This window comes from Nuphar pumila, chromosome 12 (genome assembly GCF_984573655.1).
Source record: "Nuphar pumila chromosome 12, dmNupPumi1.hap1.1, whole genome shotgun sequence".
In the NCBI taxonomy this organism is placed as follows: domain Eukaryota; kingdom Viridiplantae; phylum Streptophyta; class Magnoliopsida; order Nymphaeales; family Nymphaeaceae; genus Nuphar; species Nuphar pumila.
This window is the reverse complement of record NC_143260.1, coordinates 57,656,258-57,728,346: the sequence shown is the minus strand read 5'-3', so window position 1 is coordinate 57,728,346 and position 72,089 is coordinate 57,656,258. Positions and strand designations below refer to the sequence as shown.

Here is a 72,089-nt window from a genome sequence, read left to right as displayed (position 1 = left end):
TTCAGTTTATATATCATGTTTCTATTTCAGTTTTGAAACTCAGAAACGGGAATCATAAAGCGGTTTTCGGTTCTGACTTAAAACATAAAAGTTATATGCTCGTGTCTCAACTTTTCAACAACAATAAAAACACAAGTTTTTGACATCGAATTGGCAACATACAGATATAGAACAAACACTGTTATGTAAAAAATATTTAAATTTTCTCCTAAATATGTGATTTTCTTCCTAAATATGTGATTTTTTTACTAAATATGTGATTTTCTCTCATAAATATGTGATTTTTTCTTAAATATGCAATTTCTTACTAATATATGCCAAAATATTGCATCTAAGATCCGTGACAAACTTTTTTATTAATTTTTTACTCATAAAATTAAGGATTATGAAAAAACAAAGAAACTAGCACTACAAGAAAATAGGTCATTACCAACCATAAATATCGTGATGATAAATTATTGTTGTCAATAACAAATTAATTTCGACGACATACAATGTCATAGTAAAAATATCTATAGCCGAAAATATTTATCGTCACTCTTATTCTGTCAGTAATATGAATAGGAAGACACAAAAGATGGTCAAGACTAGATATTGTCGACAATATTATCGTCAACTTTACTATATAACGATAATTAATTATCGTCAATTATCTTTTATACTTTTTATAGTATAGACGATGATGATTATCATTGTATAGATTATTATTTTTAACATAAATATACGACAATAATATCATCAAATTTAAATATAGATGCAATGATATTTATCATCGTTTATAGTTTAATTATTGACAATATTATGTCAGCAGTTCTAGCCAACTATCGATGATAATTATCGTCAATTTTTTGTATTATTTTTTATGAATAAGAAGGACGATAATATCATCAACCTTAGATATATCTTCGACGATATTTATCGTCATCAATATGTTGATTATAAATGATATTATGTCATCAGTTATAACTAGAAGGATTCTTAATATTTCAAATTTAAATATATATGTGATGATATTTATCGTCGGTTATAGGTTAATTAATGACAATATTATGGCATCGGTTATAAGCAACGGTCGACGATAATTGTCATCAGTTTTTATATTATTTTTGATGAATAATAATGACGATAATATCGTTGACCTAAAATATATCTTTGATGATATTTATCAACGTTAATATGCTAATTATCAATGATATTATGTCATCAGTTATAATTAGAAGGTTAAAAACAAAGGGTGAATTGGCCTAAGGTTTTTTTCCATTTTTTGTTTTTGTAAAAACCTCATAAAAATGGGGAGAATTCGCCTCAATTTTTCATTTTTTTATTTCCCTAAGCCCCTAACTTTTTCCTTCACCATTTCTCTATTCAGAATCTCAGCCAGGATTTCGACTAATGACATCAAGGATTTTGGGGTTTCGACGACCAACATGAAGGATTCCGACCATTGCGGCCAATCCAATGGTGAGTGGTGCCACTACCTCTCTCTCTCTCGCTCGCCATGAATCCAGGATAGTGAGTGTCTGATTCTCATTTTTGTGCTTGCATTCTCATAGGGTTGCAATTTCTTTTTTGTTTTTTCTTGTCCCAAATGTAAGAAAATTTTGAATGGATAGAGTTAGGGCTTTGAATTGTTGGTTGCCATTTTTTGTCCCATTTTTTTGAGGTTTTTATGGTTGAGATATGTTAAGACTTTTATATTGTGCATCTAGCAGATCAACATCGATCTTGTGATTTTGTTGAGACGTAATCGTGTTTTTTTGTTGTTGAAGGGAAATTGAGTTGTTTTATGTGAACCTTCAGATGGTGTTCTTGTGGACGTCATGCTCTTGTGGCCGCGTGATGCAAAATTTTTTATTTCTGCAAGGATATGATCCCTAGGACCCTGGGGATTTTTTTTTCATTTGGTAATTAGGTGTTCTTTGATCATGTGTGAAAATGACTCTTCTCCTTCTTCTCAAGCTTGTTCATGATTTTTGTGGGTCTATGTTTGGTAGATTAGATGATGGTTGTGATTTCTTCGGGATGATAGTAATTTAGTGGTGCAACAACCAGTGATAACAAAGAAATTGTTTAACAAATTATGTGAATTGTCTTGGTGTGAACTTTATCCAGTAAGAAGTTCTCAAAATAATCTTTCATCATTAGGCTACTTCATTTAAAGACATTTAACAATTGGAGTAGTAAGTCATTTAATATGTTGATTGACTTGTTAAGGGATACATTCCCTGAGTGGGTTAGTTTGCCAAACTCGTTTTATGAAGCAAATAGGTACAAAAAAGACCTGGATTTTAGCTATGAGAAAATGCATGCCTTCAAGAATAATTGTGTGTTGTTTTGTAAGAAAAATGCTAATGTCAATGAATGCTCGAAGTGCAGAACTACAAGATGGTACTATAAAGAACGTTGCAATGGTAAACATAAGAGGTTACCTCAAAAGGTTTTGTGATACTTTTCAATTAAGCTCAAGTTGAGACGGTTGTTTATATCAAAAGATACTGCAAAGGCAATGAGGTGGCACAAGGAAGGACATGTAGATGATGGGATTCACCTAAGGCATCCAACTGATTCTATAATATATCAAGAGTTTAACAAAGAATATATCTCTTTTGCAGCATATTTCCACAGTGTACGACCAAGTGATGACTTCAACATATTTAGAACTATGAGCACGTTGTATAGCATGTGGCATGTAGTGTTAATTTCATATAATTTTCTCATTTGGAGGTGTATGAAATCACCATTCATGATGTTGTCCTTGCTTATTTCAGGACCTAAGGTACCTCACAACGAAATAGATGTCTATTTGAAGCCGCTCATTGAAGTTATGAAAGAATTATGGTACCACGACTTGCATACATATGATGCATCCACAAAACAGACATTTCAGTTGCACACGTCACTCTTGTGGATCATAAATGATTTTCTTGCATATGCAAAACTAAGTATAAGTTTCTGTATCCCATGTGTTATAAGGATACAAAATACAAATTACTCAAGTTTGGTAGAAAGATGTGTTACATGAGACATCGACGATACTTATCTCGAGATCATTCATAGTGAAGGCAAAAGAATTTATTTGATGGCATTGACAAAAGTATAATAACACTAAAAGAATTATCTGGAGATGAGGTATTAATTATGCAATTGGTGCAACTTCTACATAGGCCGTTTCAGAAGGATATAAGAAGGTCAAAGCATCACAAGATCTAGTTGAATTGGACCAAGAAATGTATCTTATAAGAATTGCCTTACTGGTCGGCATTGAAGTTAAGGCACAACTTAGATATCATGCATATTAAAAAAATATATGCGATAATGTGTTAAGTGTACTACTAGAGCTTAGCACACAACACAATGAAAATACATAAAGAGATCTATATGCAATGAGCATATGTCAAAATTTGCATCTACAGAGCCGTGGTACATCTATATATATGCCGATGGCTATGTTCACAATGGTAAGACCTAAGAAGAATAACTGCCTTCGTTAGCTGAAAGAAGTAAAATTTTCTAATAGCTATACATCTAACATCAGTCAATGTGTGAATATTAACAATGATAAGATGGTGAAAATAAAGTCATGATTGCCAACAAACAAGTTTTCACAGCTTTATATGAGTTAGGCATATTCTTCAAAGAAGTGTATGTTAGAACTTTGAAAGTAGATGTCTTAACCCACATGAAGGTCGATATAGCTTTAATTGTATGCAAGTTGAAAAAGATATTTCCACCATCTTTCTTTGACATCACAGTACATCCAGAAGTTCATTTACCTCAAGAGGTTGAGCTTATAGGACCTGTACAATTTCATTGGATGTATCCAATAGAACATTATCTTTGAAATCTTAAGCATTCTGTAAGGAGCATAGCACGTCTAGAAGAAAACGTGCAAAACTAACACTTACATCACTTGCCAAGAGAGTTTTTTTGCCAAACACATACTCTTTCAGCTCTGGGGTGTTTTCTTCTATAGCTTTTCATTTAACATGTTCTTAACAATAAAATAAACCAAAACCAATATACATGAAACATACTATTATGCATTTAACCATTAAAATAGATAAATATCTAATTTAGATATATATGTTATCATAATTGCAAAACAAGACTAAATTTTAAAATTAATTAACAATCTTATGCATGAGCAGGTAAATAATGCATACATTTATCGATAAAGAACCGATAGCCTTTTCACGCATGAGTGACTTTAGTTGCTTTTATTTAAGTTTTTTTTTACTTGATGCATGCCAAGGCTTTATGAATGCACATACATTTAGGGTTAACTGGTTACCCTGCAGCTAATGCGGAGGCTTCTCCTATTTCCGTAGTTGGGGATGAGCAATCTTTCATGCTCAAAACTTAATCACATGAAGCTGAAAGTACTGCTTACCCTCCCATTGTAAGCCTCAGTGGAATTTAATGTTCACATATCACTTTTTTAATTATATTATTTTCCATGCACACATATAATGAATCTATCTAAGAGATTTATGTCTCTAATTCGAGCACCTTGATGCATAATTCAATATCATTATCACTTTCATGTTATACATGCTAATTATAACACTTTCACATTTATTTATGTATTTATTCTTAGGTATTGAATATGATTAACATCATTCATCTACACATAGTCATATGTCACACTACAATGTACACGCATATGCAATTCGATAGTAGTGTTCATTCAATCATGAGCATGCAACAATAATTTATCCGATGTCATGCTCATTAGGAATTTAAAATATGCATTTTCACAATACTATAGATCACATTTGCATGCTTTTATATCCATGATTTAATGCAGAGAATTTATACTTTGCACAACTTAACGGGCTCATACTCGGTTCGGGACCCAGTTACGCAAAAAAACTACACTAGTGCTACAATAGTTACCATTCTATACAAAAAAAGAGACCTGAGCTCATTTTTGTATAGAATATGCATATTCTTGTCAGCTTTCATACACCTCAAATTATCGGGTAATGGTCGGTTCCCATTTATATAGGCAATTTAAGTACAAATCTCTTTTTTTTATACATACTATCTAGTGATCGTAGAAACCCAGTCCCAATGGAGACTGGTCTGACACATCGCACTTACCGCATTTGGACATGATCCAAACTTAACGGAAACACAAAGATATATTTTTTATTTTGTGTACATGGTCAACGTGCAAGGAGATCGGTATAGACACAAATTTTATTATTTTATCAAAACAGGCCATACAACCAGCATAGTAACAAATATTTTTTTTCAGCAAAATCTCATGTTTTAAAAACTCACAAGAAATTGAAAAATGTTCATAAATCTCACATTTTTTGTGTAAAATCTCGGCAATAAAAAAATAAATTAAAATTTATAAAAAATTTATTTTTTTATAAAAAAATACACATTCTTTCACGATAATAGCTGTTTAAAACGTAAATATCGTGTTTAAATCATGGTATTTATGTTTTTTTCATAAATCTCACGATATTTTGAAAATCTCATAAGAAATTGCTATTTTAAAACTTTTGGTCATAAGGTACTCAAACCTGTGTTAGGATCTCGCTCGTATAAATTGAACATGTTAAGGTTCCAACTATAGTGAGGATGATAATGTGACTAAGTATAGGTCCTATGGTCCATGAACTGATGAACCACATCAGGCAGACCACAGTGAAAGGTAAGGTAGTTGAACAGTTCCTAAAAGAACTGCTAGTTCAAGAACTATTGGACGTCAGCCAATTATTTTTTTTTAAAGGTAAGCTGGGGTTAGGCAGACCCCACCAATTACACAACACAACATTGGGTTTTGATCTTGCAACGTCCCAACACATGTGACGTGCACTAACAGATCCTACAAGACCAACATTAGCGTCAAGACAGACCCAGTCCCAATAGGGATTGGTCTTATGTATTTTAGGATCTAGATCCAGTTCCAATGAGCACTGGATTATTTCTTAGTGGATTGGACCTAGGTCCGATCCATTTTTTAATCCATCCAGGAATCTGCCCAATAGATTCTTTACTCGTTACATGCATAAAATACTTAGCATTTTTTTCTGCTGGGACGTTTGTCATAACGTTGGATAGACTCAGTCCCATATAGGGACTGGTCTGATCTGATTCCAGGAACTGGGCTCAGGTCTGATCTATAACCGGATCAGAACCCAAAGGTCCAAACTCTCTTGATGAATAAGCAAGAGCCACCTTGTGTTGCTGAAAATGAGTTCATCACATTAAAAGTATTAGTTTAACAAGTATTAAAGGGATCATTACCAGATAAAGATATCAACCTCTCTCTCTCTCTCTGTATATATATATATATATATATTCAATGAAATATCTAATTGCAGCATGTGGTTAGCATCATTGTGCAAGTTTTTTTTTATGAATTATAAGGATTTTTTTAAATTTGACATGGGCATTTTATGTTAGCTTTTTTTACCTTGCTTCTATACTGACTGAACAATTTGGAATAATTTTATTGAACATGTATTATATGCACAAATATCAACTACTAAAATTACAGAAGTCCAATGACACCTTAATACAAGGAACATATTTCTAATTATTCTTGCATCCAAACATAAGATCTACAAGTTTTCTCAACTTTGAAAGAACCATAAACAAAAGATGTCTCAACAACAAACTACTTCAAGTTTGAGAAATAATAGCACTTATAAGTATATGATAGATTACAATAATCTAACATCTGAGAGACATAAACACCATGGATCACTAAGAAACAATAACACAAGGTTAATCCAAAATGATCAGACCTTGTCCCAACGGGGACTGATCAGACTCACTTCAGTATTTCGGTCCAAGTACGGATCAGACCCACAACAAATACACTTTTTTCCAAGCATTATCAATCAGACCCAGCATGACAGACTGATTCGAAAGCAACGTCACCCCCATATGCATGGTTGATCCAGGTATGGATCACTTCATGGATTCGGGTACCGATTTTGCAAACGGTTCAGCGCCTAATGGGTTTGAACCGATATCGAGCCCATCCTTTAGTGAGTTTGATATATGGGTTCAGAATTAAACACACCCGAAGTATGCTCATGCATACGAGCTTTAGCCTATGGGTATCGGGTTAGAACCCCTTACCTTGAATATGCCGAAATTGAAAACCAAGATGTGTGGGTTGGTTCTCTTGCTTTGTGGCTACTATTTTGCTTCAACGAAAGATGTTTAAGAAAAAAATGAAGAAGGCCTGGACCAGTGATGGATAGAGGGAAAAGCAAGGGAGGAAGAGAGAGGATTGGAGAAAGAGTAAAGAGAAGGGACAAGGCAAAATAGGGGAGTGTGAGCCCTCTCCTTATAGATTTTTTTCTAAAACCCAAAATTTTAAGATTTCCTTTTCCTTGAACCTTTCCAGCCTCAGCTTTTCAAAAAAAATATTTACTTTCCAATTGTTTGTATATTGGAATTTTGTATAGTTTTTTATTATATAGGATATTTTATAGTATAGTTATCAATATAGTACCTTGCCTCATAAGGAGATTCCAGCCATGGGACGTCCCACCTTATGGTGACCTTTTCTAATTTAAGAAATAAAACTTAGACAATCACTCAGTTTTCCACCTAAGGCTCTTTCTTTCCAAAGTTTCAAATTGAAATTTTTTTAACCTTCATTGATTTTTTTTGTTAAAGAAAAGTTTCTAAATCAATTTTTTTCCAGATTTTCTTTATTGTTTTAGGAAATGTAGGAAGTCTATTTTGTTGTGCCTACGTAGGGGGGGATATCCAGCCCATTGGACTCCTACAATCCTATAGATTGTAGTTAAGTACTAACTTCTATTCCATAAAATTTAATTATCATTAAATTTTTTCCTAATGTAGACTCTTCTTTTGGATTTCAAATCTAATTAGGATCCAAATCTAATTAAAAAACCAAATCAAACATATAACTATATCCAAACTCCATTACCAAAATCCAAATTACATTTAAAAAAATTTAAGTGTGAACTAATGCCCAAATTAACTTTGAATCTATATCGAATTTCAAACCCTACTTCATCAATAATTTTAATTTAACATGTAAAATTCAATTTTAAGCTGACATTAAATAAAATCTCAATTTTACTATAATTAAATATTAAATATTTATTTTTTTATTTAATAATTTTTTAAAATTACAGATATTACAATATGATATACACTGTCAACATAATCGCTGTTATCACTAATTGACATCAACTAAATCAAAATTCATTGTATCTATCGTTTGATTTGCTTTCATGCATGCATTATTCTTGTATTTCCAACATTCTAGATTAACCATTAAAATATTACATTCATTATGACACCTACATCTTAACCATAAATTACATCGAAATTATAATTTGTACCTAGCATTGTCGTATGCTCGAGAAGGTTGCATGTCATTTAAAATTATTGTGATGAAAATCGTTGGCACTTTTTTCCTATTGTTTGTGACATGTGGTTTTATATCCTTTATAGTGATTCATCAATCATATACAACATCAATATCGTTTAATGTTTGTGACAGTTGGATAATCAATTAAGGACTCAACTTGATAGATGGTGCCGGAGATATATGCACATTCTCCATGAAATTCACATCATTCCATTAATCAACTACTCCTTGTGTAACTGCTCATTCATTAACTTTTAATACTTTTAAATAAACATCACTACTGGTTAACATTGATTTTACATCATCATCTATCCACATTTCTTAGTTATTTGGAGAATAACTATGCCAGAAGCTTAATGAGTTTGTTGCATATCTCATTTTACGAGACATCAAAGCCACAAATTTTTTAAAGATAATATTTTTAGAGACTAATAAAAATTTTAAATTAGTGCAATTAGACCTACGATAGTGTACTTTAGCCTTTTCAGATGCCATCATTGACTGTTGATAATAACCACGATAGTGTACTTTAGCCATTTCAATGCTTGTGCACAGTGAACCCTAACCCCATTACACCAACATAAGAACAACAAATATTAACTAAAGGACAAACAAACAATTATAAATCATTTACAACAACATATAATTTTTTATGCAAAAAACCCTAAACATAGTGAACCTTAAACGTTAAATCCGATGACTGGGGACGTCGATGACAACATAAAAAAATATACAAAAAACATCCATAGTAATAAGCAAACATAAATACACATGCAGATATTCAGTGATCGTGAGTTGAATCCGTTTACACCCTTGATGATAGGATGTCATAATAAACAGAAATACACATGGATTTACCCACATATATATTGTAAGAAACTCACTTTTCAAACCTGTAGATGGGAAAGTCGATCACGAGGATGATACCGCAACCTCCTCGGAATGAAAGAATCATAGTAAGGGTTCATTGCAAGGGTTCTACAGAGAAGTTCTTTATAGATAGAAACGAGAAGAAGAAACCCTCAAATAAAAACATGTATATATATATGATTCGACAAAATTGAAACTATTAAAAAAATTTGCATACAATTTTTTTTTTTACAAATATTTAAGTACCAAATTTACAATTTTGTTTGTTCTCTTTAAGTGGAGTTTCACACATAAATTTATGCAATTTTAAGATATATGTGAAACAATATGATATTTACAAGAGGTGTTTCACAAATATATTTATGCAAAATATTGATTATATGTGAAATAGTAGGATATTTGCAATTTTGGTGGTTTGAGTTTCACCAAAATTTTGCAAATAAATTTATGCGAGTTCGTGAGTTTTCACATAAAAAACCTTCGATTCTGGACTTAAGTGGGTGTTAGACATAGCCGACAGGTGATATAATTTTATCGCAAAAGGCCTAAATTCACATTTGCGAAGGGTAAAAGGGTCCTAACAATGTCAGATATTTACGATTTTGAACATCAGGAGAATATAAAAAATTATAGAGTTTTTAAGGAATCGGGTCAAATTACCCATACAATACAATAATTTTCCATTGAATTTACACCCCTACGTTGCCATTTGATGAGATATCTTGCCTAGGTTCCACACATTATCACATAATTAAAAAAAAGCATCCAAACCAAGTTACCTTTGTTTATTCGAGATCCGATTTAGATTTAGCAGGACCTATTATATCTATATTCAGATTGAGGCCATGTTTTGCATTGGATTTAAGTTAGATCATATAAATGTGATCCATTCTATGTTACCTAGGTGCGGGTGCGGGTACGAGAACAAACGATAATTCAAAAAAATGTGGGTATGGAGACATGACTATATATATATATATATATATATATATATATATATATATATATATATATATATATATATATATATATATATATATATATACACAACAACAACTACGCCTTCATCCCAAAACGATCAGGGTCGACGATATAAACCAAAAAAGAAAATCATTCTGGGTCTTCCACATGAATCCTTCTCCTCCAATCATTTCTATCCAATGCCATGTCATCGATGAGGTTCAAAGCATTCATATCATTTCCTATCATCTCCATCCAAGTCTTTTTAGGCCTACCCCGACTTCTTTTAACTAATATATTTTTCCATTTCTCCATCCTTCTAACTGGAGCATCATTAGGCCTTCGCCGAATATGTCCAAACCACTGTAAACGATTCTCTCTCATCCTATTTTCAATGGATGCAACACCTACCTTCTTACGTATCCCCTCGTTTCGAATCTTATCTTTTATTGTATTTCCACATATCCATCTAAGCATACGCATCTCAGCTACACTCATTTTTTGAATATGATGTCTCTTGGCAGCCCAACATTTCGTACCATATAGTAAAGCGGGCCTAATTGTCGTCCTATAAAACTTTTCCTTCAACCACAATGGCATTCTACGATCGCACAACACTCCAGTTGCAATTTTCCATTTCATCCACCCAACCTTTATCCTATGATTTACATATCCATCAATTTCTCCATACTTTTGAATGATACAACAACAACAACAACTACGCCTTCATCCCAAAACAATTGGGGTCGGCGATATGAACCAACAAAGAAAATCATTCTGGGTCTTCCACATGAATCCTTCTCCTCCAATCATTTCTATCCAATGCCATGTCCTCGGTGAGGTTCAAAGCATGCATATCCTTTCCTATCATCTCCATCCAAGTCTTCCTAGGCCTACCCCGACCTTTTTTAACTAATATATTTTCCCATTTCTCTATCCTTCTAACTGGAGCATCATTAGGCCTTCACCAAATATGTCCAAACCACCGTAAACGATTCTCTCTCATCTTATTTTCAATGGGTGCAACACCTACCTTCTTACGTATCTCCTCGTTCTGAATCTTATCTTTTATGGTATTTTCACACATCCATCTAAGCATACGCATCTAAGCTACACTCGTTTTTTGAATATGATGTCTCTTGGCAGCCCAACATTCCGTACCATATAGTAAAGCGGGCCTAATAGTCATCCTATAAAACTTTTCCTTCAACCGCAATGGCATTCTACGATCGCACAACACTCCAGTTGCACTTTTCCATTTCATCCACCCAACCTTTATCCTATGATTTACATCTCCATGAATTTCTCCATACTTTTGAATGATAGATCCCAAATATTTGAAACAATCATCCACTGGTATTTCTTGCTCACCAAGCTTCACTACACTCCCATTACTACTTCGTTGCTTACTAAACCGACATTCCTTATATTTTGTCTTACTCTTACTCAACTTAAAACCTCTTGCTTCCAATGTCTGTCTCCATAATTCTAACTTAGCATTAACCTCATCTCAGACTCATCAATCAAAACAATATAATCAGCAAACAACATACACCATGACACATTTTCTTGAATTGATCTCGTAAGCACATCCATCACTATAGCAAGTAGGAAAGGGCTTAAAGCAGATCCTTGATATAACCCAACCGTTATAGGAAAATTGGTTGTCACCCCTCCACACGTGCGAACATTGGTTACTACTCCTTCATACATATCCTTAATTATACTAATGTACTTGAGAGAAACACCTTTCTTCATCATTATCCACCAGAGAACGTACCTAGGTACTCTATCGTATGCCTTCTCTAAATCAATAAAAACCATATGCAAATCTTTGTTCCTCTCTCTATTTCTCTCAATAAGTTGTCTAAGAAGATGTATAGCTTCCATAGTTGATCTTCCAGGAATAAAACCAAATTGATTCTCCGATATCATGACAACCTTCCTCAACCTAGACTCAATCACCCTTTCCCAAAGTTTCATAGTATGACTCATGAGTTTTATACCATGATAGTTTGTGCAATCTTGTATATCACCCTTATTCTTATATAGAGGCACAAAAATACTCTTCTTCCACTCATTAGGCATCTTATTTGTCCGCCAAATCTTGTTAAAAAGATTTGTCAACCATTCTAAACCTTTCTCTCCCAAGCATTTACAAGCCTCGATAGGTATACCATCTGGGCCAACTACGCTTATTGATTTCATTTTCTTCAAAGCCTCTGCAATTTCTTTCTTTTGAATCTTGCGCATTAAGTCACGATTCATCTCATGAAAAGGAATGGACAAGTCTCCAAGATCCTGAGCATGACTTTCATTAAATAGCTTATCAAAATAATCTTTCCATCTCTCCTTAATCTCCACATCTTTGACTAAAACCCTTTTTGTTTCATCTTTGATACATCTAACCATACCCAGATCCTTTGATTTCCTATCTCTCATCTTTGCAAGCCTATAAATATCCTTCTCGCCCTCTTTGGTATCCAACTTGTCATAAACCTCCTTATATACCCTATCCCTTGCGTTTCGAACTACTTTTTTAGCTTCCTTCTTTGTTATCATATACTTCTTCAAATTCTCATTATCACGACTCTTAGATTTCTATAACACTCTCTTTTAACCTTAATAGCTAATTTGACATCCTCATATATATATATATACTATTATATAAATACAAAATAAATTTAAATTCAAAATAAACTGAATATAATTTAAATATAAATTATATACTAAAAATATAATTATAAATTATAAATTATAAATTAAATACAAACTTGTATGGATGGTGGGTAAAATGGTATATTCGGGTGTCGACGCGTGTGAAAGATATGCATATCAACATGGGTAGAAAGAAAAAAATAGATTGTACGAGTACCATAGGATCCATTCTACCATTCACATGCAAAGACCTTATTTTTATGGTTCACCACCACCGTGGTTATCCATGTGGTCAACTGGGTCCTATGTCAAGGTCCAAGTTATAATCCTGCTGTAGCATGGGAGTTGCCGTTGCTTTATCACGGTCGAGGCACGTAGGGCTGGGTGGTCGCGTTGTTAATCCTGAGTTTTACCTTGCAGGGAGGCGGACCGACTAAGTGACCCTGTTCATGAGGATTCCTTTGTCCTAAAAAAAAACTATTTTTTATTGTTCCAGTATTACCATACAAAATAGAACCGAATCTACACTCACCTCTTCAATGATTACAAATGATCCAAAACCCAGACCCACATCCTTGGGAATTGTCACCCGAACCGTGCCACGAGGCCCCTCACCAAAACTAATTCTGACTGCCATTTTTGACACCATAAACTCGACAAAGTAACTAACCCAAAGAACAAGTTCTCCATCACTAATTGCAATTTTTAAAAGAAAAAAAGGTCCTTGTAATCTCCCATGTTGTAAGAGGGCCCCTGTGCCAAGCTGAAGGCCCAGGTTCGAATCCTTCTGCCACATGGGGATTAAGAGTTATCTGGTAGGGGACTGCCTAACCCCAGCTTTCCTTAAAAAAAAAAAAGGTGAATAAAAAACTTATTTTTGAACTTCACCAACAGATCAACAGAGAAATCGTGCCTTGTTCCACCTGAAATTTTCTGGTAGAGTCCGTTCTTCCTTCGGTTCGTGCAATCGACTCTGCGAGGCCTTTGAGAGAGAGAGAGAGAGAGAGAGAAAGAGAGAGAGGATGACGTTTGGTGGGACGCAGGCGTACGGAGAGCCGTCGTATTGGGACAATCGGTACTCGCAGGATCCGGGGCCCTTCGATTGGTACCAGAAGTACGGCGCCCTCGCCCCCTTGTTCAACCTCTACCTCCGCCCCTCACACCGCATCCTCATCGTCGGCTGCGGCAATGCTGGTTCGTCCTTCCTTTCATCGCTCCCCACCTCCCCTTCTGATGGTTGATTGATTCGGTTCTTCCACTGAGGAAGATCGATCTCTTCTTTAGCTCGACCTTTGTTGTTTGATTTGTGAACTTGATTGCCAAATTCAGTGCTTCTCGGCGAAGTGATAGAGTGCGGATTTCTGTTGCTTTTTATATGGTCGGATGCTTTGTGATTTCTATTCTATGTGCTCTCTGTGAGGGGGATTTGTCCTTTTTTCCGTTTTTAGGTGGCCTTAAATTTTATTTTTTATTTTTTACCATAATTAGGGCCCGTTTGGGTGCGTACCCACTTATCCAGAAAGCCTAGAGAAGTTGGGAAATTGCACTGCGGACTTGTTGTGCAAATTTCCAGTCGGATTCGTTTCATTCCTTTGCTAATCAGCCTTCAAGCCTTGTTCCTTCTTCCCCTTTTATCTATCTAAGCCTCTTCCTTCATCTCTTCTGGATCAGATGACTTCTGAGGAAGCCTACCTTGCCCACCCCAATGCTCTCCGCCCTCCTTGAACCTCCTAAAAAGGTTGGATTTTGTTTTACAGCGTGCGGAGTGCTCACTTCATTTCGTGTTTGTTGCATGCCCATCGAATTTATCTTGCAAATGGATTCAGTGTGAAAGTCAATCGACTGAGGGGCTGCAGAATTTTCTCGAGAAAAAATAAAAAGCGGCATACAGTTTTCAGTAAAACGGGTGTAACCCTTCTCCTCCTCCTTTTTCTTTGTTGCAAATTGCATAGACATTTTGTGTTTGTAATTATTTGTAAACGCAATGCCTTCTGCCGGGTCCTTGTCTCATGGTAACCTGCAAAGCAATTGTGCTTTGTTACGTATCCTTTGAATTCTGGATCCGCTTCGCTCCATGACCCGTTTCGATATAATTTGGGAGAAAAAATGGAGGTTCGTGGTAGTAGTAGTTTAGGGATCAGGCCGTTAGGTATTGACCTTTCCTAATTTTGCAAATTTTCCTTAATTAGCAAGTAGGAATTTCCTTGTGTAGTTGGGAATCGTGTTCTACTTGGAGAGGGTTATAAGAGTTTTGGGTATATGGGTTTTTCTCAAGGGTTTTAAGAGAGCGCGGTGTGATGCCTCTGTATCTCTACTTTGTTCATCATAGTGAAACTTTGCTTCCCTTTTCCCATGGACATAGGTCATAGACCGAACCACATATAGTTGCTATCCTTCTTATTGCTGTGGTTTATTTCGATCTCGCTCGTGATTGCTTAATATGTTCCACACCAACTTTAACTGGTATTTATCTTGGTGAATCTGGTATGCGATGATTCCTTTCTATGCTCAATTTGTGGTCTAAAAAATTGCAGCACTTGGAGAGGGAATGGTTGATGACAATTACGAGGACATTGTCAATATTGATATATCATCGGTAGTGATTGATGCCATGCAAAAGAAATACAACAACCGTCCACGGATTAAATGTATCCTTTCTGTCGTTTTGGCATAATTATGTGGTTCTCTTTTTTCAAATGTTTGGAGCTAGTGGCCTGAACAAAAATATAGATATTCAGATGGATGTACGGGATATGCATAGCTTTGAGTCAGGTTCATTCGATGCTGTGATTGACAAAGGTAGCATCCATTGGTATCTACTTTATAGTTATTTTCTCAGATTTACACCACTTGGTTGTACATTTTTGTTCTTGTTTTGTTTGGTGTGATTCTTGGGATGGTAATTCTGATTTTGCTTGTTCACTGCGTGCTGGCTTCTTCAGGGACTCTTGATTCTCTTATGGTAAGTGCATATAACCTGTGCACTATTGTTGAATGCCAGTACAGAAAATGACAAATGATAACACAACCTTGTTCTATATAGTGTGGACATAATTCACAATTGAATGCTGCGAAGATGCTTGAGGAGACATGGAGGTACTTAAGAATCAGTATTTTTAGGGAAAATTTAGTTTTTGGCGAATTTATCTTCCTTTATTTATTTATCATGCATTGAAACAGTTAGTGATTGAATATCAGGGTCCTGAAGGACAAAGGAGCTTACATTCTGGTAGGTTTCACTTTTCTTGTTGATCATCAGTAACTAATCTTTTTAGCATAAACTAGGGTTAGAACTTCATTGATCTTATTAGACTACTGGGTGAATGAATTATTCATGTTTTGTGCAAAATGCAGATCACCTATGGAGCTCCATTGTATAGGCTATCCCTTCTGAGAGACCCATGCTATTGGTCAATAAAGCTTCATGTAATAGGTTAGGGAGTAATCACCATGGCTTGTTCTTCATGATATTGTAATGGTTTTATATCTTTTCTCAAAGTTCTCTTTCGGTTCTGATGATTTTGTTTGGTAATGATTATGGCAGTCAAAATATATTGCTTGCTGCTAGTTTGTTCAGTTAGATAGATATATAGATAGAAAGAGAATCATGTTCTCTCATACTTGAACGTTACACTTGTTTGAGTAATTTGGAAAAGATTTCTCAATCTGCATTGCACAATATTGATGTAAAAAAAACTAGTGTAGATGGATAATTTCTTGTAACTTCCAGGTGCTAGAAGAGGACCAAAGGATGTCTCATTGGCTGTTATTATTTCTGCTCTAGTAAATGTCAAATATAAGCCTGTAGGCCAGCCTTAAGGCTTCCTATCCCACTGAAACACAAAATTTTTTAAAATAAAAAGCATGAGTTGAGTGTGAAATCTTATTTACAAAGCTGAATTAGAAAGGATGAATGTTCATTCTTTGTAAATGCAAAGACTCATATTTTCATGGTAGTTTGGCAAGAATCTCGAGTTTATATAAAACACTGCAGTCATCAACGAATTTCTAAATATTTTAAAATGTAATATCACGTATTTTCACACTTAGTTAAATTTGAGATTTTAAAAAATTTGGCAAAGTCTGGGAGAAAAATCGTTTGAGCCTCGATTTTAGACCGATGTTTTTGAGTCTGGGTTGGGCCCAGGTCTCATCGACAAGGTCGAGGCGAGCCAATTGAAGCGACAGAAAGAGTTTTATTTTTGACCTTTAAATTCAAGTGAAATTCAGGTTATTTTTATGCAAAATTCGGAACTTGATATTCATGTAATGTGTTGTTGGATGCGTCTCAGAATTCTGAGCGCAACAATATTTTATTTCCTTGGATTCGGGCTACGGTTGGCCCAAAAATCGTATTTTTCAAAAAATTGAGCAGTTTGTCAAACTGGATCCAATAGTTTTGATCCAAATTAATATGGATCTGGACTCTAACCAAGACTCATATTAATTTGGATTTGGTCCAGTCCAAAATCTATTTGGGTTTTTGGAGTTAGATTTGGATCTTGGATCCGGAGCCAGATTCAAATCTAAGCCCAATGTTTTTCTAGCTTTAAAATCAATAAAAAACTGTAATTTGGAGTTTAATAAGGTTAAGAAGCCTTCTGGGTTAATTTGGCTATTTTTGAAAGCTTTTAGATAATTTGTAATAAATTAATATTAATTAATTAAATTTTATTAATTAATTAATTAAATTTTATTAATTAATTAATTAAATTTTATTAATTAATTAATTAAATTTTATTAATTTTGAAAATTTGGTTTAAGGCTGAGTAGGACTTCTTAAAAGAGTCCTCCTACTTACCTAAGAAGGTTTGAGAAGTATTGAGAAAGACTTTTAAAAGAATTGGAAACTTGAGAGAGAGTTTCACATATTGGAAACTCTCCTTCTCCAGCCCATTTAGAGAGGGCTGGAGAAGGGGGTGGGGTGTCACCTCCCTCTCACTCTATTTAAGAAAAAAAAGGAAAGGAAAAGAAAGAAAAGAGGAAGAGAGGAAAAGAGAGGAAGAAGGAGGAGAAAGAAGAAGGAGGACCTTCTTCTCCAGCCATCCGAAAATCTCCAGCTACTTATTCTTTTTCAATTTTTGCAAAGGTACGGGTTCTCTCTCTTGAAATCAAGTGAGAAATGGAATGTAGATTTAATTCCATGTAGCACCTCCATGGAGATCTATGGAAAAAGGAATAAAATCAGGTATATATTTCTCTTTTGTGCTAAACAAAATACATTTCATGGTAAAAAAACAGTTATTATATGCTTGCACCATGATATTCACGTCCTCCTATGGAGGATCCTTGCCATGGATAGTAGGGATGCATGTAAACTCGAGTTAAATTAGGGGTGGCAATCGTGTCGGGTTGGCGGGTCAGCATACCTCAACCCGAACCCGACCCGTTTATTAAACGGGTCGGCTATGGCAAACACGAACCCGGCCCGTTTAATTAACGGGTAACCCGACACGACCCACCAACCCATTTAATAAATGGGTTGGGTCGGGTAAACGGGTTCTTAGGTTCACGGGTCAGGTTGGCGGGTCAACGCGTTGACGGGTCGGGTTGACGGGTTGGCAGACGGGTTGGCGGGTTGACCCACCCGCCTAACCCGTTTATTAAACGGGTCAGCCGGGTTGGCATACCCCTAACACGAACCCGACCCGTTTAATAAACGGGTTAGGTGGGTCGACCCGTTTATTAAACGGGTTTGTTTTTTCCAAACCCGAACCTGCCTAAGAGGCGGGTTGGCGGGTCGTGTCAGGTTTTGCCACCCCTAAGTTAAATGACCTTGTATGCATGTAGATAGAGAATTTTTTTTGTGCACACTGTTGTTTTGAAACACACATTCTGTTCTGGCCTATGTTCTAAGCACACGTAGATGCATAAGAGCCTTGTGTATGCATAAATATGATTTACCGTAAGTGTATGTACCGGTATAAATCTGATCCTGTACAACACACCTAGAACAGACCATGTACGAGATACATGGGTCTGTTTGGAACATATATATATATGTGCTTATAAATATATCATAATCCATTAGTATGAATTGGACCCATTCATTACCAGTTTTGGTGTTGTCTCACAGTTCGGTGAGTGGAAAGAATATACACATATTTACACCTTGTTGTCATGAGAAGTTTATCAATGAAAAATTCAGAGTTAGTATGTTTAATCAGGCATCGCCTACCGATTCTTCATGTGATTGCGAAACCTATTTCTGTAAGATGTATGTAGATGGACTGGTGTGAATTCTGTTTAAGTAAATATACGTGACTGATCCTATTACATGTAGAAAATCAGGTAAACCTTTCAAAAAAAAATGCTATACTAACCAGATTTCGCGTGTTGGTAGGAGCTGTCAGTGCACTGCTCCTTGTGGTGGGACATTGCAGGTTCAGAACCCAGTGGTACCACTGAATAATAACTGGTGGGGGTCTGGGCAACACCCAGCTTGCTTTTCAGAAAAAAAGGGGGGCTCTATAAAGAGTGTCAAGCTGGGGCTGCGTGCTAACTGTCAGGCCAGACCATGCCCTGACAGTCCCGTAAGAGAGCCGGCTGGGACTGGGCCAATGGCTCCAGCAGAGTGGGGCTCGGCTGGGGCTGTACTCAGTTCCTTAAAAAAAGAATATATATATATATATATATATATATATTCAGGGATTTGAAAACTATTTGCACCCCCGCACCCGGGTTTTTTGGAAGTGCCGAATCCCCGCACCCGCACCCGCACCCGCACCCATGTGACATAGGTTAAAACTCTCTTGTGTCATTTTTTGAAAATATGTATTTTTGTATTACAATTGATAGCATTAAGATGTTCTTAATGTTTGAGAATGGTTCTAGATTTTTTATCTCTAGATTGTCGTGAATACATTTTGATAACTGTTTTGTAATGCTTTTTAAGCATTTTTTTACATAAATAAAATTGTTTATTCATATGTGTTGTTCCTCTTTTACCCTTTTTATGGGTTTTGCTTAAAGTGTCTTTTAGACACCTCCTTTTGAGTATTCGAAGAACATTTGTGGAAGACCACCTTGCTTCATTGCATGATAATTCAATGTTTTCTAAAATATGATTACATTATGATAAATGATTTCATAACCTTCTTTTGGCTTCATCCCTTAGTGGGTGTGTACTCACACTTTATGTGCATGTTTATTGGTTCATTATTGAACCTATTGCATTCAAAATCATCTTCTTGTGTGGGATCTATCCCACTTTAATGAGATATTTTCTCTATTTTATGTATGCCTTTTTAAGCATGTTGTATTATGAGAGCTTTCGTGAGCTTCCTCTTCTTACATGATATAAAAATTTCATATGCATTATTTGCTTAATGTTTCATGATAAGTTTTTTTTGGTATAAATTAAAGAATTGATCATAATTAAGCATAATTCGTGTTTATGCAAAATTGTTATTATGAGGCATATTGCTGCGATTGATTATATTGGACCTTTGATTCGATTTTTAATCGGTCCTCTTTGTAAAAACTTCTATTTGGAAAATGATTTCCTTAAGTGTTTATTGCCTTTTTATGGCATTTATATTTGTCAATCACATGTTATTTAATGCATCATTTGTTTGACCTTATTATTGTTATATTAGAGATGTTAGTTGAGGTGAGTTATGTGCACCTCATGTTATGTCATTTTAAATTGTCAACTTGTAGTTTGACTCTAAAATGACTTGTTATGTGATCTCTAATTATGAGTGTGTCACTCGTTTATTTTGGCCATTGATTTTATTATGGATGTTCTTAATTATATATACATGTGATGGATGTCTAAAGTTTGAAACCATAAGTGTTTTAAGATATATTGAAATTGATAATTTGTTAAATGTTTGTCATTACAAGTCTTATTGCCTAAAAAGTCTTCTCCTTTTATAACTCTTATCTAAGTGTCATTATATGTAGACAAGATTTTTATTACACCTTTGTGTGTTGGTAGCTCTTTGTTGGCCTCGTTCTCTTGGTCTAGTAGCTGAACACACTTGTCTTGAGTGTTATTATATGTAGACAAAGCACGTTGATTCACACCATGGTGTGTGATTTTAGTCCATGTTGGCATTTGTGTCCTTGTTCTAGTCGCTGAGATGTATGCCCATGGTTGACTTTTTTGACTCATTTTAAGTGCCATTTTATGTAGACGAGATGTATTTGTTTTAGCCCATGGTTGACTTGATACTCTTGTTCTAGTAGCTGAATATACTTGATTTTGAATGTCTTTTTACGAATACAAGAGATGCTTTTGGTTCATATTGGCATGTATTCTCTTGTTCTTGTCGTTGATACACTCATTTCAAGTATTATTACATGTAGACAAGAGGTGTTTATACATACTTTTGTGTGTGTCTTTTGGCCTTTAATGACATTATAATTATGTTCTTGTTCTAGTAGCTTATACACTTGATTTGTGGGTTTTGAAGGACTAATGAGGTAGTTGCTTGTAGTGGATGGACTATTGTTGAAATTTGTGAAATTTCATTCATATTTTGTCTTTTAAAGATATAAGTGAATCGTATCATGAATATACATATTTTAAAATCAAATTGATTTTTTGGCATTCAATCTACATATTAAGTGCTTATGGTTTTGGCCACCTTTGTATTTGATATGCAAAATGAGTTTTTGTAATTACAATCATTTGAGTGAGATGTTCATAAATGTGTAAGGTTCTCTACTAAAATAACACTCATTATCTTGACTCTTGGTGGATGTTTTTTAGATCATGTCCTTGCAAGTTCACATATGACATTTGTTTGGCATAAAATTTCTTCTCTCTAAGATGTGAGAGAAATCATTAACTCATCTTTTGTTGATAAAATGTCTCCTTATTGGTGATCTGTGTGTTAAACATGCTTTCTTTCGTATGCTGTTGTACACTTCCCTTGGGAGCAATTTGTTCTTATATGAACATTGTCTTTTTAGATATATTTCTAATACATGAATTTTTTTACTTTATCTTAATACAAATCTCATATTTTGTGTCTTTGTGCACTTGTGAGTGTTCTCACGTGCACACATTCCTTACTTTCAAATATTGATAAAACCCTTTGTAAGAATGATTCTGGGAGCCTTAGTGCTCACCTATTCTAAGAAATTCAATATTTTGCATTTGTGGGTGTCCCCTTTGTACCTTTGAGTACTTTTATTCAAGTGTTCTTGGTGTGTCTTTGTACACGTATTCCTTTCTGGTGTTGGTGCTAGAAGTGCACATCTTTGAAGGCATTTTTACATGGTTCTTGGAGATATTTTTGGTCAAATGTTCTTAGTGTGGCCTTTGTGCACTTATCTTTCTTCAAGAACTTAGTGTGTTTTATCAATGTTTAAGGTTAATTCGTGTTTTGCATAAATACTCAATCAAAATGTATAAATTATCTTTTGAATCATTGTTCTTCTTAATCAATGTTATGGTCTATTATCTATTTTTTGATATCTCTTATTTGATTAAGATACAAATGTACTTTTTACTTGGAGTTCTTTTGGCTTGTTCCACAGGATCTTCAAAATGGGATGAATGAAGCATCTATGATACATCGTGAAAGGAGCTTGGGGATGATCATTAAAGACAATTAAAGGCTGGCATATGCAAATTTCTTTCATGTGCTATAATGTTGGTGACTTTCATTGAAGTTTTTTTTGAAGACTGAAACCCTCATTTTGTATCTTCAAACTTCTCGTTATCCCCACGCAAAGTTTGATGGGGGGTGTTAAAATATATGTAATCATATATACATATATATGTATTTATCTCATCATACCCGATAAAGGGTATTTTTGTAATTCTGCTCATTAGGGACATTTTAGTCTTTTTTACATCATTTTACATGTATTTTATTTTACATTTTCTTTTTTCTTTTTCTTTTTTATTTATTGTAAAATGCATTTAATGCATTGCATTGGGGGTCCCAACCAAAGGAGTCGTTGGACCCCCAACGGTCACAAATGTGATCGTTGGGGGCCCAACGAGTCCCCTTTTGGGCCTCCCAATGTTCTCTCTCTCTCTCTCACTCTTTCTCTCACTTCTTTGTGTATAAATAGAAGGGTATTCTCCCATGTGGTGTCTCTTAGTGGACCATTTTGTTATTCCCCATTGTGGGGTTGTGTTTGTCCAATGTTGGACCTTATGAATGCATTATGCATTATTGTAATTCATTTCCGCTTACTTTCTAATAGTTACATATTACAAGTCTTGTTCAAGTGCATACATGACGTAAACCTGTTCGGTTATGTGAATAAAATTTCAGATTTGATATGCGTGTCATACTCAGCCCCATGCATGTAAAAGAACGTTGCGTTTCACTTCCCTGCACTTGTTACGTCATGCTATGTCAACATATTATTGCAAGGCTGCATCCTATGTGTTTGCATTCGCTAAATTAAGGTATTTGACACGTGCACCATTACTTGAGTGTTCACATGTTTGATTAAAGTGGGTGTTGCACGAAAGCATGCATGTGGCATGAGCACATGAATTAGGGTACGCATCTAACATGAATATGCGAATTGAATGGAAGCATACAACTAATATGAAGATGTGAATTCTTGCTCATGCATATATATCATTGTTTCATGCTGTGAACACCCCAAATTTTTCAAAAATTAAAAAATTTTCTTTTTTCCCCTGGCCCCCATCTTCTGAATAATTGGGTCAACTTCTGATCAAATTCTAATCATTTCTCGAATTCATTTGGAGATCCGAAATCCAATTTTATCTTCGGTGCTTGATTCAATCCCGGATCCAGATCGAATATCCAGTTCTGAGGCCGATTATCCAATTTTCAATTCAAACTCTAAAAATACAAAAAATAATCTTCTGAATGGCTCAAACAGTTAATCCAATATCCATTTGGATCCACTCATTTCATTTCCTAAATTTTGAGATCCAAGCTCGAATATCCACTCAAAATCCCGGATCCAGATCCATCTTGAATCTCAATTTCTGAAATTGACCATGTATTTTTTCCTAAAACCTCATTTCAAAAAAATTGTTATGTTTCAAAATAAATATTTTACAAAAACATTTCAAAAACCTCATTAATCCTCGTGTTTCCCTTATATTTTCGGCTTTTTCTTTCAAAAATTCAGAAAAAATAGCCTAGCCTCATTTTGAAACTCCTTTCCTAACTAAAAACCTGTTTTGGAAAAACTCTTTTCTAAAAAACTTTTTTTTTGAAATTCTTGAAAAATACAAGGGACCCCTGTTGTAAAAAGTGTAACGACTTTTTCTTATAAAAACCGGCACAGGGGTCGACCCTATTCATCGATTCTTCGCATCATCCATTCCTCATCCTCCCATCGCATCCTTCTCCCTCTGTTCTTCCCCTCCCTCTGGTTCTACTTTTCCCCTGTTGGTGAAGAAAGCCCCATCCAGCAACAACGTGTAGAGGAATCACCTCTTTGATCTCAATATCTTCTGAATCTAAGGTGAGTAAATGTAATAACCACAAATTTTCCATTAAAATTTTTAATATTTTAGGCGTAATATGGGCCGATTTGGGCATGGATCCAAGTTTCGGATCCAGAACCCATACCTAAGTGCTACCTCTTATACATATAAACCTATTAAATATATATATATATACGTAAACAGAAAATAAAAATAATATATATATATCATTAGGTAGGGTTTTGGATCCAACTATGGATCCACATTTTTAAACAAGACCCGGATCCAACACACTGTTGGATCCCGAGTGTGGGTCGCGGGTTTCGGACCCGAACCCGGGTCGCGTGATGAGTAGCGATAAAGAAGGAAAAATCGGGGTTAGAGTTCTGAAAGAACCCTAACATGATTTTGGCAAAAGGGGGGGGGGGCGTGAAGCCGCCAAAGGAAAAAAAACAGGTTCACCCTCCTTCCTTTTCGGAAGGAGGGGAAGGGGTCGCTCCTCTTCAAAAAGGGGGGGGGGGGGTCTCGCCCCTCGTCGGCCCTCTGCTTCTCCCTCAGCCTCTCATCTCGCTGCACCTCTCCCGCTCGGTCTTCACCTCCCCCTCGACTCCTCTCTACCCTTCGGATCGATCTCCAAACTCCGGCCTGCAGCTCGAAGCCTTACCGGAGACACCGACCTTCCCTTGTGGTTGCCGCAACCTCTTCGCCGGAAAATGGTAGGATCACTGTACCTATTCTTTCGGGTATGTCATGATGCTCGTTTGTGTGTGGGAGTCCATGAAATCCAAAAAAAAATAGAAGGGGGGTTTATGATTTTCCATTAGAAGGTTTCAGTATGCTGTTTCAAAAAGGGGGTTCCTGATTTCTGATAAGGGGATGATTTTCGGATGTCTAATAAGGGGATTTTTGGACCTTTGTTAAAAGGCTTATACTACTAAAAACCCCAAACTTCTGATTTGGGGGTTTTACGAATTTCTGATAGGGGCAGATGCCCTGCATTCGTGAAAACCGTGAAGTCCTTGTTTTATTTCTCTGAGTTGCTGTCATCTATGCCCGACGGAATACTTGTCTCTAAAATCTCCATTTCAGGCTCGATTCTTTTCCTTTCCGTATCTTAACTATGAGAATGGTACATCAGGCTGCGGTTTCACCTAATTAACTTCATGCTGTCATATGTGGAACCAACCCAACTCTGGGTGGCTGGATCCGATAAGTGAAAATCTATATTCATTTCTTTTTTTAAAAAAATGAAAATATAAATAAATATGGTAGCCATGCCCTTAGCATGATAAGTTTGAATGTTCATTTTTATTTTGTTAAATCGTTGCAAATTTTTTGGTTATGTGTAATTGAATTAACAGGTAGGAAATTTTAAATTTTTACATCAGTATATGATATGTAATATGCAGCCTGTCTGAGTTGTCTATGTTAGATGAATGGGGATCAAAAGGGTTGGTGTTTTATGGTTCTGAAAATTCCATGCAAATGAGTTGATGTTTTATGTTTCTGGAAAATTCCCTGTAAAAGAATTGATGCTTTTGGTAATTTCATGCAAAAGAGTCGATGCTTGATCCGTAATCACCAATGTATTTCATGTTTGTAATGTGGCTACTTATTGACCAGAGGCCATCCACAATGGAATGTTACCTGCTTAATTAACAAATATGTATCAGATCAAATCACCATACTTCATTGTGCATTTTCCTTGGTTGGGCAGATTGAATTATCAAGGGTTAGATTTATACTTTGGAATATGTCAACTGATTAGGACCTAATGGTAGCCAGTGGATTGGTGGGTCCAGTTTCTGAATGATAAAAAAAAAAAATTGAACCAATAGTAAAATCGAGCAGGGTTTCTATCTGTGTGCTTGCAGGCACATTGCATGTGTATACTGCTCAGGTATTATCTAAGCTCAGTTTGTGTGCTGAAATTCATTTTTCTGCAACATGTATGTGATTGTTTCTAGTTACGAGTTACATTATGTCAGGCACGGGTTATGATTGTGCCATAGTTCATGCTTATTATGTTTAACCTTGGTTAGTGACCAACATGTAAATAAATATCTGTGAATACATGTCCAGTTCAGGGTTGGTATAAGTATATGTCTTGAGTTGTTGGGAACCCCTAATGTGCAATATGGGTTGAATACCCGATACGGGTACTTGGGCTATTAGCTTGTGTGCTATGACAATAAAACTAATGAAAACTTAATATGAAAGGTTGAGTGCCTGACTGGTTTAAAGGTACCAAAGCTTGTGTGCTTGACTGGTTTAAACGTACCAGAGCACTCTGAGTGGGTTGTGCAATGAATATGAAAAAAAATGGATACATGTGTACCTTGGCAAAATGACTAAGGTTGGGAACTTACTACTATGGTAGTAGGAGGTAGACGGGGGAACACCCTCATACTTCGGGAAAATAATTAAATGAAAAGATTAACCCACTCACATTTCGGGCTTACCTTGGAGAGGGTAGTGTAATGAAATAAGCGGAAGAAACCAAGAATGCTAAAGCATTCACTATGTCCCACACGGACAAGTGCAACATGCACAAGAGAGAAAATCCACTAAGGGATATACAAAGGGCCTTATAAAAAGGCTACACACATGAAAAATAATATCACTATTATTGAAGAGGAGCTCTCAAGAGCAATACAACATACATGGGGGGTTCCCCCTATTTATAAGAAGAGGAGACCAAAGGGGCTCCTAATAGAGTCGTTGGGGGCTCCCAACGGTCACATATGTGACCGTTGGGGGCCCCAACGACTCCATTGTGAGGCCCCTTTTTGGTATCCAAAAAATACAAAAATAAAATTAAAAAGAAAAATAAAAAATAGTGAAATACGAGAAACAAAATAAGTACCCCTATGGGGTACTTTGTGAAATGACCATAATACCCCTATCGGGTATTATGGTATTATTACATATGTTTTAACACCCCCCCTCAAACTTTACGGGGGAATGACCGAAAGTTTGCCAAGGAGGAACAAGAAGCGAGGAGCAGGCAGGGCTTTGGTGAAGAAATCGGCAAGTTGATATTCTGAAGTGACATATGGCAGTGTTACTGTCCCACGAAGATATTCATCACGTACATAATGACAGTCCATTTCAATATGTTTCGTCCTCTCATGGAAAGTGTGGTTGCTGGCAATATAGATAGCACTTTTGTTGTCGCAACAAAGCTTCGAAGCCCCGGTAATTTCGACTCTCATATCTTGAAAAAGACTTCGAAGCCACACCAGCTCCATTGTAGTGGTTGCCATAGCCCTGTATTCTGCTTCAGTAGAAGACAATGAGACTTTCTGCTGTTTCTTGCACCTCCAAGCAATTAGCGAATCTCCTAGGAACACACAAAAGCCAGTAGTTGAGATTCGATCATTTGGGTTTCCTCCCCAGTCAGCATCAGTATAAGCTAGTAAATCTAAGGAAGAGATTGAGGATAGGAATAGCCCTTTAGTCAAAGTATTTTTAATATATCGAATGATCCGGAGCACAGCACTCATATGCACAGATGTAGGAGCATGCTGAAATTGGCTTGCAGAGTGCACAACATGAGCAATATCGGGCTTGGTGATAGTCAGATAGGTGAGGGAGCCTATGAGTTGCCTGTAGGGCGTAGGATCGTCCAGCAGAACTCCATCCTCCAGTCGTAGTTTAGCATTGATAACCTTGGGAGTCTCCACCTTTTTATCATCTGAAATCCCAGATTTGGAACATATGTCTGCAGCAAGCTTCATCTGTGACAGTATATACCCTCGAGGAGAGTATGCAACTTCTATACCAAGAAAGTACCTGAGGAAACCCAGATCAGACATATCAAAATTATGTTTTAACATATTTTTAACTTTAAGAATACCGCTTTCATCATTGCCAGTGATGATCATATCATCAACATAAAGCAGAAGGATGATGATACTATTACCTGCATTTTTAACAAAAAGAGCAGTGTCAGTATAACATGAGCGAAATCCCAATTGTAACATGATAACACTAAATCTATCATACCAAGCCTTAGGGGCTTGTTTAAGACCATATAAGGCTTTTAATAACCGAAGGGTTTGACCTTGGTTAACACTGATTCCCGGCGGAGGGTCCATATATACTTCTTCATTCAACTCACCATTAAGAAAGACATTTTTAACATCTAGTTGGAATATAGGCCATTTCTTAGATGATGCTACCGCAATTAAAGTTCTAACACTTGTCATGCGAGCCACGGGAGCAAAAGTCTCCTCATAATCGATGCCATATTCTTGTGAGTATCCCTTAGCAACTAATCTAGCTTTATAGCGTTCTAGGGAACCATCACTTTTTGTTTTGACTTTGTATACCCATCGACATCCTATAGCTTTCTTATTTGGAGGAAGGTGAACTATTTCCCAAGTTTTAGCTTTATTTAAAGCATCTAGTTCAACTTTCATTGCTTCAACCCAATGAGGTATACTTTTTGCTTGATTATAATGGGAGGGTTCATAGTAAGAATGCAAGGCTATTAGACAAGCTCTATATTTAGGTGAAAGAGTTTCATATGAGACAAACCTATTAGGTGGAATTGATTCTCTAGAAGAACGCCTAAAGGAGGTTTCTTCTAGGGGTTCATTAAGCCGCAAGAATTTTTCTAAAGCATTAATAGGTTGGGCTTCCTCACGCCGAGTGTATACTTGGAGATTGTCACCATTAGTTGGTGATACATCATCATCATGAGAATCATGAGTATTTTCTAAAATTTCCGGATGACTCAAAGAGTCATCATTTGAATCTTCTAAAAGATCATTGATAAACATATAATCAATTTCATTTGATTTTTCCAATATGTCAAATCCATTTTCATCTTCTAAAAAGGTTACATCTTTGGAGACAAATAACTTATTGTTTTTATGATCAAAGCATCTATAGCCTTTTTGATTTTCACCATATCCTAAAAATTCACATTCTATGGCTTTAGGTGACAATTTATCTCTTTTATGTAAAAGAACAAAGCATTTACACCCAAAAATCCGAAGACGATTGTAGTCGGGTGTCATATTAAAAAGTTTTTCATAAGGAGAGATATTATTCAATTTTGAAGATGGCATCCTATTGATTAAATAGGTGGAGGTTAACACGGCTTCGGCCCAAAAATTTTTAGGAATATTTTTAGAAATGAGTAAGGATCTAGTGGTTTCCAAAATATGCCTATGTTTTCTTTCCGCTAGACCGTTTTGTTGAGGAGTTCTTGGGCAAGATTTTTGATGACAAATGCCATGTTTTAGATATGCTTGAAAATCATTTGATAAGTACTCTCCACCCGAATCGGATCTAAGAATGGATATTTGACTTTGAAATTGATTTTGAATTTTTGCATGGAATTCTTTAAAGAAGTTAAAAACTTTCGATTTATAGTTAAGAAAATAAATCCATACATATCTAGTATAATCATCAATAAAAGTAACATAATATAAATAACCACCTTTAGATAGAACCGGAGATGGCCCCCAAACATCGGAATGCACCAATTCAAAAGGTCTTGTTGTCACAAAGGATCTAATAGGAAAAGGAGTAGACTTTATTTTGCCAAAAATGCAATCTTTGCAATTGATATCTTTTTCTTTACAAAACTTGTGTCCAAAAGGAAAAAAATACATTTTAGAGTAACTTGGATGTCCAAGCCTTTTATGCCAAGTTTCAATATTTTTGTCTTGGACATAAGTACAAAATGAGGTATTTGGAAGCATTAAATTATCCATAAAATAAAGGTCTCCCTTCCTATGGCCTTGCCCAATCCGCTTCCCGGACCGGAGATCCTGCACAAAGCACCCTTGGGATGAGAAAGATATTTCACATCCATGGTCGGCTATTTGAGAAACGGAAAAGAGGTTAAGATTTAATTTTGGAACTATTCTAACTTTTGGAACAAGGAAATTTTGAACATTTTTAGAATCAAGAGTTCCAACACCATTTATTTTGAGAAAAGTTCCATCGGCCGTAGAGACACAAGACATTTTTGAATTGGTGTGCACATTGGTTAATGCATTTTCATGAGGGGTCATGTGAAAAGAAGCTCCGGAATCTAAAATCCAAGAGTACGTACCGGGAGGTGATGATGAGGCAATGGCGGCACCGGAGGTGGAAGAAGTGACCTTTAAAATTTGTTGAAGAGCCAAGGAGATTTGTCCAAGAGTGTCTTTGAGATCCCCGTTCTTGCCGTCATCTTCTTTGGTGGTGGATTCTTCAACGGAAGCCACCTTTGGCTTGAATGCCCCATTTAGCTTTGGGAAAACGGGTTTAATATGTCCCGGCTCATAACAATGGTGACATATAATCATTTTTCTTCCACCACTCCCTTGCTTACCAAAATGAGGTGGTTTGTATGTTTTAACATGATTGCCGGGTTTAGATACGGCAAGAACTTCCTCTATGCTTTTACCCATGCTATGCCTAGTCTCTTCTTGAGTAATCTCGGCAATAGCTTCTTCTAAGGGAGGAAACGTGGATCTATGGAGAAGTGAGGATCTCACTTGTTCAAATTCGGGACGAAGCCCAAATAAAAATTGAAACAATCTATCTTGTTCCATTTGTTTTTGTCTTAGAACCACATCCTCCATAGATACCCATTTAGGCTCTAAAAGAGCCAATTCATCCCACAAAGGATTTAGAGCACTATAGTAATCTTGTATGCTCATGTCACCTTGTTTTGTGGTTCTTACTTTTTCTTGCAAGAAATAAGCTCTTGCAAGATCCTTTTGGGTAAACATACCCTTCATAAAAAACCAAGCTTCATTTGCCCGGCGGAATTTTGCAATATTTGCACATACCTTAAGTTCGACATTATTCATAAACCATGCTAGGATTTTTGCATGGTTGCTCTCCCAATCTTCCATTTGATGATTATAATCTTCAATGGCCTTGAGACGAGCATCGCCTTCATGTGCTTTCTCTTGATCTCCTTCCATCTTTGTGAGCTTAAGTTGGGGTTCCGGAACGGTTCCCATTACATAACCCCAAAGCTTCTTGCCTTTGAGATTATTCTCCATTGCGGATGCCCACATCATGTAATTTTTTTCATTGAGTTTGAATGATAGATCGATCTTGACTTCCATTGCTACACAAGGAAGATGTGAGAAAGAAAGGAAGTAGAGAGAGACAAGATTTTACCTTTAGAAGATCTTATGGCTCTGATACCATGTAATGAAATAAGCGGAAGAAACCAAGAATGCTAAAGCATTCACTATGTCCCACACGGACAAGTGCAACATGCACAAGAGAGAAAATCCACTAAGGGATATACAAAGGGCCTTATAAAAAGGCTACACACATGAAAAATAATATCACTATTATTGAAGAGGAGCTCTCAAGAGCAATACAACATACATGGGGGGTTCCCCCTATTTATAAGAAGAGGAGACCAAAGGGGCTCCTAATAGAGTCGTTGGGGCCCCCCAACGGTCACATATGTGACCGTTGGGGGCCCCAACGACTCCATTGTGGGGCCCCTTTTTGGTATCCAAAAAATACAAAAATAAAATTAAAAAGAAAAATAAAAAATAGTGAAATACGAGAAACAAAATAAGTACCCCTATGGGGTACTTTGTGAAATGACCATAATACCCCTATCGGGTATTATGGTATTATTACATATGTTTTAACAGGTAGGTGGTACAAAACTCCGGAGACGTGTTTATTTGTTTCGAGCTAAAATGACTTGTTGGTCCCTAGTCCTCGGAGTTGGGAGACCCAGACTACCAATATGTCATAGGTGGTAGCTCTTTGTTCTTCTCTTCTCCAGAAGTTAAGGATGCATCCTGTTTTGGTTTTGGTCTTTGGGAGGCTCTCTCGGTCACTAGCCGCTCCCTTAGGAATTACAGTTTTGGTTAGAACGTTCGGGTTAATAAAACACCCATGAATAATAAGCCTCCGAATGTTCTCTTCCGTTACGGGTGATTCGGCCCGTGTGTACCCGCGGGATAAGATAATATAAACACTATTTTAAAACAGTTATGTATCACAGTGAGTGGAGTTATTAAAGAGACATTTGCATATTATTTCAGCATGCTTTATATTATGAATTTGTAATGAATTGAAATCCTAAAATATGCAGATACGAGATGATTGAATTATTACATGAAAGTTATGCATGTTATTGTTATTGCTGTTGCATAACATACCTCACTTGCTTATTAATGTTGCATACTATACTTTACCTGCTCAGTTATTGTTGTATAACTGCTCACATGCTCAGGTATATGATTGTTGATTTCTGTTGTATGATTTGCTTACTTGTTTAGATATATGTTGAAAATCACCTTTGACACTCACATCACATGCGAAATTCATGATATACCTGCATTAAAAGTTACAGTTTTTCTACTTAGACGTAGTAGTCTAATTCCTATAATTTTTATCATTTTCAGGCAAAGAGTAGATTTTATGAGCGACTGCGAGATGAGACATCGATCGAGACTTGATTTACTTGTTCCTGGGCGGTCCTACTCACTTTCAGATGTGATTTTGTTTGAGACTCATAATGTGGAAACTCTGATGTTTGATTCTATTATTATTACTGAAATAAAAATAAATGGTGTGGTTTGTTTTTACCTTTTTGTATCGTTCCAAAATGCTTAACCTTGGAATTATTATTTGTTTTTGTTGTTTAAAAAAAAAAAATTCTCAAAAATCTGGGTTAAAATTTTGGGGCGTTACAGTTATGGTATCAGAGCCTGAGAACAATAAATCAAAGATCACGGTCGTGCCACACCCTGTAATCGCTCTGTGAGTATAATTTTTATTTTTACTTTATTAGTCATGATAATTGCATTGTTTCTCCTGTATAAGTATAGATATATACATGTAATGATTTTAGGAACACTATAATTCAAAGATAGTAAAATTGTGTGCATTGAAATGATTATTAGATGTATCGCCGATCCCAAGCTAGTTCGAGCACGGCGAACGAATGGCAGGAACAAAGGGGTTTCGTTATGAAAACTCTCGGTAATCTGGCTCAGACAATGGACACCCAAATGCGCCACCAGGCGGAGTTAGCCGCAACTATAAGTGAAAGGCATAATACCAGCACAATCACCTATGAGAAGTTCTTGAAGTTAAATCCGCCCACTTTCTCAGGCAAGGTTGATCTTGAACTAGCCGAGAGTTGGATTGCAGAGACATAACGAGCTTTTCGGGTTTTGCCTGTTCCTGATGATAAGCAAACAAACTTCGACACCTACCGCTTGACGGAAGATGCATAGAAGTGTTGGGACACAGCCCGAACCATCCACTTTGCCAGGATGGATCCTATTCTATGGGAAGCATTCAATGAGGCGTTCTTAGAGACATATTTTTCCCAGTACGCTCGTGATCAGAAGCATAAGGAGTTCCTGAAGCTTACTCAAGGGAATATGAATTTGGTAGAATACACTACCAAATTTCGGACCTTGGAGCATTATTGCCCAAATTTGTTCGCGAATGATAAAGCCAGGGCAACTAAGTATGTCCGCGGGCTCAAGGACGGATTACGACCACGAGTGATCATTAATCTGCCGTCCACCCTCGCACAAGCCATTGAAGTGGCTACTATGCTCAACGAAGAATGAGAGCGATCATGAAATGGTCAGAAGGACACACCGTGGAAGAGGGGAGCCGGTCCGCAACAGCACCAGGGTAGCAAGAAACACCAACCTCCTCACAAGAAGCAGAGGTACAATAGTGGCGCTCGTCCTCCACAGAATCGAGGACCAAATAGGGTTTGCCCAAAGTGCAATCAGTTCCATAATGGGCAACCTTGCCATAGGGACACGGGTGCATGTCTCTACTGTGGCAAGATGGGTCATTATGCTCGTCAATGCCGTAAGAAGATGGCAGACATGCAAGGGAGCAATGCCGGTGAAGGATATCAGCAGCAACAACCACCTCAGTCACAGCAGGTACCGCAACATAACACACAAAAGAGGGTGCATGGACGAGTATATGCTACCACTGCAGAAGAGCTGAAAAAGGGAAATATGGTGCAAGGTACAATACTTGTTAATGGCCATGCTGCACTTGTCCTTTTTGATTGTGGTGCTACACATTCGTTCATATCCATAGAGTTTGCAAAACTACTAGGTGCACGTACTGAATCTCTGAAACATGTATTAGATGTGTACAATCCTATAAGATATAATTCAATATTTGTAAACTACATCCCTGATGTAACAATTGTGTTGGAGGGGCAGAATTTACCTGCCGACCTGATCATACTCGATATGACAGAATATGATGTCATATTGGGGATGAATTGGTTATATGAACATTATGCAAATGTTCTCTGTCGCCAAGGAAAAGTGGTCTTGTCTTGACCAGGATTACCAAAAGTTGAGTTTCGACTCTCCAGACCTACGGTAAAAGCCCGAATGGTATCGGTACTAAAGGTTCATAAGTATATGCGACAAGGGTGCCGAGCATTCCTAGTGAATGTATCTTTCTGCGAGCCGAAGGTCACACCATTAGAAGAACATGAAGTGGTTCGTGAATTCCCGGAAGTGTTTTCGGATGAGTTGCCTGGACTACCTCCACAACGTGAGGTGGATTTTCATATCGAGTTAGTGCTTGGGACGACACTGATCTCGAAAACGCCCTATCGTATGGACCCAATAGAGTTGGAGGAACTAAAGAAACAACTCCAGGAGTTGATGGAGTAAGGTTTCATTAGACCTAGTGTGTCATCATGAGGATCATCAGTTTTTTTTGTGAAGAAGAAAGATGGTTCTATGAGGCTGTGTATAGACTATCAGATGCTGAATTAGGCGACCGTCAAAAATAAATATCCCCTACCTCGCATTGAAGACTTGTTCGATCAACTACAAAAGGCGAAGGTATTTTCAAAAATCGATCTCAGATCTGGATATCACCAACTTCGGATCAAGGACGATGATATTCCCAAGACAGCCTTCAGAACAAGGTACGGTCACTACAAGTTCGTAGTTATGCCATTCGGACTGACAAATGCTCCCGCCACATTCATGGATTTGATGAATCGGGTATTCAGAGCATATTTGGATACTTTCGTGATCGTCTTTATCGATGATATACTTATATACTTTGAAAGATAAAGCAACATCAAGAACATTTGAGGGTTGTATTGAAGACTCTTAAGGAACACCAATTGTTCGCCAAATTCTCCAAGTGCGAATTCTGGCTCGAGAAGGTCATGTTCTTGGGCCATGTCATATCGCGAGACAGAGTCTCGTTGGACCCGACTAAGGTTGAAGCTGTATTAAATTGGGGTCAACCGAAGAATATCGGTGATATCAGGAGTTTTCTAGGATTAGCAGACTATTATAGAAGATTAATTCAGGACTTTTCATGGATTGCCATGCCCATGACCAAGTTTCTGAGGAAAGGAATTAAGTTCGAATGGACGGATAAGTGCAAGGAGAGTTTCCAAATCTTAAAGAAGAAGCTTACCACCGAACCAGTGTTCGCTTTACCTTCAGGTCATGGTGGTTTCGTGGTCTACTTAGACGCATCAGGTACTGGGTTGGGATGCGTTTTAATGCAGAATGGTAAGGTGATAGCGTATGCCTCTCTCCATTTAAAGATTCATGAGCGAAACTATCCAACTCATGATCTCGAATTGGCAGCCGTAGTGTTCGCTTTGAAAATATGACGACATTACCTGTATGGGGAACAATTCGAGGTATTTACTGATCACAAAAGTCTCAAGTACCTGTTCTCCCAGAAAGAGTTGAATATGCGACAACGACGATGGTTGGAGTTTATAAAGGATTATGACTTTACCATTTCCTATCACTTAGGAAAGGCAAATGTGGTAGCTGACTCTCTCAGTCGCAAAGTTGGTTGTAGTTTGTCCAGTCTATTGACAAAAGGGTGGAATTTGGTGGAGGAATTCATTGATTGGAAACCGTTCGCAGATGTCGTGGGAAGTATCAAATTATCTAATTTATCTGTTCATCCGGAGATCCTTACAAAGATTATTGAAGGTCAGAAGGAGGATCCCCAGTATGAGAAGTTGAAGTCACTAGCCCAACAAGAAAATTCACACTTCTCACTCAAGGAAAATGACAGTATCTGGATGCAAAAGCGACTTTGGGTCTCTAGTGATCCCAAGTTGAAAGAAGAACTATTGGGTGAAACACATAGGTCCAAGTACACCATACACCCAGGGGGTACAAAAATGTTTAAAGATTTACAACAAGGGTATTGGTGGAATGGAATGAAGCGTGAGGTCGCAAGTTATGTCTCAAAGTATTTGACTTGTCAGCAAGTCAAGGTGGAACATCAGAAGCCTGGCGGAATGATGCAGCAAATGGAGATTCCACAGTGGAAATGGAAAGAAATCACCATGGACTTCGTGGTGGGTTTGCCCAAAACACGGAAACAACATGATGCTATATGGGTAATAGTGGATCGACTGACCAAATCAGCTCACTTTTTACTCATACGAATAAATCAATCCCTCGAGAGCTTAACATACTTATACATCAGAGAGATTGTTAGACTGCATGGAGTACCGATCTCTATTATATCAGATCGAGATCCTCGGTTTACTTCTCGGTTTTAGGGTCAGTTGCAACAGGCCTTGGGTACAAAATTGAAGCTGAGTACCGCTTTTCATCCCTAGATCGACGGACAATCAGAAAGAACTATCCAGACGCTAGAAGATATGCTGCGAGCATGTATGCTGGATTAAAAAGGTGAATGAGACAAGCATGTTGTTTTAGCCGAATATGCTTACAATAATAGTTACCATGCGAGTATCGGCATGAATCCTTTTGAAGCTCTGTACGGAAGACCCTGCAGATCACCTGTGTATTGGGACAATATTAGTGAACGGTCGGTAGAATCACCGATCGTGTTACTACATTATACCCAACAGATCAAGATGATAAGAGATAGACTGCTATCAGCCCAGAGTCGGCAAAAGAGTTATGCAAATCTGAGGCGCAGAGAGCTCACTTTTGATGTGGGGGATCGGGTTTTTGTGAAGATATTACCCACCAAAAGTGTGTTTTGTTTTGGTAAGAAAGAAAAATTGAGTCCCAGATATGTCGGACCTTTTGAGATTTTGGAACGGATTGGAGAAACAACCTATCGTATAGCCCTACCTCCTCAGTATGCTTAGATCCATAACGTATTCCATGTATCTATGTTAAGGAAATATCTTCAAGATCCGTCACATGTCATCCAGTATTAGGACGTAGATATAAGGGAAGACCTAACAATGAAAGAAAAACTAGTGGAGATATTGGAACGAAGCGAGCGAGTCTTGAGATCAAAGACCATTCCTCTCGTCAAGGTGAGATGGCAACACCATGGCATTAATAAAAGCACGTGGGAACCTGAGGCTAATATGCGGGAGAAGTACCCCAATCTTTTTGAGTAAGCACCTACAGGTAAATTTCGAGGACGAAATTTCTTTTAGGGGAAAAAGATGTAATAACCGCAATTTTTTCATTAAATTTTTTAATATTTTATGTGTAATATGAGCGAATTTGGGCACGGATCCAAGTTTCAGATCCAGAACCCATACCTAAGTGCTACCTCTTATACATATAAACCTATTAAATATATTTATATACGTAAATAGAAAATAAAAATAAAATATATATATCATTAGGTAGGGTTTTGGATCCAACTATGGATCCACATTTTTAAACAAGACCCGAATCCAACACACTGTTGGATCCTGAGTGTGGGTCGCGGGTTTTGGACCCGAACCCGGGTCGCGCGATGAGTAGCGATAAAGAAGGAAAAATCGGGGTTAGGGTTCTGAAAGAACCCTAACACGATTTTGGCAAAAAGGGGGGGGGGCGGCGTGAAGCTGCCAAAGGAAAAAAACAGGTTCGCCCTCCTTCCTTTTCGGAAGGAGGGGGGAAGGGGTCGCTCCTCTTTAAAAAGGGGGGGGGGGGGTCTCGCCCCTCGTCGGCCCTCTGCTTCTCCCTCAGCCTCTCATCTCGCTGCACCTCTCCCGCTCGATCTTCACAAGAATGACAAGCTCTCACCAAAAGCCATTGCCTGCGCTTTTCTTAGATATTCCGAAACCCAAAAAGGGTTTCGTTGTTATGATATTAAGAATGACAAGCTATATGTTTCCAGAAATGTGAGTTTTCTGAAAAATGTTAATGGTTTTGAAAGGAGTGAACCCTTTGAAGAAAACATGGATTACTCTTTTTTATTTGAAATGTTATCCCATGATGATGACAGTGATGATGATTTTATTCATAATGACGTCAATGGTAAAGAAGATGGCTCTTCTCATGTAATACCCGAAAAATAGAATCAATGAATTTTAGGGGATTTGGGCCTCAGATCCGTTACTGTTATCAGATTCATAAAAGAATCCGTAAATAACCCACAATGGGGTGTTAAATTATACTTATAATATTAAATTTTAATTAAATAAATAATTAATAGTATTTATAAGAAAAGAAAAGAAAATAAATAAATAAATCTGGTACAGGGTCCGACCCGCAGTTGGACCCACAAGGATCCAACTGTGGATCCACAAGTACAGGCAACCCAGATCCGGGCAAATGTTGGATTCGGAGCCACGGGTCGCGGGCTCGGACCCGGCCCCGAGTTCAGCTTTTTAAAGGACGTTAAACAGGAATCGTGCCTAGGGCACAATTCTTGCTTTCAAGAACCAGAAAGAGAGGGTGGGGGGGGGGGGGGGGGGGATTACGCAGAGCGTAACCAACCCCGCGTCTCACGGAAGGAGGAGAGAAGGGGGGGAGGGGGTTCTGAAGCTATAAAGGGGAGTGGAGAGGGCTTTCACTCCTCTTCACTCGGTCTCTCTCTCTCTCTCTCTGTCAGTGTGCGCACGCCGGAGGAAGGAGCCCCATCACCGGCGAATCTCCGACCATCCGCAACCGTCAAGGGCCCCTCGAGCATCTCCCTTCACGGCAGTAGGGAGGAGCGTCACTAGTCTGCATCCCTCTGCGATGACAGTCTCTGGCCACCGAAAAATCACCGTAAAGAGGTACGGGTCTTCTTGGAATTGGGGTGAGGGATCGAACAAGGGTTCGATTCCATGTGTGGGTTTGAGGGGAGGTTCCACGGAAACTCTGTAGGTGGGTGATTTCTCATTTTCAAGGACCAATAGAGTTTCCAGTAGTAGCAAGATCAGATTTGGGGAAAATCTTGGTCTTAATCTAGCCCGAAAATTTCTCAAATCAGGCTGTTGTGGGGGTCGCCTGAGGTAGGGGATGGCCCCAGCCGGAGTAGTTCTGGATTTTTTTTTCTTGTAAGTATGGGAGAACTGAACCCATTCCCTGGAGCACGGTGAGGTGGGTCAGTGTATGTTTTTCTAGTTTAACCCTAACCTGTAAGGTTCCCAAATCAGCCTAATTTGGACGTTTCTTGGCTAGGAATCGAGGTATATGGGAAAAAGAAAAGAAAGTTGGGCTTGAATCTGATAGTTTTCTGTTTGTAATCTTTGCAATCATGCTGAGGGTAGGAGTTAAAGCCTCTAAGATGAAGGGCAGAGTGATCATTGTTCTTTTTTTAGAAGTTTTCTTGCTGTATCCCTGCTGAATAATTGGACCTTTGATGTTTAGCAATGTATGTTGTTCCCCGAGGTCGCTCTGAGGCTGAGCAGACGAAGCTTCCTCCTCTTGCAAGGCCGCCAACTCGGCCTTTCTACTTAGTGCATTAGCTACAACATTGGTCTTTCTGGGCTTATACTCCACGACCATGTTAAACTCTGTCAAGAACTGTTGCCATCTTGCGTGCTTAGGGCTAAGCTTCTTCTGGGTCTGGAAGTAGCTAGTGGCTATGTTGTCTGTCTTAATGACGAACTGAGATCCCAAGAGGTAGTGACGCCAAACCTGCAAGCAATGCACGACTACAGTAATTTCATTATTGTGCACGCAATATCGTCGCTCGACATCCTTCAATTTGTGGCTCTCAAAAGCGATGGGGTTCCCTTCCTGCATAAGCACCCTACCAATAGCAAATTCCGAAGCGTCTGTGTGAACCTTACATGTCTTCGTGTGGTTGGGTAGCCTCAGTACTGGAAGAGGTGGCAAGCCAGAGCCACCATCGCAGGTGGCTCTGGTTTGCCGATAGAAACAGGGAAAAACAAAAAGGGGGAGGGTGCTCAGCACTCTCTTCAGAGCTAGATCCACCATTGCAGGTGGCTCTGGTCTGCCTGTAGCACAAAGAGGAAAAAAACAAAGGCGTGGTTGCTTGGCACCCTCTCTTCAGGTGAACCGGAGCCACATCACAGGTGGCTATGGTCTGCCGGCAGAGACAGGGAAGGGGCAAAGAGGAGAAGAAAAGGGAGGATAGGGTGGTTGACACTCTCCCTCTTGGTGATGTCCAGTCTGCAGGCGACAGACAGAGGAGGAAGAGGTGGCACCTAAGTGGTGCCGCCACCTTAGAAAAGGGAGTAGCGACACTTGAGTGGTGTCGCTGCTTCTGGCAGGGTGGCAACACTAGGCGATGCCGCCAATACCGAGCAGGGGGAAGAGAGAGCAGCGGGACCTGTGTGGTGCCGTTGCTTCTGGCAGGGCGGCGGCACCGGGCGGTGCCTCCACTACTGAGGAGGGGGAAGAGGGAGCAACGGGGCATACCTGAGGGGGGAGGGGGGCAACATCGGTCCGGGTGTGCCAGCGACAGGAAGAAGAAGACGAGGGGGAAGAGGGAGCAGTGGAGGGGGGATACGGATGCGAGAGTCGGGGATCTTCAGCATGGGAGAGAGGGAGGTGAGAGGGGGTTTCAGGTGTTTAAGCAGAAAACCCCCCTGCGGGGGGGGGGGGGGGGTGTTGACCCAGATCCGGTTTGGATGCAAAACCCCTTTTTTTTGTAAAAGCATGAGTCTTACAACAACAACCTTAAGGGGAGAATGCAAGACTTCTTGGCCCACTTGGGACTTCTTTTTTTATATTACTTAGGATTTCAAAATCATATCGAAAATGCCCTTTGTCTAAAATTTATCTTCACAAGCCCAATTATTATACAATGTTACAATAAACCTCATGTGTATATGCAATTACAAAAACACATGTTTAACGCTCCCCTTCAAGCTGTGCACAGGTAAGAGCAATGTGCAACTTGCTCTTTTAACTTATAATGAGGTAGTGCAGGCAATGCTTAGTAATAAAACTGCAACTTGTGTATTGAAAATAAATTTGGTCTCTGTTTTTTATTTTCATTTTTGCTTGAACAGAATGTTTATTCAGTTATATATATGTTTCATCTTGTTTTGTTGGACTAGATTGACTGAAATTGTAGCAACTGTTTTATTGTTACAATACAATATTGATTGAGTGATAGGTTGTCCTTTTCATGCGCCTATTTCCTTTAATAGGCCAATGCGGCACGATGGTCGTTCTTTACCGTCGCAAGCGTACTTGTTAGCTCGCTTGCCAGTCGCGGAAGCTTGTAATCAGAGTGCAAGAGAGAATAGAGGGAGAAGAATTGCAATCACAATGAGGGTGAAAAAAAGGAAGCCCAATGCATTTGATTTATTCACAATTTTGCCCACAAGCTATTACAGTTCAAGTATACGGGCTGTCCCTTCGGGGTATTGATTCACCTGAACCGGGCAGTTTTCATCAGACTCTAAACACAACTTTATAATGTAAGTCACAAGGGAACATGCTTCCCCCTTCAAATCATGCGCCGTCATCGACGTCATCTGTTTCATGGTAAGCCCTAACTTCAGTAGGGTAGCGGCTGTTCATCTGAAAAGCTGGCTCCCATGTACGTTCCACTGTTTCCTCCCATTGCACCAAGTATTTCTTCGCTTTGCCCAAGTAGTTAACCTTGTAGCGAAGGATCTGACTGAGGTGCTTCTTGGCCCGTTGTACTGTTGGGGCCCTCTATATGATGTGAGTGCGTTGTGGCACACTGCATTTCGGATCTCCATCGTCTGGATGAAACTGCTTGAGGTTGCATAGGTGGAATACCGGGTGCACCTTGAAGTCTGGGGGCAACTCCAGCTTGTACGCTAATTTGCCCACCTTCTTTGTGATGGTGAAGGGTCCTTTATACTTTCTAAGCAGTCTGCGGTGCCATCCGCGGAAGATGTCTGTGCGACCTGGATATAACTTCACCAACACTTGGTCTCCAACTTGGAAGCCAGCGGGCCGACCATGCTTGTCCGCCCACTTCTTCATTATCTTTGCCGCCTTGTGTAGGAATGCCTTCACCAACTCATTCTGCTCGTGCCAGTCGCGAACAAACTGATAGGCGAATGATGGCCTTCCCTTTTCTTGTGTGGTAAGAGTGTGCGGGGTCAGTGGCTGTTGCTCCGTGGCTATCTCAAACGGGCTGCGGCCTGAAGACTCACTCTTTTTGTAGGTTGTAACAAAACTGTGCCACATTAAGGATGTTCATCTAATTTTTCTGATTGACATTAACAAAGTGCCTAAGGTACTGCTCAAGTATCTCGTTGATGCGCTCTATTTGCCCATCTATCTACGGATGGAAGCTTGTTGAAAACAGCAAATCAGGGCCACGTAGCTGAAATACTTCACGCTAGAACTTGCCCGTGAAGGGAGCATCGCGATCACTCACAATGCTCTTTGATATGTCCCAATGCTTTACCACATACTTTACAATCAACTCTGCAGTCTTCTCTACAGGGCACTCCTTAGAAGATGGGATGAAGGTGACATACTTTGATAAACGATCCACTACGACCAGAATAGAACTGAGGTCCTCTACCTTTGGCAAACTAATAATGAAGTCCATAGAGATGCTATCCCAAAGACGTTTTGGAATTGGTAGAGGCTCAAGGAGACCAGAAACCTTCTGGTGTGTTCCCTTATTTTGCTAGCAGATGAGGCATGTTCGCACATACCCCTCCACGTTGTCCCTCATCTGCGGCCAATAGTAGCCACACTCAAGGACTGCTAAGGTCCGCTCTTGACCAGGATGGCCGGCCCATAGTGTATCATAGCACTCCTTAAGCAATTCTCGACGGAGGCTTCCCCACCGCGGCACGAAGATGCGCCCCCTTTTATCACGAGGAGGCCATCCTATAGCCAAAATCGCCAAGTCTTCCTTGCTTGCGCCATAGAAATAAGGTGTTGCGTTGTTAGATCCTGTTGCGTACCTTCGCGGATGCGGCTCAACAATGCGCCCTCCAAATGCACTTCAGAAGGATCCGTGCACGCAACTACCAGTTCAGCCCTGCGGCTCAAGGCATCCGCCACAACACTGGTCTTTCTAACCTTGTACTCTAAGGCAAAGTCGAACTCAGCCAAAAACATCTGCCACCGAGCTTGTTTAGGCGTCAACTTTTTTTATATCTGAAAATAGCTTGTGGCCACATTGTCTGTCTTGACGACGAACTGGGCACCCAGAAGGTAGTGCTGCCAAGTCCTGAGGCAATACACGATAGCTGTCATCTCACGTTCATGCACTGTGTAACGCTTCTTTACATCCTTTAACTTACGACTCTCATATGCAATCAGATGACCCTCCTGTATAATAACTTCGTCGATGGCACAGTTTGATGCGTCTGTGTGGACCTCAAAGGGTTTTGAGTGATCAAGCAGTCACAACACTGGCTCACTCACTAAGGCTTTCTTCAAGTTGTCGAAGGCATCTTGGTACGCTCCTGTCCAGAGCCATACCTGATTCTTCTTCAATAAATCTGTGAGGGGCGCAACAATGAGAGAATAACCTTCGATGAAACATCGATAGTAGTTTTCCAAACCAAAGAATGATCGCAACTCTTGGACTTTGTTTGGCAGAAACCATTCCTCGATGATTCTTATCTTTTACCCATCCATGCACAACACAACACGCCCCACAATGTGGCCAAGGAAGCTGATCTCCTCCCGCCCGAAGAGACACTTCTCTCGTTTGACACAAAGGTCATTCTCTTTCGGCATCTGAAACACTATTCTCAAGTGCTTGACATGTTCCTTCATATTGCTGCTGTAGATCACGATGTCATCCAAGTAGACTACCACGAACTTGTCTAAGTACGGGTAGAAAATCTGATTCATTAAGGTCGTGAACGTGGCTGGAGCATTCGTCAACCCGAATGGCATTATTAAGAATTCGTAAGCGCCATAGCGGGTGACACAAGTTGTCTTCAGCTCATCGCCATCTGCAATCCTCACCTGCCAGTAACCCGATCTCAAGTCTAGCTTTGAAAAGACGCGAGCACTGCTCAACTGATCGAACAAGTCTGCTATTAGTGGCAACAAGTACATGTTCTTTACCGTGACCTTATTTAGCGCACGATAATCCACACACAATCGCTTGGAGCTATCATGCTTATCTAAAATAAGGCTGGGGTGCCAAATGGGACTTTCGGTGGATGAATAATGCTTGCATCCAACATCTCATCTAGTTGCCTGCGCAACTCTTTCAACTCAGCTGGCCCCATGCGGTATGAAACCATTGCGGGAGGCTCCGCTTCTAGGGTCAACTTAATCTTATGGTCGACCTCGCGTTTTGGTGGAAGACGCTTCAGCAATTTCGAAGGCATCACCCCTCGAAACTGCTCCAACAGTAGGGCTAGGGTCGACGACACTGTTGTTTCTACCTTCCCTTCTTCTGCGTGTACAACAATTAAGAATGTCTGCTTCCCATGCTTGACACCCTTCTTCAACTACATCGTCGATAACACTAAAGACTTGCCTTTATGCGTAAGGCACTATATTGTGTGGGACAAGTTTGGCCCTGTGATCGTCAACGTGTTAAACTTTGGCAGTATCATAACATTCTAGCTCTGCAGAAACTCTATACTCAAAATCATTTTAAAATCGTCCAGGGGCACCACAGAGAAATTGGCTTTGCCGACCTCCCAACTTGGATAGCCACATCTCTTGTTTCATAAAGGATAGGCTTGGCCTCAGAGTTCACCGTTTTGATGGTCCTCTGCTTTGGCCCGGGCTTCAAGCCCAACCGCTCTGCCTCTTCCCGCGAGACAAAGTTGTGTGTGGCCCCGGAGTCTACCATTGTTGTCACGTCGCTCATCCTTCTTGCCTCCGTGGTCAGGATTCTTCCCAACCTTGGTTGATGGGATGAAGGGCTTACACTGAGTGTCAACTAAGCGCTCAGCCGTCACATATGCATCTTCCAAAATACATGGGCTGCTCCTTTCCATTTCAGACTGTGCCCATGACTGAAGTCTCACAATAAACCAGTTGAGATTGTCTTCTTCTGGCATGTTGCACACCTCCAACATAAGCTTCTAGAATGTTCTTAGATAGTCTTGTAACGAACCAGTATGTTTAAGCTCGCCTACCATCCTGTACGCTTGCCTCTGTGCATTCCTCGACATAAAGTAGTTGTGCAACTCCATTTTGAAGTCGTCAAATGTGTCTATCATGCATTGACCCTTCTCCATATCACTGCGCTTTCGCCTCCATCAAGCGATAGCATTTCCATCGAGTAGAGCTGCTGCAACCTTGATCCTAAGATCTTCAACGATCACATTCTAAATATCTAAGTAGTCTTCTACTTGGAACAAGAAGTTCTCAATGGCCTTGTTGTCGCGAGAACCACTGAACTTTGCTGGTCTTGGCAGATCAATTCTTGATGACTTTTCACCATTTTCCCCATTTAAGGTTACTGTCCGTTGCAATGTGTGGCTCTTCAATTGAAGCTCCCCTACTTCAGTCTGCAAGTCGACTATTGTAGTTGTCAACGAGGTGACCTGTTTCATCATCCAGATCACCTGTTCTTGCAGGCTCGCCACCACATCATTCAGTCCACAAAATGATTCAACTGCACGTGAAATTGCTTCTTCATGCGAAGTCACATCTTCCACCAGCCTGTTGACAGTTACAACCATCTGCTCTTGGCCCTGAGGTAAACCCATCTTCTCAGCTTCGGCAACTGTCTTGCCTTTGGTGTTCCACAAGTTATGATTGGGCGCTACGATGGCTTGCTCACAAATCGTAGCCTGTCGGCGCGTTTGTCGACACCGACTTCAGAGTCCCTTCTCCAGCACAAGAACGTACTCTGGTACTACTTGTCACAGGCCTATTTTCTTCAGAGTCCCTTCCTTACGACCGCAAGCCTACTTGCCAGCTCGCTTGTCAGTCGTGGAAGCTTGTAATCAAAGAGCAAGAGAGAATAGAGGGAGAAGAATTGCAATCACAAGAAGCAATCACAACTGTAACGCCCCAAAATTTTAACCCAAATTTAAGAGGATTTTTTTTTAACAGCGAAAACAATTAATAATATAGGGTTAAGTATTTCGAGACATTACAGTGGAGAGAAAACCCAACACATTTATTTCATTTCATTTATCAATGAAAATCATCAGAGTTAAAATCATATGAGGAACTCAAACTATCCCTGAAACAATAAATCCAAAAATCTCGATCCGATGCCTCATCCTGCAGCCGCTCATAAACCCTATTCTTTACCTGAAAAATAGTAAATTGATTGAAATTAGACTACCACGTCTAAGCAGGAAAATTGTAACTCTTAATGCAGGTATATCATGAATCTAGCATGTGATATGAGTGTCAAGTGTGAATCTTTAGCATATACCAAAGCACGTAAAGCAGACTATGCAATAGTAATAACAAACATATATCTAAGTAAGAAAGCAGGTTATGCAACAACTATAATTAAGCAAGTAAAGCTGTTATGCAACAACATTAACAGTAATATGCATAACTTTCAGATAATAGTCACAATATTAATTTAATTACTTCATATCCACACATTTCAGGATCTGCATTTCATCACACACTCAGAACATAAAGCATGTTAGAAAGGATATGAAATTGTCTCTTTAATAACTCTACTCACTGTGATACCTATCTGTTCTAATTATTGTTTATCTTTTATTATCCCGTGGGTACACACGAGCCAAGGCAACCATCACAGAAGAGAACGTTCGGGGTATATTATTCAAAGTTGTTTTATTAACCCGAACATTCTAACTGAGACTGAAAATCCTAAAGGAGCGGCCAGTGACCGAGAAAACCTCCCAAAGGCCAAAACAAAAAATAGGATGCATCCCTAACTTCTGCAGAAGAACAAAGAGCTACCACCTAAGACATATTGGTAGTTCGGGTCCCCCCCAACTCCGAGGACTGGGGACCATCGAGTCACTTTAGCTCGAAACAGATAAACACATGTCCCCGGAGTTTTGTACCACCTACCCTCTCCAAGGTAAGCCTGAATCTGAGTGGGTTAATCTTTTCATTTAATTATGTTCCCGAAGTATGGGGCATTTCCCCAACTTCTTTCTACTATCATAGCAGTAGAATTCCCAACCTTAGTCATTTTACCAAGGTGTATAAACCAGTCCCAGACCTTTGTCATATTGATTGCATAACCCACCCAAAGTGCTTCGGTGCCTTTAAACCAGTCAAGCACGAATGCCCCGGTGCCTTTAAACCAGTCGGGCAACCATATTATATTTTCTTTTTCCATGTGGATTCACATTATAACTTCGATGGTCTATGCATGACCCTTAATACACTGGCTTGACATTCATATGCCCACAACAAACCGACCCATAGGTTCGGTTACCAGATCATCATTCCTCATCATTATTATTTATTTATTTATTCTTCAATTGCAAATTGCCACAACGTACCATTAGGTTTTGACTTGTGACATCCCAACACAAGGTGGCATGTATTAAAAGCCCCGCCAAACAAGCAAAGACACTGTTGGTGTCCTTTATAGAGCATATAGTGCAATCTTAGAGATTTGGTAATATAACTAGATACCTTTCTCCCAACATATTAGCATTTGAACATTCTAAAAGATATACACTTAGTGAGCATTTTCAACATGTTAAGAAATAGGCATTTGAACATACTAAATTATGCAGCTTAGTATATAAAATTTGAATATCATTTTACTATGCTGCTAAATATGCACTTGAGTATTAGTTTAATATGCAATTTCATATGAACATCATATTATCGTAATATGCAGCTAACTAGGCATCTAGCATTTGAATAACATGCAGCTTCTTCATGCATGCAACTAACTTTGATTAATCAGATAACAATCATTATCACTAGACATATAAAAAACTCAAACATGGGCAGCATTTTGGTTTATCATAAGTAATTCAAACGAAAACACAAAATTTAAACATGTCTTTGCATTGATTAATCATATGAAAAACAAACATCCAAACCATAAATGAACACCTGTAATAAGAGGAATTCAATTTTGATAAAAACGATTAGAAATTAAGTTTGATAACAGATAGTTAAAAACATAGGTATTCAGACTTAATGTCAGTTAGTAACAGCACCGGAATAGATAAATGACTAAAAATCAAATCGGATAACCGGTTAGACTTTACTAAATTAAACAGACTCAAATTAGCACAACAGGGGTTCCATAAACAATGTTATGTAATATTAAATGAAGCAGACTCAAAGGATCGGCTAACAACCAATCACATAACATACTTTGTTCTGCTAACTTGCTACTAAAAGAATTACTATTATAAATGAATTACTATTATTTCTGGACCCCTTCACGTCTTAACAACTTATGTATTAAAATAGTGACTGACATAACTAAGAAATCCTAAATTGTATTACAGTGTACAGCCAAGAATCGAACCTATTTATACGAATACACAGAATTAACAACAGAATCCATAATTCGTTTCATATAGAGATTGTGCAAGACTGTGAATTAACATTCTACGACACACAGTAACCCCGATTTAGATAAAAATAGAAGCTCCAATACCGATTTTCTTAAAACAAAATGTGCTAAGCCCGCATCGGCTAATCAATGTCTGCCTCGCGAAAAGGTACATGTTCACATGTCACTAAGTACACCATCATATGTTTGGAACCAATATAATACCCTCATTCCTCAAACACAGCTAACATGAGCTTAAGCCTTAAAAATACACTTTCGAATACATGCTGCATAAGCAAAATATATCATACATTTTCTGACAAAAGGCAGTAGAAGCACATGGCATTTCATATAAATCAGTCACAACACTAGAGAAACCCAAAAGAATGCAATTTGGAGAAATCTGTGGAGCCCAACATCAACTGGGTACAATAGTAATCTTTTGTCATATACATTCCAAGTTTACATGATTTCATGATTCTAACCTCAAAGACACTTTGGGATAGAAACTTTTCGTGTGGGATATAATTTCAATAAGCATGCACTTACCTGTTTTCAATGTAATATCCTAATAGATTAGGCTACATTTCATATGCTCCAGCATATTGAACCACAACATATTTAATAGCATATTGCCATATCAACTGAACAAGACATACAGGAGAATGTATCTCAAATATCCACAAATAGGAGAGGTAAAGGAGCTGGTGTAACCTAATACAAAACCCATAGTCAACGTTACTGTAATTGAGTGAAGTCAATTCCTATTGTTTCAAGAAAAAAAATCAGATTTGTGAAAGCAATGGTTCAACAAAAATCAGAATGGTAAAAGTAAGTAATATTGTTGCACTAAAATCAGTGTAGTGACTACGGTTTGACTATATCTAACCAGAGGATAACAAGATATGCTAGTCAAAGTATCACAGGGTATAATAATGCATGTACCAAGGTATTCAGTTAACACTAACTGATTAACGAGGCATGCTGTTAACAATAATTTTTTTTTTCATAACCACGTTACGATTTCTTTCAAAATGAGATAGACACAATCGGCCCACCTAAACATGCTATGTTTTACAAAATGAAACAGTCGAAATCGGCTAAGGGAAATTAACATAATCAGGTTATATTTTTCAAAACACATGTTATTGGCCAACATTTATCATACTCACGTTACAATTTACAGAATAGAACAAACACAACATGCTTTGTTGACATAAATACACATTCCCTTCCACCAAAACTAGAAGTAAACCCCCCACAAATCTGGGATTATCCGAATGCTAAAGCTGAAAATCCTCAGATCTCAGTTATCCAATGCTACCATCGGAAACCCCCATGACAGACCCAAATTCCCAACCAAACCCAATCCATAACCCAGCAAGAAAAGTTACGGAGTTCCTACCTTTTTCCGGCGGAAGAGTTGTCGCTGACGACTGGAGATGGCTGGCGACAAGAGGTGACCGGTGACCGAACAGCAGGTGGTCGGAAGGCTTTCTGACGGCGATATCTCCGCTGCCAAGCTCAGGTCGAGAGGGACAAGGGAGACAGAGAGGTAGAGAAGAGGAGAGTGGGAGGAAGAGGAAGACAGAGGGCATGAGAGGAAGAGAGGTGTGGGAGGGGAGTAAATAGGGCGGGTGGCCCCAAAACGGAAGGAGGTAGTTACCTCCTCCCCGGCGGCTGCGCACACCCCTTCCCTTTCACGCCATCGCTCTGCGTTAGGGTTCACTCAGAACCCTACGCAGCATATTGGGAAGCCTAGTATCGGGTAAAAAAAAATTTAAACACTTACCTTGCGTACGCGGGGCGCGGCTCGGGTCTGGATCCAAGACCCGGGATCCAATCGAGTGTTGGATCCGCGTCCCTTTTGCGATGTGGATCCGTAAGTTGGATCCATATGGATCCAACCGTAAATTTATTAAAATTATTTATATATATTATTTATCTATTTATTTCTAATATATGTATATGATATTATATATATGGACCCGAATTGATATGGGTCCCGGATCCGAATCATGGATTCCAGCAATCTATTATAGATCCAACATGAAAATTTTAATTAGATCCATACAACATTAGAATCTCCGAGGTCCAGGATCCAAATGTTGTAATGTGGATCCACCCCTCACATATGCTATTACAGACCCTTCTAAAATGTTATAGATCTGATATAAATTTTTTTTCTTATTAAGAATCTGAATTAAACTTCGTTGATCCACTTCATTCATCCTGGATCCAATATCAAATTTGATCCCGATAATGAGGATCCATTACAAAAAATCCAATCCATTTGACCGAAATCCATTATTAAATATTCATTTTAAGGTTCGTGGTCCGATATCTAAGATCCGAATGGAATATCGGAGTTCTAAACAGGATATTTGGGATCCAATATTGAAGATCCAAATAGGTTATCCAAGATCCAATTACGAATAAATAATTAAAACAATAAAATATTCTTGTATCACCTTAATGACTTAAAAATCTAAGTTTATTTATCTGATAAAAATCGCGGGTATTACAACAACGATGGTAAACAAAAGAAAGCTCAACGCATTTGATTCATTCACAATTTTGCCTAGTATACGGGCTGCCCCTTCGGGGTATTGATATTCTCCTGAACTTGGCAGCTTACATCAGACTCAACAAAAGCAAAATAGACTCTAAACACAACTTTACAATGTAAGTCACAAGGGAACATGCTCCCCCCTTCAAATCATGTGCTGCGCTGGCCTATTGAAGGAAATAGACCCGTGACAGTCCTAATGTAGTCAGTAAGTGTCTTAGCCAACAAATCCTTGCATGAGAACATGCATTTAGCTTGAGGAGGTGTGGAGTAAGAATTAATCAATGCACTTTTTTATCATAAGAATAATAGTGAGCAAAATAATATATACAACTCTGATGGCTTGATTATGGTTTCAAGCATGGTTGGTAGTCGAGGAAGCGGGAGCAAGAAGCGATACAGGAAGCGGGAGCGGGAAGCGAGACACTTTCAAAATTTTAGGAAGCGGGAAGCGTGGGACGACTTAGAAGCGAATCACGAACCGTCTCAGAAGCAACCTAGGAAGCGAACCGGAAGCGACCTAGGAAGTGAGGGGGAAGCGAAAAAAGGGGAAATAAATAAATAAATAAATAAAAAATAAAAAAAATGAAAAAAATAACTCTAGTTTCAAGTGAACCAATGTCGTATATATGCAAAATACCCGGCAAGAAAGCAATATAAAAATGTTGATAAGAAAAATCATTATGAAGAATTTTTAGAGATATATGGAAAGCCTACTACAATTGTTAGCATAGGAGCACATTATTATTAGGCACTATATGAAGCAACTCCAGTTCTTGGAGTGAGACACCCTCACCCATCACCACCCTTCCCTCAACCCCCTACTTTCTCCCAAACAGCCATGGATGAGATGACACCATACACTTCTTTATCATGGGGTGAGAGTCTAGTATAAAGTCAATTGCCAAATGAGTCATGCTACTAGAGCACATAAAAAGGAGGAAACACAGTGTAGAAAGCTTCAAGCTTCTAATGAGTTGCAAATAGAAGATCTTCCAAGTCTTCATTGTTGTGTAACATCTTTCATGGACACATCAAGTTTCAACATAATTAACTCATGCAAAGATCTTGAGAAAAATGCTTGAGAATAGGGAGATCTATGTGCGGGTGCGGGTGCGGGGGTGCGACACTTTCAAAAACCTTGGGTGCGGGGGTGCGACAGGGCAAAAATGTAAAAAATTATATATATATATATATATATATAATTTTGAAGTTTTAACAGTTAACATTGTCATAATATCATTCATCATGCATGCAATATATCAACCTAAATATCAATCAAATAAGTAAAGCAATTACATAAATCAACCTAAATATCAATCAAATAAGTAAAGTAATTACATAAATCAACCTAAATATCAATCAAATAAGTAAAGCAAAAAAGAACTAAATTACATACTAAAAGCATATCCTACAATGTATATGACGATGAAGTAATGGCTCTTAATAATTTTCTTCTACAACATCAAATGCATCTTTAGAAGGAATAATGGGCTCAGCTAAATCCATGTTTGTCATGTTGAAATCATGCTCTCCCTCGAAGTCACACTCTTTTGGGTTTACATCCCAAAATTTGGATATTTCTTGTCTGCGTTACAAACCCAATTTGAAAATGTTGAATATAATACAAATATATTTAAATGAAAAATTAAGAAATAATCAAATAACTAAGAGAGCAAATTAGTTTATGTATTTATCATTGGTTCGCGAAAGTAATCGAAGATTTTAATGAACATATACTAAATCCTCTGCACGCTTGCTGGTGAGTTTGTTTTTCTTCATGTTGTGGATTTGAGAATATGTGCTCAAATTTCTTTCACAACAAGATGAACTAGCAGGCTGCGATAGCAATCTTATTGCAAGACGTTAGAGAGAAGGTGTTTCTGATCCAAATGTTGACCACCATGTGATAGGATCTATATTATCCTCCTCTCTCGCGAATAATGCCGGTCCATGTAATCTCGAAAATGAAAATTTTTTAAACTCTTGTGTGACTTGATGTAGAAGATATGCTTCTGAAAAAAATCTTGTCATACACATATTTCTATGTCTTGATAGCTCTGGGTCTAAATTTGGAGGGACACGATCAATACCACCTGCCCGCCACTTATTTGCATAATATTTTGGATTAAGAGAATGTGCCATGCAATGCAAATGAGTGTTGCTCTTATCCCATCTTCTGACTAAAATTGAACGAATATGATTAAAAAAATTAGAATCATCCAATGCACGATTTTTTTCTTCATGCTTGAAAACTATAACTTGTATTTTTTCAATCATATTATCCCACATTTCATAAACTCTATGAAGCATGGGCTCATCTTTATCAACTTCTCTTAACATTTCTCAAATAGGTTACGTAAATTGAAGGAAGTATACTACTCTGTCCTAAAACTCATCATCAAGAATGAATTTCTTAATTTCTTGAGCTTTGATATCATCATCAACACGATAGAATGTCCAATTTTCATCAGTCACCATGTTAACCAAAACATTCTTCACTTTTTTAATCCTCTTCACCATTACAATAATGGACGCAAAACGTGTTTCAGCGATCAACAATTTCAGGTTAGAATGCCTATTAAATATAGCATTAGCACAATGATGGTTAACAACAAAATTCCTAATGCTTTTGACATTTCTTTCTAAATCTTCAATCCATGAACATAAAGCATATGCTTGTGAATTTTCTTTTTCTTTGGGGTTGCAGATGCTCTTTAAAGCCAAATTTAAGTTGTGTGCTACACAGGGAGTCCAAATAATATGAGGGTACTCACTCTCCAAACTCAACGCTGCACTTTTACAAACTGGAGCGTTGTTTGTAATGATTTATACCACTTTCTGATCATCCACTTCTTTTATGACTTTTATAAACAACCTCTTCAAATACTCTGCATTTTATATTGCCCAGATGCATCAACTGCTTTCAAGAATATTGGGCCACTAAGCGAACAAACAATGAAATTGATCAGTTGACGCCTTTGAAAATCTGTCCATCCATTAGAAACAATAAAAACTTTATTTTGCTCCCATGAATATTTTTTAATCTCCAGCAACCTTTCCATATTTGCCCTCTCTTCTGCAAGAAGTGTGATTCGTATTTTTTCTGAGCTGGGAGGCATATAGCCACTCAAATTATAATTTGTCAAAGATGTTACTAAATCATTTCAATAAGGATTTCTAGCCGCATTAAATGAGAGTGAACTAGAATAAAAATACCTCCGTACTTTTCTATCTATATCCTTCCTTCCATATATATTGAATGATGCTTGTATCGTTTCTCTACCTCCTACATTAACTTTTTTTTTCAGCATCTTCTTGGTGGCTTCCAAATGACACACTAATTGCACAAGAGCTCCTCCAGCATTTATCTTACAAGAAATTAAGAATAGAAATGAGGCTGATTTCATACAACATATTCCAAATCCCCAATATGAGATTTGGATGAAGCGTGATCAAGCTGCAGTTGCTTTTATTATTTCCACTATCTCTCAAGAAGTGTTAGTGGGAATTCCAGATGAATGCTCAGCAAAGGAATTGTGGGACAGACTAGTGAAGACATACTCTCAGATATCAGAGGCTAGAATTTCCTTTCTTCAGCGCGAGTTTCAACTCCTGACTAAGGGTTCCATGTCTCTCATTGGATACTTGAATAAGGTTAAGACCATCAGTGATCAACTTGCAGTTGTATGGTATAAAGTGGTAGATAAAGACAAGGTCAGGCAAACCTTGAATGGATTGGGATCAAAATTTCATGTTCTCTCGACTTCTTTGCTATGTCTACCTGATCTACCATTATTTGAAGACGTACAAGCAAAATTACTTCAATATGAGATGACTTTGAAAGGGATGTCACATGAGACTGGTGGACAGGTTCTTGCTAATAGTGTTTCTTTTGGTCAGGGACATGGTGATAATAATTTTGGTGGTGGCAGAGGACGAGGACGAGGTACTCCAGGGAGACGTGGGCTATTGCCTACCTCGAATGCTTCCCTTCTTTATAATGCAAGAAACGTACCCACATGTTATCTTTGCAACAAGCGAGGCCACATAAAAGCCAATTGTTGGCACAATCCTCAAAACAAAGGAAAGTTCCAAAAGGGTGAGAGCTCGTCGGGACGAAAGGAGAACCCTTCAAAATTTGGGGGAGATGTGAAAGAGCTTCTCTTGGCAACGCTGTCTGAGCTTGATTTGAAGCGTGATGATAAAGGAGTGTGGTGTATTGATTCCGGGGCAGCTACTCATGTCACAGGTAATGCGGGTAAATTCTCTACTTTAACTCCTTATTTTGGAAAATGTAACATTGTCACTGGAGACGGGTCACACCACCCCATCACCCACATTGAAAATATTTCTATCCCCTTGCCTAAATCCCCACTTCACCTTTCCAATGTTCTTCATGCCCCTGATATTACAAAAAATATTGTTTCCGTTTCTAAGCTTGTTGATCATACCAATTCTTCCGTTGAATTTACTCCATCTTTTGTTTATGTCAAGGCTCTACAAACGAAGGAGATGTTCGCTAGAGGGGAACGCCGAGGAAATATGTATGTCTTCCAGGAGGACCCTTCTACTTGTGTTTGACCTATCTTGAAGCCATCTCCTAAGTCTATGTCGTCAAAGAACATTCATGTGTTCAATTTGCAATCTTTAAATAAATGTAATAAGGCCGATTTTTGGCATTTGTGTCTTGGTCATTGTGGTCGAGTCTTTGTTGAGCGACTAGTATCTGATGGTCTTATTCCTGAGTCTAGCATGATTCCTAGACCAGATAATAAAATGTGTTCGAGTTGTCAAATGTGTAAGAGTCATGTTCTTCCTTTTCATTCAATAAATGAGAGAGCTTCAAGGCCTTTTGAAATCGTCTGTTTCGATGTATGGGGACCGACTCCTAATCCTTCCAATTCTGACAACAAATATTATGTCATTTTTATTGATAATTTCTCCCGCTTCACTTGGATATATTTCATGAAGAATAAATCTGAAGTCTTCTCTATTTTTCGTTGTTTTCATGCTTTTGTCAAAACTCACTTTTCTTGTAATATTTTACATTTCCAATGTGATGGTGGGGGGAATACTCCTCCAGGGATTTTATCAATTACCTCCAAGATAATGGGATAAATCGTAGAGTATCTTGCCCGCATACACCCCAACAGAATAGAGTTGCAGAACGAAAATATCGTCATATTGTGGAAAGCATTATGAGCATGATGCACGAAAGTCATACTCTTATAGGACTCTGGACAGAGGCCTTTCACTTTGCTGTTCACATTATTAATCGTCTGCCCATGAAGCTTTTAGAAAATAAATCACCTTATTTCATCTTATTTGGGAAACATCCTGATTATGATGAACTAAAAATTTTTGGCTGCATGTGTTATGTTTATATTGACTCTTCTCTGCGAAACAAGTTTCAGGTTAAGGCATTAAAGTGTAGATTTGTCGGATATGCAGATCATCACAAAGGGTGCAGGTGTTATAATCCTGACAGCAGACGAATCAAGATATCTAGGAATGTAGTTTTTGATGAAAATGATTTTGGTGATGGAGAATATGTTTCTGCCCAAACCAATATGAATGCGCTATTTTATGATCCATGGCTCAGTGCAGAGCTCTTTCCTGCAACCAACAATGAGTGTTCTTCCTCCTGTACTCAAGAAACATCCTGTCAAGATGGATACAGTGACATACAGGAACTTGAAATAGAACATCCTCTAGAGATTAACAAGTTTGCTGGGTAAGTTTATAGGAGAAGAGAAAGGGACTCACTCTTGACTCCGGGTGGTATTGAACAAGAAGAGCCTATGTTTCATCCATCGAACGACATTATTTTTCTAATACAATAGCAATTCCGATCAGACGATTTGAAAGAGCTTGACATCCTATTGAAAGGTGGGCCAGTTATGAGAATTTCACTATGGATTTTCAGTTATTTTTGTCACAGATTGAGAAAGAGACCGAGCCTAGACATTTTCATCAAGCCATTAATTCCAAAAAATGGATTCAAGCTATGAATGAAGAGATGAAAGCTTTGTATCAGTGTCAAATATGGACAGTTGTCCCTCGACCTTCAGATAAAAATGTAGTTGGGTCACGATGGGTCTATAAGATCAAATACAAACCGGATGAGAGTGTTGAACGATACAAAGCTCGTCTCGTAGCAAAGCGATTAACTCAAGAGTTTGGACAAGACTATGATGAAACCTTTAGTCCAGTTGTGAAAATGGGCACAATTCGCATTGTTCTTTCATTGGCTGTAGATTATGGTTGGAGAATAAGTCAGCGAGATGTGAAGAATGCCTTTCTTCATGGGGATTTGAAGGAAGAAGTATACATGGAACAACCGCCAGGATATACAGAGGGAGATTCAAAGGAGTATGTGTGCAGATTAAATCAAGCACTCTATGGACTGAAACAAGCATCTCGATCATGGTTTGAGAGTTTTTCCCTAGAAATTCAAAGACATGATTTTTATCGATCGCAATTGGATCACTCCCTATTTATTCTTCGAGGTAAGGAGTTTACTACCTTCTTGTTGATATATGTTGATGATATAATTATTACAGGAAGTAGTGAGAATCATTTTCAAGAAACTAAAGATCTTCTGAGTCAAAGGTTCAAAATGAAAGACCTAGGGAGCCTTCGGTACTTTCTTGGAGTAGAGGTGGATAATCAAGGAAATAAACTTACTTTGACCCTGTTAAATTATGTAATCAAACTTGTAATTTCGTATATATATTTTATATATATAAGGTAATACATATACATATATATAATATATGTATATGTATTTACCAATTATATATATAAAATATATATAGTCATAGTAAGGGTAGTTTAGGAATTTTACACATATTCTTTTTCAAGAATATGTTTTTTTTGTATTTTCTTTTTTCTTTTTCTTTTTGTATTTTTGTTTTTTGCATTTAATGCATTGTACATGCATTGGGAGGGGCCCAACCCACTAGTCGTTGGACCCCTCCAACGGTCACAAATGTGACCGTTGGAGGGGCTCCAACGACTATGTGGAGCCCCTCCCAAGGCCTCCTCCAAGCCCTATTTATATGGGCAGCTCCTCTTGTATTTCCTCAAGGGATTTGGGATTATAGCCCAACCTCTTTAGTGTTTATGAAACTTATGGGTGCAAGTGCACATTTGTGATTCGGTGTGTTGTGTTTGTTGTGCACAAGTGTTCTTGGGTGTGTATGTTCACACATTTATTCTTAAGGTTGTTGTGTTATCGACTAAAGTATCTTGTTGAAGATACTTTTACATGGTATCAAAGCCTCGTTGAAGAAGAAGAATTGCGACTCGCCTTCTTTTGCATTCTTCGGGAAGCGTGCCTTCAAGTTTTTTGAAATCAAAGAGGATCATCTTCTTCGAGCAATATTTTAGGAGCTCCTTTTGTCAAGAAAGACGCAAAAAGTAATTAAGGTACATACTATCTCTTGCATTCTTTCCTCTCTAATGGGCGAAAAAGACTCCCATTTCTCTCTTGGGTTTAAGCTTAATGGCTCAAACTATCATGTTTGGGCCGGTAATATGGAAGCCCATATTAAAGGAAAGGGGCTTTGGGGTTACGTTTATGGATCCATACCGGAAACGGAACCCAAAATTACCATTGTTGAAGGAGGTGATATTAAGATTCTTGAAGGGGATGAAAGACAAAAGGCCCTTGAAGAGTATTCTAAGAAACATGATGATTGAGAAATGAAGAACTTCAAGATATTCTCTTGGATTTTCTCATCCGTTGAGACCAAGATAAATGCCAACATCATCAAATTTAAAAGGGCTTCCGAAGCTTGGGTATATCTTGAGAAAATGTACACCTCAAGAGATCTATCCCACAAGTACTTTCTTCAAAAGAGGGCTTTGACTCTCCAACAAAATGACATGACCATTCGGGAGTACTTTGCCGAATTATCCTCTATTTGGGACGAGCTCGCAATTCTTGAACCTAAATGGAGTGGTGAGGCTATCGAATTAAGGCACAAACAACTTGAAGAAGACCGGTTCTTCAATTTTTTAAATGGCCTTAGACCCGAATTTGAACAAGTTCGGTCCTCTCTTCTCTCCGCCTTCACATCCCCCTCACTCGAAAATGTTATCACCAAGCTAAGTGGTGAAGAAACCCGTATGGGGATTGGCAAAAATAACCCTAGCATTCTTGTTACTTCTTCTACTCAAGAAGATGGTGAAATGGCTAATGCCGTGTCAAGACTGGGAAATAACATGAGGACCTATAGACCTCCTCATTTCAAGAATCAAGGTCAAGGAGGAAATGATCGGTATGACAAAAGAGACTATAGCAAAGTAACTTGCTATCATTGTAAAGAACCCGGACATATCAAACCCTTGTGTCCTAAATGGAAGAAATTGATTGCAACGGCTATGGCATCTCAAGTTGAAGAACGACCCCCTTTATCAAGTGAGTCTCTTTCTCTTCAACAAATCGTGGAAGCCCTACAACCTCTTCTCAAGGGAGGTACTTCCGGAGCCGCTATGTCATCCTCTTCCCCCGGTAAGACATCTTGGCTTTTAGATTCCGGGGCATCCTTTCACATGACCCCTAGTTATTGCACTCTTTCAAATTTTTCTAAAAGTGCTTTTCCATCCTTTGTATCAACCGCGGACGGTACATCTCTTGAGATTAAAGGAATAGGTAATTTTGAAAAACAAGACTTCTTTGTTCCAAAAATTCGTTTTATCCCAAACCTTAACCTAAATATTCTTTCCGTTTCCCAACTCTCGGACCATGGTTGCGATATAAAATTTTCTTCTAATAAATGTTGGATACAGGATCGCCAGTCCGGGAGATTGATTGGGGAAGGCTCTAGAAGAGGAGACCTCTACTACGTAGATTTTCTTCAAGTTCCCAAGAGTCAATTTTGCAACGTCGTCCAAAACAAAGACATTCATGTATGGCATAAGAGATTGGGTCATCCCAATATTGTTAAAATCTCGTACTTGCCTTTTGTTAAACATCTTTGTAAAAGTGACTTTTTGTGTAATGAATGCATTCTTGGGAAAATGAAATGTTTGCCCTTTCCTCAAAGATCCATGTTTACGACAAAACCATTTGAAATTGTCCATTCCGATGTATGGGGACCGGCTCCAGTAATGTCTAAAGGAGGTTTTTCATATTATGTAATCTTTGTGGATGACTATACTAGGTTTTGTTGGATCTATTTCCTTAAACATAAACATGAAGTTTTTTCAACCTTTAAAAATTTTCACATGATGATTTCAAATCAATTCAATGGATCTTTAAAAATTTTTAGGTCTGACTCTGGAGGAGAATACCTCTCAAATGAATTTAAGGGTTATCTTGAAAATTTTGGAATTCTTCACCAAAAATCATGTCCAAAAACCCCTCAACAAAATGGGTTAGCCGAACGAAAACACAGGCACATCATTGAAACAACTAGGACTTTGCTTATTTCTCAAAACATTCCAAAAAATCTTTGGGCTGAGGCAGCTCTTACCTCTGTCTATCTCATAAACCGACTTCCATCGAAAAATTTAAACAAAATTTCTCCCTTTGAAAAACTGTATGATAAGGAACCTGATTATAGCAGGTTAAGGGTCTTTGGGTGTAAGTGTTTTGTTCTTACTGATAAGAATGACAAACTTTCTCCAAAGGCCATTACTTGTGCCTTTCTTGGCTATTCTGAAACCCAAAAGGGGTTTCGTTGTTATGATATCAAAAGTGATAAGTTGTATGTTTCCAGGAACGTGAGTTTTTTGAAAAATGTTAGTGGATTTGAAAGTTGTGACCCTCATAATGAAAATATGGATTACTCTTTTTTATTTGATTTACTGAATAAGGACGATGATACTAGTGATAATGAGTCAGATCAAGATAACCCAAATGAACTTGAAACCGAGGAAAACATCTCCTTGTCTCCTTCGTCACATCAACCTATTGAATTACCTAGAGACCCTATCACCTACTCTCATAGAGATCAAAACAACTTTAGGAGTGCTCTTGACAGATATAATGATGCCAGTTCCAGTGCCTCTCAGAATGAAGTGATCCCTCGTAGAACTGAGAGAAGTAGAAGGCCTCCTTCTAGGTTCATTTCCTATGACTCTTTCTCACCAAGATATAGAGCCTGCCTTAGTGCCATCCACTCTTATATAGAACCTAGAAATTTTGAAGAAGCACGTAAATGCCCTGAATGGATTAATGCTATGGACAATGAACTTGAGGCTCTGAGAAGAGCCAAAATCTGGGAATTCCAAAATCTTCCTAAAGGCAAGAAAACAATAGGGTGCAGATGGGTTTTCAAAGTAAAAACTAAAAGTAATGGATCCCTTGAAAGGTATAAAGCTCGCTTGGTTGCAAAAGGTTATAGTCAAGAATATGGTATTGACTATGAAGAAACTTTTGCTCCTGTAGCTCGTATGGTCACTGTTCGATGTCTTATAACCGTTGCCTCTATCAACAAATGGAACATCTATCAAATGGATGTGAAAAATGCCTTTTTAAATGGCGATTTAAGCGAAGAAGTCTACATGGATGCTCCTCCTGGAATGGAGACTCCTAAGGGAAAGGTGCTTCGTCTTCAGAAAGCACTTTATGGCCTAAAACAAGCTCCCAAGGCTTGGTATGATAGATTTAACTCTGTTATGATTGAGAATGGTTTTTCCTCTTGTTTTACTGACACTGCTCTATTTGTTAGAAAATCCAATGCAGGGATTGTTATTTTACTTCTGTATGTTGATGACATGCTCATCACTGGGAGTGATTCTAACGGGGTTAAAAGTATAAAATCTATCTTAAAAGATAAATTTGAAATGTCTGACTTGGGTTTTTTAACTTATTTTTTGGGAATTGAAGTGGCATACTCTCTTCGAGGATATTTCTTATCTCAAACTAAGCTTGCTTCTGAGATCATTGACAAGTCAGGTATTACAGATGAGAAGCTGTGTGAAACTCCTGCGGTAGTAGGAGCAAAGATGAAAATTGATGATGGAGTTCCCCTATTGGATCCTACACCTTACAGACAACTTGTAGGGTCCCTGATGTATCTGAGTATTACCAGACCAGATATATCCCATGCAGTCCATACTGCAAGTCAATTTCAGCATGCGCCTACATCCGTTCACATGAGTGCCATCTTACGGGTCGTAAGATACATAAAGGGTACTCTAAATAAGGGAGTTTTTCTGTCCTCTTCCTCTGATTTAAAATTGATTGCTTATACTGACTCAGATTGGGGAGGTGACCCAAATAACCGTCACTCCACCACTGGTTTTTGTGTGTTCTTAGGAAACTCACTAATTTCGTGGAGATGCAAGAAGCAACAAAAGATGTCGCTCTCCTCAACTGAAGCTGAATATCGTGCCATGGCCACTACTACCATGGAGATTGTTTGGATTCACCAACTGCTAGAAGACATGGGGATCAAAATTGAAGGTCCCACCAAGCTATGCTGCGACAACAAAAGTGCAATCTACATTGCAAAGAACCACACCTTTCATGAGCGGACAAAACACATCGAAATGGACTGTCACTATGTTCGTGAAGCATATCTCCGAGGAGTTATCGACCTTCCTTATGTCACGTCCGAATATCAGTTGACCGATTTCTTTACTAAAGCCCTGTGCGCTCCGCGGTTTAACTTCCTTCTTGGCAAACTATCGATCATCTTGCCCTAAGTTTGAGGGGGGGTGTTAAATTATGTAATCAAACTTGTAATTTCGTATATATATTTTATATATATAAGGTAATACATATACATATATATAATATATGTATATGTATTTACCAATTATATATATAAAATATATATAGTCATAGTAAGGGTAGTTTAGGAATTTTACACATTTTTTTTCAAGAATATGTTTTTTTTGTATTTTCTTTTTTCTTTTTCTTTTTGTATTTTTGTTTTTTGCATTTAATGCATTGTACATTCATTGGGAGGGGCCCAACCCACTAGTCGTTGGACCCCTCCAACGGTCACAAATGTGACCGTTGGAGGGGCTCCAACGACTATGTGGAGCCCCTCCCAAGGCCTCCTCCAAGCCCTATTTATATGGGCAGCTCCTCTTGTATTTCCTCAAGGGATTTGGGATTATAGCCCAACCTCTTTAGTGTTTATGAAACTTATGGGTGCAAGTGCACATTTGTGATTCGGTGTGTTGTGTTTGTTGTGCACAAGTGTTCTTGGGTGTGTATGTTCACACATTTATTCTTAAGGTTGTTGTGTTATCGACTAAAGTATCTTGTTGAAGATACTTTTACAGACCCAACATAAATACACCCTGAATCTGTTATAAAAGGGTGGAATGAAAGATTGCAAGCCTCTTGCTACTCCTAGTGTGCTTAACCAGAAACTAAGTCTGCAAGACGGAGACTTGTATCATAATCCCACCAAATATCGGAGTTTAGTAGGAATGCTTCAATATCTTACCTTTACCAGACCCGATATTACATATTCAGTCAATCAAGTTTCTCAATTCATGCATGAGCCAAGGACGAGACACATGGATGCAGTAAAAAGGATACTAAGGTACTTTAAGAGTACTGTTGGAGATGGACTTTTGTACACCAAAAGCAGATCCATGAATACTGCTCATGACATCATTGTTTATTCAGATGCAGACTGGGCCGTGGATCTTGATGATCGAAAGTCAGTTTCAGGGTATGGCGTTTTCATTGGTGCCAATCTTGTTTCTTGGAGTAGTAGAAAACAGAAAACAGTGGCTAGATCTAACACAGAAGCAAAATACAGGACGATGGCTGCTGTAGACTAAACATTTGTTGACAGAGCTAAAAGAGCTGCTCTTTTGTGACAACCAAAGTGCTATTCAAATATCTCTCAGTCCCATTTATCACAACAAGACCAAGCACATTGAGATTGATCAACATTTTATCAGGTAGAAGATTGAAGAAAAAGAGATTGAGCCTCATTATATTAGAACAGAAGACCAAGTGACTGATTTGTTTACTAAAAGACTCACAAAGTGCCGTTTTTGGTTCCTAAAGAGCAAGTTGTCCATGATCCAAAATCATGCACAACTTGAGGGAGACTATTAGACATTGTATTGTTTTGTATTTAAGTTTGGATCCGGATCCGGATCCGGATCTGGATCCAAACTACTTGTATGTACCATGTCCACAACATAATGGCATACTTGTAAATACCCTCAACATGTAATAGGGATTTTTCCTATATATTAATGAAAGAGGTCACAGTTTCTCTTTATGAAAAACCGTGACTCATTGCAGCCTCTTTCTCTCTTTCTTCTCTTAAATCTCTTGTTCGCAGATTCTGGAGAAAGCTAATATATCTTACATGGATGGGTGCAATATGTATTATGTTTGTTTGATGCTCAAGAGTACAGAAGAGTTTTTTTTCTTCCTTGTTACAACATTATTTGCAAGTCATGTTTAGATCAACATATGTGTTATGGTTAGGTGGTGAAAATTTTCTAGTTTGATGCTCAATGAATTGAAGTGCAGGTTGTTTTCAGAGGATTTGTGATATTGGGTACCAGGTTCTGGATTTAGATCCAGATTTGAACTCATTTCGCTTTAGTGGTCGGGTCAATGTTTGCAAATGGGCAGATCCAAATCTGAATAACTGCAGTTTACAAATTCTCAGTTTTCACTGTCCAGAGAATAAAAAATGGAAAAAAATCCAGTTCTCATTTTCCACCTGTGTAATCTAATACATTCTCCAAGGCAATCTGTCACAATGATAGTTATCTCAGGGGAGTCATTGTCTCTGCCCTCAAATGCATTCTGAACAAGAAATAAATCCTCGTTTGATAAGACAGTGATATTTTGATGTCTAATTAGATGTATATTTCTAATCGTTTATATGTTCAACTATGCATGTGATTGCTTCCAGAAGTGAATCTCATATTCTGTGTTCTTGGAAGATATCCTTCTTGCATGCGTATGCATCCTTAAATATGTGTATTTCAATATATCCCTGTTTTTTTTGTGGATATTTTTCTCACTTAAGTTAGGCGTAGAAGTGTTAAAAAGTGCTGACAATTGCATCAATTTCTGACAGAAAAGTTTGGATCAGAGAAAGGACCTGAACATCAGACACTGAAAGTGACAGATACCATTCCTTTGAATGAAGATGGTAGCTTTGACCCCTCAGTGCTTGGAGAAAAACCTGATGTTCACTATATTTATGTGTGTATCAAGGTTAGCCGCATTGCCTTGTTTGTTTTTGTGTCTGTTACTTGCAAACAGAAAGTGATATCTCTGAATTTCATCGACAGGATGAATCGTTGAGACAACCAAAGTTGCCCCAAAATGATTGAAGGATAAAGACATGCACAATTATGCGTGAGACTTCTCTTGTTGTATCCCATGCCTCGACTCCGACAAATGACGAGGCAAAGGTAGATTGAGAAAAATGTTGTCATCCAAAACTCGTTCTCATTGGTTGTACTTTTAACCACCAAACTGTTTGTCAAGTTTTTTAATTCGATTTATCAAATTTTATCTTGTGAGCTGGGAACTTTGATTTATGGTTGCAAAATGTTTAGTACTAAAAGAATAAGTCTGTGTTCCAGCTTCCCATTTTCCTACTGTAAGACTTTGTAATTTTCCAGTTTTTTAAAAATTTAATTAATGACAATTTATAAAATTTTAGTGGTAGATAATAAATTAATATTATAATAATAATATATAGAAGATAGCGCTTGCATGGACCCTTGGGTTGGATCGTGGATCTTGTGGATAAGATCCATGGTCTGAGGTTAGTAGGTGTGTTAAATTTTAAACTAATTAGGGAATTCTGAAAAAAAAAGAAAGAAAAGAAAATGGTAGCTATAAAAAAAGCTAACTATTTATCTAGATAAGGAAAGCCTTATATTTCCTAAGTCTTCTTTTTTTAAGGACGTCACCTAGCCCATTTATAAAAAGAGTGGAGCCCTTTGAGAGAGAGAGGAAGCAAGAGGAAAGAGAAACAGAAAGCGAGAGGCTGCCTTTTTGAGATTGTGGAAGTAAGAGGCTGTATGCTTGTGGAGAAACCTCGCTTGGATTGCTTCGGTTCAGCCATCGACCAAGGTGCGGGTATCCTTCCATGGCTCGATAGGCAAGGAGATTAGTATGGATTTGAATCATGTATATGGTTTTTTTTTTAAGAAAAAAAAATGAGTTTAGTCTATGCACGATAGAATACTTTTTTTTTTCATAAGATGTGTTGGAATCTTGTTAGGGTTGTGTCGATCTTCACGATTGTGGGGTTTAATGACTCCTATAGGCTGCTATTAGTTTTTGTTGCTAATGTTGTTAGTAGTGGGCCTGAATGGATTATCTTTATAGGTAACGGCAAGCCTCAATAACATATATATATATATATATATAATTATATTAACCGTATGAACAGGTTTGATACACTGTTTGATTTCTGTTTGTTCATGTATCTGAGCGGATCTATTTGCTTAGATTCTTGCCTTGTATTTGTCTGGATTGACCATCCATACGACATTGTGTTGATCCTCCTGTCGGTACCGATTTGCTGAAAGGGTTCCAGAGTTTATCCGGCGATTTTGTCCCAGCCCTGTATCACGTCAAGATGCTCCTGTTATCGCGTTTATCATGTGATCTGAATATTTTTCGTGTATGGTATGCATCCTTATGATCTAAAATATTGCTCCATGTTATCACATCCATTCTTACAAACTCTAATATTTTTTTTTACTGTTATCACATTCATGTTGTGATCTGATATTACCCTGTTATGGCATTCACTTTATGGTCTGAATTTGTCCAGTTAGCATATTCACCTTATAATCTGATTTTTTTTTTTATTATAGACACCATAAGACCTGATTTTTTTTTTATCACATCAATCTTATGGTCCAAACTTTCAGTTTATGTATGGTTACCTTTGAGATCCAATTGTTTTTCTAAGTTACGTAGTAACGGAAAATTTCTCCGATTAAATAAACTTGTTTTGGATTTTTTTAAAAGAAATTTGAGTTGATTATCTCTTGTGACATGATAAAACTGCAATCTTATTGAATAAACTTAGATTTTTGAAAAATAAGGCGTTGTTTTAACCTATGCAATTTGGAGACCCTTTCATAATAAAAAATTGAGTTTTTATTTAGTTCTGAAATCTGGAGTTAGATTTAAGGAAACCTGAGTTTTTAATTGCTTATAAAATCTGGTATTAGATTTAGTTAAATCTAAGTTTATCTTGCTTAATAAAATCTGGTCTTAGATTTAATAAAATCTGAGTTTTTCTTTATTAATTAAATCTGGTTTTAGATTAAATAAAAAATCAAGTTTTTATTTTTTTATTTAATTGGATAAATCTGAATTTAATTAAGTTCAAGTTTAATTTAAATCTGAGATTTAAATTGAATAAATCTTGTTTTTTGTTAAATGATTTAAATTATATAAATCTGTATTTTTGTCAACACAATTTAAGTCTGGGATCTTGTTAAATGAATCTAAGTTTTTCTTAAATAGGTAAAATCTGGGATCTTGCATATAAATCCACTAATTTTCTGGGTATGATTATAAAACTTGATTTTTCAGATGTGTGAATAAAATTCTGTTTTTTTTCCTTTATAAAAATTTATAAACCTAATCTTCCTAGTTCATAATTTGTATGGATTTCACTTGTTCTTTGAATCTAATTTTAATTAGGTTAAGAATCCGGATTCTTTTGAGTATGATATGAACTTGGGTCTAGTTAGGTATGCGAGTATGTATTTATTTCATATAAGGTGAATGCACACTTGTCTATTTTGTGAACCAGAGGTCGTTATGTGATTGTGTCCTATTTGAATGACACTGATTCTGGGGTGACTTTGGTTGAACCACTCGTGAGCCTATTGAGGCTATGCATTATGTTATATTAGTTATAAAATCATGAGCATTGTCATATTAATTTATGATGCTTATGATTTAATTCCACGTGGCACAAATATTACATTGTTATAACCGACGAGGGTAAAGGCTCAATCAGATAATGCATATTGATTTGCATGTTTTTCTTTTATGAAGAATCCTTAATAGATTAAGAAAGGTATAAGAGACCTAAATAATGTAATTAATTTTCTTCCTTGGTTGCCCTCTCAAATAGTGAGATCCTTTGATGGCGGTCATGGGGACTGTGAGGATACTGAATGTCATGTGCACTGTTTACCCCAAGAACCCAATAGGTGGTTCGTGTTTCTAGCCACGGTTGTAGAAAACTTACCACCACTTTGCCTTGTCTTGGGTTAGTGTAGTTTGACTCAGCTATAGTTATTGGTATATCAAGAAAAATGACATCAAATGGTGATGATGCCCCTTGTTGTCTTGACATTAAGTGATGATTCTTAATATTCTGACTTAGGATGATAATTCTCGACATTGGTCGAAGGATATGTGTGAGACCCGATTAATAAAATACAAATTGTGTGATTAAGATACAAATTGGGTATTGCCTTAACCTCAGAATTTTAACCCGTTTTTAGTATCTACGAGTTTTATTCAAGATAAAACTTAAATGTGTTGCATTAAGTATGAACATGCATTAAAAAACAATGATTAACAATTAGATAACAAGTCACTCATGAAATCTACATTGATTCATACATCAATTATGTTTTGATTCTTACGTTGATTTGAAAAGCATGTGATTGATAGTATGCATCAAATTAATTTATATTGCAAGTTTGCTTACATTGTAATGTGTGCTTAAAATTTATTGTTAAACTTATGCATGTTTTCTGATATATGCTTATTTCCTTACAGTTGGATTTTGAAGGGGTCTCATATGAGAACTTCAGTTCTTACCTCATTTTTAAAAACCTTTTTCAAGTGTCGAGGCTCAAGATTAATTGAGTATGATAATGGTGGGGATGACTTGATTAAGATGACAATGATTTATGATTTGGTGGCAAAAATTCTAACTGTTATGGGATTGGATTGTGTTTAAACTTGTGAACTTAAAGTTTAGATTATTAAGTTGATTTTAATTTGAATTAAATTATGGTTTGATTTAAATCATAGTTTGAAATAAGTGTTGTGTGATCATATCGGATATAAAATTTATGATGTGCCCCAGGTCTGTGGGTTTGCTTTTCCACAATGATTTAAAAACCTATATTTATAAAAAAATTCATAAATTTTCAAGGGTGAGTTTGGGGTCGTTAAAAAGTTAGTATCAAAACATGGTCAAAATTTCTAAAAACTGTAAGTTTTTGCCATTATTTTTTTTATAAAATGTTTGGAAACATGCAATTTGGACCTAAGATCCATATTTCGGATCTAGGACTCATAAAGGGGTATTTATGCATAATTATTTGCGTTAAACCGTAAGTTTTTGCGAACCCGAGGATCCACAGTTGGATCCAACTTGCGGATCCATATTGATGGTGGTAAGGCGCACCGTAACTTGGGGTTGGTTTTGGGTTTCGGGTCCGAACTCGGGTCACACCCTGTGTAACAAAAATCAATAAAATAAATTTTGGTGCATAGGGTCGGACCCACAGTTGGATCCATATGGATCCAACTGAGGATCCGTCATTCACAGGCATACCAGGTCCATTTTAATAATGGACCCAGCGTCGCGGGCTTGGACCCGGACCCGAGTCCATTTTTTTTTAAAAAGAAAGGGGGCGTTAAAACAGGAATCGTGCTTAGGGCACGATTCTTGCTTTCAAGAATCAGAAACAGAAAAGGGGCAGGGGAGGGGTTACGCAGAGCATAACCGACCCCGCGCCTCTCGGCAAGAAGGGAGGGGGTTTTGGCAGATAAAGGGGGAATGGAGAGGGGGTCTCACCCTCTTCACTCGGTCTCTTCCCTCGTCTCTCTCTCTCTTACCCCTCTCTCTCGCGCTCCCTGCCTTGCATCAGCCGCGGTCGCAGGTTGATCCAGAGCCATCGTCGTCGACAAAGCTTCAGCTACCTGCTGCCATCGAAGCCCTCCTCGAGCACCCCCCTCTCGCGACAATGAGTGGAGCGACACCAGCCGGCCCTGCCTTCGCGTCTCCAGCCATCGATCGCAAGAAAAATAGCCGGATAAGGTACAAGTCTTCTTGGAACGGGGTGAGGGATCGAATAGGGGTTCAATTCCGTGTGTGTGTGGGTTATCGTGAGTAGCAAAACAAAAATTTTGTTTTGGGGGTTTTATTTATTTATTTATTCTGGCTGAGTGGTTGCTGGAAATCCACAGTGAGGGGAGGATTTGGGGTTTAAGTGCTAGGGAAGCCCCAACCCATGAACTTTTGCCAGTAGGGTGTTTGTGCTTTTGCATAAGTATCGATTTCAAGTATGCCTTGTGTTGTTGTTCAAAATTCCTTTTGGGATTTTCGATTCTAATATAGGATCTGTTGGGATTTCGTAGCCTATCCGTTTAAATAGGTGAAGTCGTTGAGCATGACCCCTATGGGTGGGTTTAAGTTGTGCAAAAATGCAGGATCACGATTCTGAGTTTAGGTTGCACACACGGGAAGCCTTTGTTGGTTCTCTGTTTACCATATCAGCAAACGGTGATGGTGCACTCATATATATAGTGGTTAGTTTTGTATTTTGGCTTATACAAAAAAAAAATTGTGATTCTGTATAAGGTCCAGACCCTATGTCAGACCAACTTGCGCTTGTTTTTGGGCATGAGTTCTTTCTGTTAAATTGATCTCTATAAATCAAACTCGAGGTCTACTTGTTACATTAGCTGCTATAGGATTTCTATGTAACTTTTACTTTCAACATGTTGTTATGCTAAAATCTCTCTCTTGGAAATTCTGTATCCAAAAGTTTCTCTGTTAAGCTATTGACCAAAAAGGTTTGCATTATTAAGTTTAATGACAGAAGTCGTTGCCTGCACTCTTGAAGAAAAGTTATGAAAGAAATGTCATTTCTTGAAATTGTTGCATGCAAGCATACTCTACGACTTTCTTTTTCAAAATTTTCATGAATTGACCCATTGTGGATTCAAGATGAACGATAGAGCGTGCTAGTTGTAGGAGTCAGTAAGTGCACTAGATGAAATGTGTCTGGGATTTTACTGCCCATTCCAGAAAAGTGGTAAGTATATCATATTGTTTGCAGAAAACATTTTTATCTTGCAACTGTCTTCTTCATTTGTGAAACATAGAGGGGAATCTTGGCCATACCCCAGGCTTGTGCAAGATAGTATGAACGACAAGTTCCTTGTTGCTTGGTGTATGTTTCACATTTTGTTTTCATTTTATAGCACAAAGAGCTTTAATATATATATATATATATATATATATATATATATATATATATATATATATATATATACCGAATATAGGTTTAATATGAAAAATATTGAATCTGCACATTTGAACTTTGTACTACCTGTTTATGCAATTACTCAATAGTTTGTAAACTCTTAATATAAAGGAATGACCATCTGTGACCTAATCATGTATAGTGTTAGGTTCAAAATTGAGTAATCATTAGAAGTATACTTGCTAAAATGAATATCAGTTAGTGTTAATTGACTACACTATTATGTTCTGAACAATTAGTGTTAATTGAATACTCTTTTAATGTTAATAGCATGCCTCTAAACAGTTTATGTCAATTGAATACCTTGGTGTATGCTGAACAGTTAATAGAAATTGTATAAATCTGTGACATTCTGATTATCATACCCTATTATACTAGCGTACCCTGCTATCCTCTGATTAGACATAGTTGAGCTGTATTGCAACAGTATGGCTTGCTTTCACCATACTGATTTTTATTGCACCATTATGAATTGCATTCACAACTCTGATTTTCTTGAAACAGTA

The 72,089-nt window shown here is 38.0% G+C and overlaps 1 protein-coding gene across 1 annotated transcript; it reads left to right on the top strand.

Moving 5' to 3' along the window:
* The first annotated feature begins 13,771 nt into the window (after positions 1-13,771).
* On the top strand, positions 13,772-65,969 carry LOC149820930 (S-adenosyl-L-methionine-dependent methyltransferases superfamily protein). The gene is made up of 9 exons (XM_089983814.1): positions 13,772-14,062; positions 15,403-15,516; positions 15,599-15,667; positions 15,811-15,830; positions 15,912-15,964; positions 16,067-16,097; positions 16,223-16,301; positions 65,382-65,521; positions 65,599-65,969. The coding sequence occupies exons 1-9, from the start codon at positions 13,891-13,893 to the stop codon at positions 65,638-65,640; spliced, it is 720 nt and encodes a 239-aa protein (XP_089839940.1). The 5' UTR covers positions 13,772-13,890; the 3' UTR covers positions 65,641-65,969.
* Positions 65,970-72,089: the final 6,120 nt, after the last annotated feature.

Excerpts from the sequence above, each read along its gene's own strand:
- LOC149820930 (XM_089983814.1), top strand. The coding sequence starts at position 13,891 with ATGACGTTTGGTGGGACGCAGGCGTACGGAGAGCCGTCGTATTGGGAC. Across the intron at positions 15,668-15,810 it reads CGATGCTGTGATTGACAAAG|GGACTCTTGATTCTCTTATG; the intron begins GTAGCATCCATT and ends TGGCTTCTTCAG. Across the intron at positions 15,965-16,066 it reads ATGCTTGAGGAGACATGGAG|GGTCCTGAAGGACAAAGGAG; the intron begins GTACTTAAGAAT and ends ATTGAATATCAG.